This window comes from Antechinus flavipes, chromosome 4 (assembly GCF_016432865.1).
Source record: "Antechinus flavipes isolate AdamAnt ecotype Samford, QLD, Australia chromosome 4, AdamAnt_v2, whole genome shotgun sequence".
In the NCBI taxonomy this organism is placed as follows: domain Eukaryota; kingdom Metazoa; phylum Chordata; class Mammalia; order Dasyuromorphia; family Dasyuridae; genus Antechinus; species Antechinus flavipes.
In genome coordinates this window covers 108142067-108203014 of record NC_067401.1, presented here as the reverse complement: position 1 = coordinate 108203014, position 60948 = coordinate 108142067, and the positions used below count along the sequence as shown (strand labels likewise).

The window sequence follows — 60948 nt, the reverse complement described above, 5'->3', positions numbered from 1 at the left end:
TTGTAATCTATATCCTTGATAGGAATCCCTTTCTCAATCAAAGCAGAGAGATTTTGCAACACTGTACTTTTCAGGGAAACAATCCAAATAGAAAGATGAAAAGAAAGAAAGTCCAAGTAGCAAGTTGTTCTCTTTCATATTCTTTGTACTATTTCCCTTCCTCCTGAAATATGCTAAACTCAGCAAGCCTCAGCTCCATGCAGCTCCACCCACTGACCCCCAATCATCTGATATATTTTAGCTGAAGACTGGGTTACAGTACTTTATTTGCCCACTTTCAGCCAAAGCTAACCATCAGCCATTTGCCTCCAGACCTTCTGCCATTCTTCTGACCCTAGTCATTCTCATACTACCCAAAACATGGTTCTACTCTTCTTCTTGACACTTGGTAAGTGCTCTTAGCTTGTTCTTTCCTGCCTTAGATTTCTTTGTCCTCACAGCATATACCCTGATTCAGGGTTCAAGGGAATTCACTCTTGGCCACATTGTATATATGGGAGACTGCTGACATAGAAAGCTCCAAACTTCTCTCCTCTCCTGTCTTTTAAAAAAATTTTTAATCTTCTGGCCTATATTTATCTTGAATATAACTATGTAATATGACCACCAGATATTTTCCTATCTTGTTTAAGAATCTTGCCCAAGTTAGGTGTGTTACATTTTTTTTTTGTCCTAAAGGAATTTATCCATGACTATTTTCTGTTAATTGCACAAAGAGATTGAATGAAGCACTTAGCATAATGCCTGGTGCATAATAGACATGCAATAAATATATTGAATTATTGTCTGGGGCACAGGTGGAGAGAAAAACAGCAAAGAAATAAAAAATATACACCTTTTCTATCTTATCTAATTTCCTTTTTTTTTGTGGTTTTGTCCAGGCTGCTTTTTGGCTTCTGTAGTTCCCTTTCTCACTTCATTCCTTTTGGTATGTCAGAATCCTTCAAGATATAGAATAGATCTTCTTCTTCCATGACATTTTCCCAAAGTATTCCATGGTCTAGGGATCTTCCCCTCCTATGAGGAGTCATAGCATGGTTTGTCCAGTAACATTCATTTATATCAGACATTGGGTGTTTTCACATACACATCTTGTTTCCCTTAGAACTAGTCTTTAAGTACCTGGAAAATAGGGTTCATAAATGCTTCTTGATTAACTCATTTTCCTTCTCCTTTCCTTCCCCAGCCATAGACCTTGGACTTGGCTTCTCAGGTAAGAACTTTTATTTGTCCTTGGAACTTTTGAAACATCAATCCCCTAGCTAGAGGAGATGAAATTTTGTTTGAGCCGTGGAGAGATATCTAAGGTATCACAGCCCAAGGACAACCATCAGAGAGGAGAGTCTTTGCCCAATAACTTTCTATTTTCCCTACCAAGAATAGGGGAAGGAGAGAGTGATTTCTCTAAAACCTCTTCCACAAAACACTACTCTTCCCCTTTCAATTCTTCCCAGGATTCTTTCATCACAAAATGATGATTTGGCTGATTGAGTTCAGAATTTCTTGAGAGTTTGTAGATGCAGGTCAGGTTATGGATTCTGATTCTCTTATTACTTTTTATTGATAAATTTTGGCCCTAACATGAGAGTCTTCTACTATCTTACTGGCTAATATTTAGCCATTACTTCCTTCTCCTTTCTAGGACTCAGTTTTCATCTTAGTAAAATGAAAGAAACTAGATGATTTCTCAAGTCTGCTCCAGCCCTGAGACCTCTATGAAGATCTGATTCTTATCCCAGATCTCATTTTTTTTTTTTTTTTTTTTTGCCAGCCAGCACACTTAGGTATTCCTCTCCCCCCAGGTTACTCGGTTCCTCTTTTTATAATTCTAAATCTACACCAGACCACAACAAGTATTAATGTATGGGGCTTTAGGAGAGTAAAATAAAAGGCTGAATCAGCCCATGTGGGCAATATGATGGGTAACTTCCTAAAATTGAACAAAAAGGATTCCCAAGAAGCAGTAAGAGCCTGGCTGGGGAAGTGGAAAGGACATTAGGCTAGGAAGCAGGAATAATTAAAAGGTAATTAAAAGTCACTTCACTTTTTCTCCTTCTCAAAAGGAGAGTGGGAACAAGGGAATCTGAGGTGTTATCCAGATAATCTAGCCCAAGCTGGCTGCAGAGGCAGGAAAATACAGAAGGATGTTGATAGACTGGGAGAATAAGGAACATTGTGGAACTGAAAGGATAAAAGCAGATCAAAAAGGAAGAAGAGTGGGGAAATATAAAGATGTAGTCAGAAAACAGTTAAGGTCTTTTTTCTGTGATGTTCAGTTCCTGATTATGGTTGTGTTTCAGGTCTGCAGAAATAGATTGGAGATAAAGGTTAACAAAATCAAAGAACAGAATGGTCTTCTTCCTGGTCTTTGAAGAATTGTTGTGTGGAGGATGTAAAGAGTGAAATTTTCTTTTTAATCTGTAATATGTCATACATTTGTAGGCATTTTATTGTTATATAAATTACTAATATAATTATTATTATTGCCTCCTTTTTCAAGGGAAGCAATTTAATGATTGGCTTAATGTTAAGCTCATTCCTAATGCTCAATCTTTTTCTCAAGTTCTTCATAGCTCCTGAACATTTGTAATCTTAACCATAATGAATAACATTAGCTAAGTGGTATGATAATAAGAATAACTGTATCCATTTTGCTGATGAGAAAATTGAGTCATTTTACAAGACTTGCATAACATATGAAAACAAATAAATGATTTAAATCCAGTTATAATTTGAAAATAATTCTTCTGACTTCAGGTTCAAAACTCTTTCCACTAGCTCCTTGGGAACCTTATAACAATCCCAGCCTCAAAGCATCCACTCCAGCATTTTTTTTCTTTTTTTGTAGTAAGTTTATTTATTTTTAATACACGTTGCTTTATGAATCATGTTAGGAGAGAAAAATCTCATGGGAGAGATTAAAAAATAACAACAGCAGAAAAAAAGGTGTGTTGATTTACATTCAGTCTCCTTAGATATTTTTCTGGATACAGATGGCATTTTCTGTCCAGAGTCTACTGGGATTGCTTCAGATCATTCAAGAGATCACTCAAGAATGGTAGAATCAGTTCACAACTCCACCAACAATGCATTAGTGTCTCAGTTTTCCCACATCCCCTCCAACATTTATCATTATCTTTCTGTCATTTTAGTCAATGTGTTGTGAGGTGGTACCTCAGAATTGTTTTAATTTGCATTTCTTGAATCCATAGTGATTTAGAGTATTTTTCATATCACTATAAATGACTTGAATTTTATCATCTGAAAATTGTCTGTTCATATCCTTTGACCATTTATCATTTGTGAATGACTTGTATTCTTATAAATTTGACACAGTTCTTTATATATTTTAGAAATGAGGTCTTTATCAGAAATACTATCTGTAATGATTTTTCCCAACTTAGTACTACCCTTTTAATCTTGTTTCTATGGATTTGTTTTTACAAAACCTTTTTAAGGTTGTCCATTTTGCCTTTCATAATGTTCTCTAGTCCTTCTTTGGTCATAAATTTTTCCCTTTTCCAAAGATCCAATAGGTAAATTATCCCTTATTCTCCTAATTTTTTATGGCATCATCCTTTATGACATAAATATCCTTATCTTGGTATAGGGTATGAGATGTAAATCTATACCAAATTTCTGGCATATTATTTTCCAGTTTTCTCAGCAATTTTTGTCAAATAGTGAGTTCTTATTCCAGAAGCTAGAGTTTGGGGATTTATCAAATACTAGATTGCTATAGTCTTTGATTAATGTGATCGTGTGTATCTCATCTACCTACTGATCCACCACTCTTATTTCTTAGCTAGTACCAAATGTTTTTGATTACTGCTGCTTTATAATATAGTTTTAGGTTTGGTACTGTTAAGCCACTATCCTTTGTATTTTTTTTCATTAATTTCCTCAATATTCTTGACCTTTTGTTCTTACAGGTGATTTTTTTTTTTTTACCGTTTTTTCTAGTTCTATAAAATAGTGTTTTGACAATTTAATTGGTATGGCACTCAACAGATAGACCAATTTAGGCAGAATTGTCATTTTTATTATATTAGCTTAGCCTAGCCATGAGCAATTGATATTTTCCCAATTGTTTAAATCTGATTTTATTTGTGTTAGGAGTGTTTTGTAATTATTTTAGCAAGTAGACTCCCAAGTACTTAATTTTGTCAACAGTAATTTTGAATGGAATTTCTCTTTCTATCTCTTGCTGATGACCTTTGTCAGTAATATATAGAAATGCTGATGATTTATATGGCTTTATTTTGTATCCTGAAACTTTGTTAAAGCTATGAAACATTTTCAGTAAGTTTTGCATGATTTTCTAGAATTCTCTAAGTATATCATCATATCATCTTCAAAAAGTGATAGTTTTATTTCCTCATTGCCTATTCTAATTTCTTTTTTCTTTTCTTATTGCTAAAGCCAACATTTTGAGTACAATGTTGAATAATAATGGTGATAATAGGCATTCTTGTTTCATCACTAATCATACTGGGAATGATCTTCTTTCCATTACAAATAATGTTTGCTGTTGGTTTTAGATAGATAACTTATTATTTTAAGGAAAGCTCTCTTTATCCTATGCTCTCTAATGTTTTTAATAGAAATGGGTGCTGTCTTTTGTCAAAAGCTTTTTCTTCATCTATTGAGATTATTGCATGATTTCTGTTAGTTTTGTTATTGATATGATTAATTATGGTAATCATTTTCCTGATATTTAACCAGCCCTGTATTTCTGGTATAAATCCTACTTGATCATAGTATATTTTCCTGTTGATAAGTTCCTGTAATATCTTCGGCAATATTTTATTTAAAATTTTTGCATTAATATTCATTAGGGAGATTGGTCTGTGATTTTTTTTACTCTGTTTTGGCCCTTCCTGGTTTAGGAATGCCATATTTGTGTCATAGAAGGAATTTGGCAATATACCTTCTTTGTCTATTTTTTTCAAATAGTTTGAATAGTATTAAAATTAATTGCTCTTTAATATTTGGTAGAATTCACGTGAATCCTTCTGGTCCTGGAAATTTTTTTCTTAGGGTGTTCATTAATGAATTGCTCAATTCTTTTTCTAAAATGGGACTGTTTAAGTATTTTATTTCCTCTTCTTTTAACCTGGACAAGTCACTTTTTGGTAAATATTCATCCATTTTTATTAGATTGTCAGACTTGCTGCCATAGAGTTAGGCAAAATATCTCCAAATTATTGCTTTAATTTCTTTTTTCATTGGTGGTGAGTTTACCTCTTTCACTTTTGATGCTGGTGATTTGGTTTTTTCCTTTCCTTTTTCTAATCAAATTAACCAAAGGTTTATTTTGTTAGTTTTTTCATAAAACCAACTCTTAGTTTTATTTATTAGTTCAATAGCTTTCTTAGTTTCTATTTTATTAATCTCTCCTTTGAGTTTCAAAATTTCTAATTTGGTATTTAATTGGGACTTTTTAATTTGTTCCTTTTCTAGCTTTTTTTAGTTGCATGCCTAGTCATTGATCTATTCTTTCTCTATTTTACTCATGTAGCTATTTAGAGATATAAAATTTCCCCTAAGAACTGCTTTGGCTGCTTCCCATAGGTTTTGGTATGTTATCTCATTATTGTCATTTTCTTGGATGAAATTATGGATTTTTTTCTGTGATTTGTTATTTGACTAGCTCATTTGTTAGTATTAAATTATTTATTTTTCAGTTGGTTTTTAGTCTATTTTTCCTGGGTCTTTTATTGAACATAATTTTTATTGCATTGTGGTCTGAAAGAAAGCATTTACTATTTCTGCCTTTTTGCATTTGATTGTGAGGTTTTTATGACCTAGTACATGATCAATTTTTGGGTAGATGTCATATGCTGCTAAGAAAAGGGTGTATTCCTTTCTGTCTCTATTCATTTTTCTCCAGAGGTCTATCATAGCTAGGTTTTCTAGGATCCTATTAACCTTCCTAATTACTTTATTGGTTATTTTGTGGTTAGATTTGTCTGATTTTGAGAGGAGAAAGCTGAAGTCCCTCCATTAGAATAGTTTTGCTGTTTATTTCTTCCTGTAACTGGCTTAAAATCTTCTCTAGGAATTTGCTTGTTTTACCACTTGGTACATACACATTTAGTATTGTTACGACTTCATTATTTACTGTATCCTTTATACATCCTACTATTATCTGTTTTATAAGACCTATGGCCTCCATCTATCTTTGATGAATCTCCCAAAAGACTGGTATTCTGAGGCTTTGGCCATTCTGCCTCACAACTAAGAAGCCTGAAATCTCTGAGAACACTGAACTCTCTGAAAAATCAGAACCAAACCTGGCTTCTGTGTGAATCAAATATGAACCCCCCCCCTACCTCCCCACTCTCTGCCGCCCAAGTTGAAACCATAAGAGTTTTGGGATGAGGCATGGGGCAGTAAAGGATGTTGAACGAGTGAGGTAGGATTAGAAAAAAAGGATGTAGGGTTACAAAGAGTTCGACATGACTGAAACAACTAAACAACAAAAGCTGGTATTATGTGCTTAGTGTAATGCCAGATAAACTGAGGCAAGATAGAGATTAGAGAGTATTTAATAATTTATTTAAAAGGGAGAGATTTACTTGGATCTGTGATGACCATGCTAGCACCCAGGATACCTTAGAATCAGCCAGAGTCAGGGTAAGCAAAAGTCCTTAGTCTTTATTCTTGATCTTTAGGTGTAGAAGTAAAGGGGATGGAAGCAGAACCTCCTTCTTCCTCATCTACTGCCCAAGTGACTCTGGCTAGTCTTATCCCACCCCCACCCCCCCAGTCCCTCCTACAATCCTCTGTATACACCAATCATTGAGCCAGCACAATATAGTGGGAAGGGCCATTTTCCAAGCACGTGCCCATAGAGTATTGTCCAGTCATTAGTGAGCCTCAAGTGCTTGGTTGTCCTGACCTAATGCATCAACTCAAGAGTTTCAGCCCTCTACAGGGACCAAATGGATCCATGGTTTGGTCCCAGGGCTGAATGAGACTATTGTCTCCAAGAATCCAGCAAACAATGTGAATTCTCAATGACCTTTATACATATGGCTCAGACTCAGGGGGTAGACTGAGGCAGGGGCAGAGTTAGGGTGCTGAGAGCAGGAATGGGACTCTGACAGAAAGGGGCAAGCTTCTGGAGAGGGGGATGACATAATAGAGGGAGGTATCCCAGATATGGGGAGAGGCATCTTGATAAGATGGTATCTGATATTCTGATAGCTTGGGTTGGGGAGAAGCATTCTGATATTCTAAAACATAAGATCTTTTATCCTTATCAAATATTCTGATAAAGAGGGAGGGGAGGTCTAGCAGGAAATTATAAACTGAGACAGAACACTTAGAGAAACTGAGTCAGGACTGGGCTGGGATAATTAGGGAAACTAAGTCAGGACAATAAAAGAGAACTATGGTATAACATTAGGAGTGAGTCCCTGCTATTTCAATAATATAGGAAATAAATTTCCTAGTAAGAAACTTCTCTCTACCAGTATAGGACAGCACTTATTGGAAAACTTTTAGTCACTGAGAGTTACCATAAGTGACTTACTCAGGGTCACATAGTCAATATATATCTGAGATGAAACTATCAGATTCCTTCTAATTTTGCACAATTAAATAGCTTAGGACCACCTTCTCCCCTTCCTCTCTCCCCCCCCAGGGTGGGAAATCCTCTTCAAGAATGGAAAATTTGCCTTGGGACAGTCGGCACTTCTTTTAGTGCCCCAATAGACAATCGTGTAGTACAGAGAGATCTGAATATGGTACTGGGAGGATCAAGATCTGATCAAAAAATTAAGGCTGCCCCACTCTATAATGATGGGGGTAGCTATTTAGGTGCTGTCTTACAGCATAATGATGGAGTCAGAGTAGGAAACTTCCCTATCCCTTCTTATGATTGGGTGGAACAAGTGGAGAAAGAAAGGTGAAGGGAGACTATTTCAGCCCTGCTGGAAGATTATTCTTTCCTACTTTCTTGAGTTTATTAACTTCTCCTTTTTTCCAAATTTTTCTTTCCCATATTCTCAGACTTTTCTGCAGTAATTTAGCAGTTGAAAAATAAGTGGCTCTTCTTGTGGAATGAGGAGGCAGTTTAGGAGTGTGGGAGATAAGGGAAAAGGAAGATGTTTTTCCACGTTGAAGAGTTCTGGGCTGAGATACTCAGTGATGTAAAGACACATCACCAAGGACAAGGAAAAGGAGGCACCAGTCCTTCAACCTCTACTGGAGGGTTATGCCTTCCTGAGTATGCTTCTGCCTCCCCTCCTGGGAACCTCAAAACCAATGGGAGCTCTTTCCTGCTCAATTGCTTTTTCTGAGTCATGAATGCCTCTTCCTTGGAAGAACTAGCACCTCAGGGAATGGGAGTCAGAAAAGGGAAGGTTGAATTTCAATTAATAGCGATGGGGGGGGGGGGGAGAGGAGAGAGGTACCTGGCTTTAACACTAATTCCATTTCTCTGTTCCCTTCCCTCTACAATGAGAGTGTTGAACAAGTTGATCTCCAAAGTCCTCCTTGGCTTTGAAAAGCTTGTAAATCTCCCTCTTTGATGCTCCCCAGACTACATCTCAATTCAGCCTCAATCAGTAAAAGTTGGATTAGCCTTCTTCTATGACTTCTTGCTTTGAGGCTCTGTTAGCTCTGAAAGAATGATTCTAAGTGACCCTAAAATCCTTTTTATCATTAATGTGACAATTGTTGGGAGATAGGATAACGGATATATGCCTGTTTGCTATGAGGCTTAAAACTCGACCCCAGAAATAATCAGTTACTTCTGTTAAGTATAAAAGGACTTTTATACCTGTTGTGCCATTGTTTGTCAGCTTGACCCAAATTTCTAGGTTTGGTTCTGGCTGAGTACCTCCCTAATAAATCTTCTCTGTGGCTTAATTTTCAATCTTTCATTTCCTTCCAATGATCTGTTCATTTACAGACCTCCCTCATGGTGTGCGTCTAGTGGGAGGCCATAGCCGTTGTAATGGTCGTGTAGAGTTGCAGAAGAATGGACAATGGGGTACTGTATGTGATGATCATTGGACAAATGAAACAATAGCTATGGTGTGCCAGGAGCTGCAATGTGGACCAGCTGTGAAAGTGTGGGCTGGCAGACTCTTTCAACCAAAAGCCCCCAAAGACCAACCCATCTGGAACCTGAAATGTCGAGGGACAGAAGAGACATTGGCAGAATGTGAAGAAGATACTGTAGAGTGTGATGATCATTATGAAGATGCTGGGGCAATCTGTAAAGGTGAGTTATTAATGATCAACTAAAGGCTTAGGATGACCCTGTATTTAATAAAAACATACTAATAATAATTATTGTTATTATAATTTTAATGATAATTCTTATGGTGATTTTCTGTAGGGAATCCCTACAGAATCACCAGTGTCTAGGAACTAACAATCCTTGGTCTTATTTTTCCAATCTGCAAGTTGAGGATGTTATCTACTCTTATCTTATAGGATTGTTGGGAAAAGCCAGTGAAATAATAGATATAAAAATCTGTGAATAGTCAAAACAAATACACAAATTGTTGCTAAAAAGCAGATCCAAGATTACAAACCTAACATTTGGATAAATTTCTTATTTTTTAAGAACCTCTAAATATTGAAGAACTTCGACTAGTTGATGGCCCTAATCACTGTATTGGTCGAGTGGAGGTGAAATATGCTGAAAAGTGGGGTACTGTGTGCAAAGCAGATTGGACCCTCCAGCATGCCAAGATACTGTGTCAGGAACTGGGCTGTGGAAGAGCCATTCTGACCAAGAGTTGTTGTAACAAGGATCAACAGGGCACAGGGGACATCTGGCCAGGCCAAGTGAAATGCCAAGGGTCAGAAAAATCCCTGAGGGACTGTCCAGTTGTACCCATGGAGAAAAACAACTGTACCCATAAGGATGATACCTGGGTCTATTGTGAAGGTAATTCCTGGAATTCTAGCATATAACTTTGTTTAAATCTAATTCAATCAATTTATTATGTTTTGGGAACCTTAGGAGGATGAACACTTGATTCCCTTTTTTAAGGAATGGAACGCATTGCCTTTAGAAGAAAGGCAGGAAAGAGGATGTGAAGATCAATTAATGGTAGTTTCTGAATGGTGTTGAAGTCCAAACTTATTACATATTTACTCACAATAAACTCTGAATCATTCCTTTGAATCTTGTCTAATTTAAGTAATCTTGTAACAAAAATTCATAAGAGATCACTTTCTCTCAGTCTTCCAGAAATTTTCTTTGATTTTTTTAAAGAAGCATTTGCATGGAATTGGTGAGCCTTTTCTCCCAGTTCAGGGTTTTTTAATATGTGATCTCTGAATTTGTCTTATGTTTACTTGTTTAATGTTTTGATAATTGTGTTTCAAAATTTTTTTGTATTCCCATGTATTTTATTTTATGCATTTGAAAACATTATTCTGAGAAAGGGTTCCTAGATTTCACCAAAATACCAGAAAAGTCTACCACACAAAAAAAATGAAGAGCCTATCTTAGCTAAACCGTGAAGTCACTTGTCTATGAGATTTTCATTACATTCTTTTTAATGGTTGCCATGCTCCTAAAGCATGCTTTAAAGTGCTATAAAATGCTGGTTATTATGTTATTATTATTACTTCACAATGTTCTTATAAAGTCACAAAACTAAAATCATTATATAAATTCAAGATATTTATTATTTATTCTGGAATGTGACAATTTTTAAACCATAGAAATCCATGATAAAGCTTGTGTCAGGAAAGAATAAAAGTTCATCTCTAAGTGATGAACCATTTTTAATAACATTTTTAATAAAGCTTACTCTTTTAGAAGTGCTATTCTTGGCTATGGGGGAATCAGACATGAAATTTATGAGACCACAATCAGTGTCAAAAATATAATATATACACCAATAACTGAAATAAAAGAGGAAGGTAGAAAGTGCTATGCAAAGTCTGAGAGGGAAACATCATTCCTAGCTACAATCTGGCCCCAATTAGTAAAAATGATTAACTCTCTGAAGTAATTCCATTATATAAATATCTACTGCACATCTCAATTGTGATAGAATCAATCACCAATAATTTACGTAATTATATCTTTAACTACCATGATCCTAAATGTATATGACTACTTCAGGGGATTCATTATTTGCAATAATCAAGACCTGGCTATAGGCAAATTAGAAATGACTTTCCAGAGCATATAAATTTGAGAATAGCATTCCAGCAGAAGGTTGGCACGTGGTATAAATAAGGGACACAAACTAGGTCACAAAATCTCTGAAATCCATTGTGTTGGAGTCCAGTTCCTGTAGTAAATGAAGGGTATGACAGTCAGGAGACTAGGCAAGAGAATTCAGTTAGAACTCTTCAAATTTTATTGATCAGGACCACAAATATATATACCTTGAATGCTTATAGATTTGATACAAAGTACACTCTTTTGAAGTTCCTATAGCCAAACAAGATCTACTGAGATGTAAATGACTTAAGCCCTGGATCTTCTTTACTTAAAGATGTAAATAGTTGAGATACACACCAGAGTAAAGTTTATTATACCATTGTCTCAAGTATCTTTCTTCCAAATGCCTTTAGTCTCATTGTGGGCTGTTTTTCCTGTCCTAAATTAAAAGGCTTGCCTTTAATCCATTAAGTATTGTTTGCATTTTGCTTCCATTGCTAGATTATTAATTTATTATATTGATAAGTAGTCTGCTATTTCAAGAAGAAAAGGGAGTTTTAGTAAGTCAAGTTATTGTAAGATTCAAGACCTGGAATGGATTCTTACCTCTTGGCCCTCTACACTATTGTTTCAAGAGTTTTTAGTACCCATCTTGTTGACTCCAAACTTTAACAACATACAAGATGTTCACAAGCTAATAAACAATCATCCAATCTTGTTCTCAGGAGTGGGAATCTATTTCTTTTTCAGGCAGACCATTATGATTTGGAACAGCTCTAATTATTAGGAAATTTTCCCTTACATGATACCTAAAATTGCCTATTTCCAGCTTCTATCCATTGCGAGTATTTACCACAGGGACCAAACAAAATGACTTTGATATTTCTTTCACATGACAGCCTTTAAAATGTTCAGAGATTTCTATCCTTTCCTCATGGAGTCTTTTCTTCTAACTACACATAAATAGATCCAGGCTTCCAGGTGGTCCTAGATTATTAAGGATAATCCCCTTCCTTTTAGAGATTTTTTTTGGTAATATGGCTTATATTTTTTGATATTTATCACAATAGAAATTAAAATATCTTGGTATTATTATGCAAATAGTTCAAAAGGCAATACTCATACTAGAAATAAAACCACTTCAGTAATATAAGAATAGTTTGAACCTCTTGGACCCTCTGAAGGGGTTGTGGGGTCTCCAGTATGTATTGAGAAACTCTGACTAGTCAATTTTTTTCATTTTATTAATTAGAAGAGAATTAAAAGGGAAGGAAAAAATCATATTAAGCACCTACTTAGTGCTAATGTTTTACATCTGATCCTCTTAACAATCAACTAACTATGGTATAGTAGACTGAGCACAGCTTTAAACACTCCCTAGTTATGAAACACTGGGAGGGAAGGAAAAAAGAAATATTTACTAAGTGCCTGTTTTGTGCCAGGGTCTGTGCTAAGTGCTTTACAAATATCTCCCTTAATCCTTATCACAAATCTGGGAGATGGTCCCTATTATTAAAGCCACTTTATAGATGAAAAAAATAATATACACAAAGGTTTTTGGTTTGCATGCAGCTAATGGGTGTCTGAGGACTTATTTGAACTCAGATCATCATTCCAGATACAATGCTCTATCTACTATGTTACCTCACTTTCCTGAAAGTCTTGTTACTGCTCCTAGAGGTGTTCTTACTTGCCCAAGATCATACATGTTGAAAGATTCAATTATAGCCTATATTCAGCCTATAGTCAACTATAAAAAAAAAACCATTGTTTGTCACAACAGTATACTCTTATTTTTCTTTCTGAGTCTCTGTAAAATGATGATAAGAATACTTGACCTGCATATTACTTGAAAGACTGTGTGTCTTAAAGAAATAGGCTCTGTGATTGACAACAGAGGACAGATTTTGAATCTTGGTTGTTACTACCTAGGTTATTTGGGGTATGAACCTTAAACTTCCGGGGCCTGTTTCCTCACCCATAAAAGGTGGGGGTTAAAAATGAAATCATTTCTAATATTCCTTCCAAATATCAATCCCATCTCTGGTTTGTGGCCACTCCAAAGGACTGTGAGGATCAAATGAAGCAATGAATATGAATTTGTCTATAAATATCAGCTACTCTTATGGACTGGATGATCTCTGAGGTCTCTTTCAATTGTCAAGTTAGAATCACATTGTTATTGAAACCTAATATTATTAAGGAAAAAGAAGATGTGGTAGGGGAAAGAAAAATGGGCACAAATATGTCTCCAGGCTCTTAGGTTTACAGCATCTACTGCTTATTCATTTCTCTCTTTCCTTCCAGAAAAATTTGCCATGAGGCTGGTGGATGGAGAAAGCAAGTGTTCAGGTCGTTTGGAGGTGCTCCACAAAGGTTTTTGGGGCTCTGTTTGTAATGATGGCTGGGGGGAAAAGGAGGATCAGGTGGTTTGCCAGGAGTTGCACTGCGGCAAAGCCCTCTCCCAGAAGCCCCGAGCCAGGAAGAGTTTTGGCCCTGGGAAAGGCCGGATCTGGTTGGATGATGTCCGCTGCCAGGGTACAGAGACATCCTTAATACAATGTCAACATCGCTTCTGGGGCTACCATGACTGCACCCACCGAGAGGATATTTCTGTGTTATGTTCTGGTATGTCTGAGAAGCAAGGGAAGCCTAGGGTGGGGTAGAGGAGTGATTTCAACTAATAGAAGTAGAAAAAATTATCCTTTTAAGTTCAACTAGACCCACTGTCTCACTCCTAGAATGCTCAACTACATGAACACATCCATCATCTCTTTGATATACTAGTGGTTATTAAACTCTACTAATTGCTGGGGTTCAAGAAGGGGGAGAAAGGACAGTCAAAATCAGTAAAGGCTGTCTAGGTTACCCCTTTCTTTTTAAATAAAAAGATAAAGAAATTGAGTCACAGGGAGAAGAAATGATTAATCTGAAGTTACATAGTTACAGAGCTAAGTCACCTCTCTGAATATGTAGTACTCTGTTTCCATTGACCTTTGTTCTCTTTTCCAAATGAATCCCAAATAAGATGATAAAAAAGGACTACAACTCTACCCCTACTTCCTGGAGTTCCATGGACTATCTGTAAAAGGCCATATAGAAAGATCTAGTTCCTATTTGTGTAGAATGGAAATTCCCAGGACAATGAAGTGAGAATGCCCTAACCATAATCCTTCAAAGTCTCCAGTGGTTGAATGAGTTGAAGAAAGGCCCTATCTGAGGACATCCAATAGTCCCAATCTCCTGCCTCTCTGGAGGCTCTGCTCTCCAATAGGAATAAAATTGCAAGCATAAGGATTAGAAGTTATATGAGTGGGCAATAGACACTCAGAAATACTCTAAGCTTCATGATATCCCTTATTCTGAGAATAAGATCAGGGAATTGGCTGGTGTTCTGAACCTCTGTATCAGATACTCAATTCTAGGATCTAGATATGATAATGTTATCATATCAATAATAATCATTACTATATGTAAAGTCCATTAAAGCCCTCACAAAATCTTGTGAAGTGAGTACTGACAGTGTTACTATCTTCATATTACAATTGAGAAAATTGAGGCTCAGAAAGAATAAGTGAATTGTTCCAGTTGTACTTGTCATAAAAGTTAAGAGTTATAATTTATAATCATTTTAGGAGACAGGCAAGTGCATCCTGTCTGTTTTTGATATGGAATACATATAATGAGAGCAGTGAGCAGTGACTTTAGGGATGGCTCCCTCTTTCTTGTTCTATGACCTAGTCCTTTAGTCTATCAGAGAGCAATCCATAAGGACTATTGCATTTTGAACTAAAAGGGAACTTGGAATTCATCTATTCTCACTCTCCCCCCAAATATACCTCCCTCCATTTTCTAAATGAGAACAAATCCCAGAGAGATTGTTACCTGAGACTCAGATTTATGTCTTTTGCCTCTCAATATAGTACCCTTCACTCCATCAGATCAACGTTCCTCCCCACCCCGTCCTCACAGTATTGTCTTGTCTTCTTTACAGAAAAATAGCAGGATCCTTCTTTGGAGCCTAGAGCTGGGGCCAATCTCAGGAATGTCTTCTGCCAAGCTTATGGATTCCATCTCTCCTGTGGCTTCTGATGGATCAGAAGGCTTCATCTACTTTTCCCTCACTCCTATTAAGGAATCTTTCAACCTGGATCAGAGAATCTGCTAGTCTGAGATCAACTCTTTCATTTCTTCTTAAAATCATAATGTATGAGAACAGAGGAAGGATAAATATGCTAGGGAGTTAGTTGAGTTCCTGATATTTCTAGTATCTTCTTTTCACTGGAGGCCTCATATCACAGACTCTCTAACTTTCTTTCTCTCTTTTGATCCCATTTGGGATCCTCCAATTCCCACCTCATTGGTACTTTTCCTTGTTGAGTTGTCAAAACAAGACTTGTGCATGTGAAATAATAAAAGCATGAATGGAAACTGGATATTAGTCTCTTTTATCTAGACAACAAGGAAACATTGATAATATTTCCTTGGAAGCATTTTGAGACTCTTTGATTCTACTCAGAGCTTCAGATCTCATCATAGCAGGGGCTCTTGCCTCCCCTGAGGTCTTAAGATTTTAGATCCATACTTAGAGATAAAGCTCTGGTTTTGAGTGGAACATTTATTACAGTATAGTTCTCCTGAATGCCAGGACTGGATTTATTCTGAAAAACATTGATGTTGTAACTATAATGAATGATCCCCCCAATTTGTATGTATCTTTTGAATCACTTTTAATAATGAAGGGTTTCTTGACATAGCTTCTGCAAATGAAAAAAAAATAGTTTGACAACTGTATTGGTTTCCTCTGTAACCCTGTAGATTTTACTTTATGTATTTAAAGACATCCTGAAGAATCTGTAGATTTTACCAGATTGCTAAAGAAGTCCATGACACAAAAATATTAATAACACCTGACGTTGTCAAAATGAGATGGCCAATAGCTGTTCTGCAAGTATATATTTCACAATTTGACCTCCCTGGGATATGAATAAAATGAATAATCAGAGAAATTCAGAGGATGTGAGGTCTTGAGAGATGGACAATTCTCCTCTTTTAAAGAATAACTAGCATAGTTAGTATTTATTTAGCTCTTTAATTTAAAAAAAACATTTTATCAATATTATCTTATTTTATCCTTACAAAATCCTGGGAGGGAGATGCTATTGGTTAACAGCTTAAAACTTGTGTCCACCATGGATGAAATCTGTAGGGAAACATCTTTGGGAATATCTGAATTAGAGTAAAGTTAGACACAGTTGATCAAAGAGTTGGTGCCACAGGGTAATATGATGATAATAATTCTTGTTTCTGTAGTACTACACAAGTCCTCATAAACATCATTTCATTTCAATATTGAGACTGAGACTTTCAGAGAGGGATTTTAGAAGCTTTATTGTCCCACATGACAAGACTTTGTGACATGTGCAAGGAATACTATATTCCACAAACCTATTAAATTCCAGAGAACACCTTCTATGTTCTGATTATCACAGGCACTAGAATATGAATAAATGCTTAACAATTGGCTCTCTAGGGGAAAAAATCTGTATAGGTATATGCTTTTTTTTTTTTGCTGAGGCAATTGGGGTTAAGTAACTTGCCAAGGATCACACAGCTAGAAGTCTTAAGTGTCTGAGACCAAATTTGAACTCAGGTTCTCCTGACTTCGGGGATGGTGCTCTATCTGTTGCCCCTAGGTATATGCTTCTACATGTATGTATATAAACATATATGCATACTAATAAGTTAGTAAAGAAGTCATACCACTGACATCATTTATGTTAGGAAAATTTATAATATGTATAGCTATATATATTCTGTGATGAATGAAAATTTTAAGAAACAAGAGCGTCTGGATATTTAATAATCAACTTATTAATTATGGTTAGCAAATAATCAATAAATTGAGGTTAGTGACCTCTCAATGCAACAAAAGATGAATGATGGAGGTTGCTCTGATGGTAAAAATTACCTTTGGAAAAAGGATTGTCTGTGGCAAGTGGAAATCAATTCTGGTTAACAATGAGAGATGGATTGATTTTAATGAGGGTGTGAGGGATCTTTCTTTGATCATGCTATCTCTTGTGGACAAAGAGAATTATCTCCTCACTCAGATCATATGCTGCCAACAATCTGTAGGCTCTATCCTCCACTCAGTCCTATCTGAGTAGAACAGTGGGCTAGAATTCACCTAGATTGGATGCTCTTTACCCTTTAATAAGAACTAAACTCTATCAATAGGATGGGTTTTTGCCCAAGATGGAAGGAAATGATAATCCAAACTCATCAACAGCCCTGTCTTAGAGGCTGGCTTGCCCTAGTCTTTATATGAGGAAGTTAAAAAGCAAAAGAAAACACCCTACTAAAAAGTGAATCTATTAATAGTAGATTCAATAATCAAATACTACTAATAAAAAAAAGAACTCAAAAGTTACTGCAACATTTTAATAGAAGTAGAGCTTAAGGGAGTAAATATACTTTACCACCTCTGTGGTTGTTATTTGTGCTCAAAGAAGACCAAAATGACATCACTATGTCAGGATCAAGGTGCAATGTATTAAATTGTGACAAATCAGATCAATATGAACTTGAAAGTCTCTACCACAAGTTGGGGATAAATAATCCATATGAACATTAGATGCCTTGCATCTCACTTTTTTTTTTTTTTTTTTGATCTGCTGCAATTCTGCTTTGCTCATAAAATACCGAGGCTTCTTTGATGTGGATACATCATGCTGGATGATTCTGTGCCAGTATCTCCCATGTCTCCCAATCAGTTCCAAAGTTCAGAGACACTTTGAGATTATCCTTGTATTACTTCTTCTGACCTCGGCTTTGTGTGAGTTCTTTGTGAGTCTTTTAGTAAACATACTTTTGGCAATTGAATAACAAGCCCAGATTGTTGAAGTTGTGTTCCTTGAAGTAGAACCTGGCAATTCAATTTGAGAAAGAACTTCAGTGTCCAGAACCTTATTTTAACAGATGATCTCCAGAAGACAATTCAAATGGAAGGGATTCAGTTTCCTGACCTGGTACTAGCATATTGACCAGGTTTCAAAGAAACACAACAAAGAGGTCAACACATTTCTGTAGGTTTCAGTGTGCTTGGCAGTCTAATACCTCTTGTCTCCCATACTTTCCTTCAGAGACTCCAAAATATGGAGTTAACTCTGGTGATGTGTATATCAACCTCATTATTTAAATATTCATCCCTGGAAAATATATTGACAAGATAAATTAACTTATCCACAGTATTCAAAATTTCTCCATTTACTATAACAAATGGGTCCACATATGGATGGTGTGGTGCCAGCTGCTGGAGAATTTTTACTTTCTTAGTGTTAATTGTCAGGTCAAAATTAGTGCAGTTGGCAGAGAATCAATCCAAAATATATTGCATTTCAAGCTCAGAGCCTGCATTGAGTATACAATCATCTATGAACAAAATGTCATGTCCTAACTCTCCTTCCCCTTTAGTCTTGATAGCAAAATGGTTCAAATGATGATTTTTGACTTGGGGAAAAATTGGATTTAAGTGAGTCAGAACTGATCAGAGACATAGATAGGCCTCATTCTTTCTTCCAGTGTCATTGAAGGCCATTGAGTCCAGTGACAAGACAAAATTCAAGATGACTGGTCATAACTTTAGATGACTTTGGTATCTTAAATATCTCCCCAAGTTCTAAGCACTTTACTACATCTATGTTGCTGCCTTCATAGCCACTGGAATAATTTTTTATCATCCTTCCATATTATCATGGAAAATCTTTACATATTTGGGTTAGACATCCCCCTAACTCACTATTAGGTTTGAGATCCCTCATTTACCTTCAAAATCATTCAACCTGTCTGCTGAAACAGTTTTACTGGGGTGTGGCTACGCTAACCTCTCTGCCAAAATAGTTTACTAAGGTGTAAGTTTCTCAGAATCACAGATTAGAGTTGGATGAATTCATTGAAAGTTGAAAAGGGCTTGACAATCCACAGAACCTGAACCCCACATCCCATCTCTCTACACACACACACATACACACGCACACAAGTTTATATATGATTGAAAAGTTCTATTATCAGTATTTCTCAGTTTTCAATTTCAACGTACTCATAACAGTCATATATAAATTAGTTGCTGGAAAACAAGACACAAACTTTTTTTTGCTTTAGTAAGTACTTTTGCTTCTAGGGAATTTTTTTCTCTTGGGTCCTCTCAGTATTTTTACCTGAGAGAGTTTCTTTTCAAGTTCTCAGAGTTATCTATTTCTCCCCAAGTAGGGCTTTCCTCTCAAATCTTCTGTTTGTTCTCTTTTCCATAAATAACATTCTTTGAATCCTAAAGGGATTTATATAAAGCAAATTGTTTCTGTTTTTGGTTTCTCATTGAAATCCTGCCAAAAAAGGAAAACTTAGTTTAATCTTGCCTTTTGATAAGAAATATATGATAATAGAAGCAAGTGGTTACATGAAAGGTTGAATTAAGTGTTTCATTTGGACACGTGAATTTATATACAAGGTTTTATATAATCCAAACATATTCATTGAGTGAATATATATGTATGTGTGTATATGTATATTTGTGTTTATGTATGTATATAAAATTTGAAATAAAAGGCTACAATATTATCATTCTGGAAGAATGAAAGGTAAGGGAGTGGAGAGATAGGACATGAAGTAAAGGATTTTTTTTCAAAGTTGAGACAAAATTAGTTACTTTTTAATTTCAAAGTACCCCAAAGGAAGATTCTTTCCCTTTATTGTTTTTGTAATTTTTGTGTTGCACAATTCCCATGGTACTGGCATTATAAAGAAGAGTATCTATTGAATACAACCAATATGTTTTCATTGCCAAAATGTAGTCATTGAAATGAAATATGAAAGATTCAAGTGAGTTAAATATTATAGAATTATAATTCTCAGTAGATAACAATTTGTTATGATTAGTTTAATCAGTGGACAGTCATTTTTATCTGGTGATGTGATCTTTTTAGTTGATTATTGATAGTATTCCTTTTTTTTTGTGGGAGACACCCATTTGTGGGAAAAGTTCCAAATATCCTGATTTTTGTTTCAATATAGTATAAACTATGAAAGTTAAACTACTTTTATGAGGAAATAGAGTTACTTTTAAATAAAATATACCTTTATTGAAATGCTAAAAAAATAAGTATCTTGTATATTTTAAGGAGTCTGTAATTTGTAAAGATTACAAATAAATAACTAAAACATAAAAAAGAAATCTTTCTTACATAATGAGTGGTGGGGTGGGGGTAAGGCACATACTTCATTATCCTTCATAACCAAGAGAATTAAGAGAATTGTTTTTCCCAGTCCTCTTCTAAGAAAGATACCTGGATAGCTATTGTTGGATGTATCAGAATGGCAAATGTCACATATTCATTAAAGTTGCTGAAACATTTATTCTGTATTTTGTAATAATTGTATCTTTCTCCTTCCACTCAAATCCTTCTATTTTTACTTTCTCTCTTTGAATTTCTATCCAAGTCATTATTAACCCTTTTCAAAATCCCAAAGCCTTCATGATTCTAAATCACCTTCACAATTCCTTTTGTTTCTCTTCTAGAACTCATCTTTCTTTTCCTTCATTTATACAAGCTTCTCTTGTGGAAAACAGAAGTGAAGCATTTCACTTGGTTATGATATGCAAGTTCCACTAATTTTTGAAATAAATAAATGAATGTACTTGAATGGGCAAGTTATACACAGAGTTATAGATGGGTATATTGTACTGACACAACCAGACATGGGTTCTATGTTTTCTAATCTATGGAGTTGTACAGGAGATAAGCTTGATTAGTTCCACAGAGAATATCTCATGTTTTCTCAGTGTCTGCAGGTGAGGAGAGCTTTTCACAGCTAAAACAGAATTTTAGAATTTCCCCTTTTCTTATTCTAACAAAATTTTTAAAAATTATTTTTATTTATTTTGTTAAATATTTCCCAGTTGCATGTAAATTTTTAATAATAATTTTATAATTTCAAATTCCAAATTTCCTTCTTTTCTCCTGTGTCTTCCTCTTTTTGAGAAGACAAGCCATTTAATGTTATTTATACATATGAAGCCATGAAAAACATATTTCTTTATTAGCCATTTTGTAAAAGAAAACACACACACAGAGAAATAAAAACAACAAACAATGTAATTTAAAAAAAAAACTTTAGTCTTCATTCAGAATGCTAATTCTTTCTCTGGAGATGAATAGAATTTTTGAATTCATTGGAATTTTCTTGGATTATTATCTTGATCAGAGTAGCTAAATCTTTCATAATTGATCATCCTTATCATACTGATATTACTGTGTACAATGTTTTCTTGATTCTACACACTTTACTGGCATGAGTTCATATAAGTCTTCCCAGATTTTTCTGAAATTATCTTGCTTGTCATGTCTTATAGCATAATAATATTCCATCACAATCATATTATCATAGCTTATTCACCCATTCCCAGTTGATGAACACTTTCCTCATTTTTCAATTCTTTGACATCAAAAGACTTGCTATAAATATTTATGTACAAATAAGTTCTTTTCCCTTTCCTTTGATCTCTTTGAAATATAGATCTAGTATTGTTATTGCTAAGTCAAAGTGCAGTTTAATAGGACTTTGAATATAATTCCAATTTGTTCTTTAGAATGGTTGGACTAGTTCACAACTTCAACCATCAATAGTGCATCTGGTATCCCATTTTTCCCACATCTCCTCCAGCATTTGTTATTTTTTTCTATTCTGTTAGATAATCTGACATGTGTGAGGAGGTATCTCAGAGTTGCTTTAATGTGTATTTTTCTACAGTTTTATTTTGGACCATTTTTAATGTGACTATTATTAGTTTTGATTTCTTCTGAAAATTGTTCGTGTCCTTTGACCATTTCTTAACTGAGGAATTATTCTTATTTTTCATAAATTTGGGTTATTTCTTTGTACATTTAAAAAATGAGGCTTTTATGAGAGAAAAGTGTAAAAATCTTTCCTTCAGTTTCTTGTTTTCCTTTTAATTCTGATGGCTTGAGTTTTGCTTGTATAAAAGTTTTTTAATGTCATGGAATCAAAATTATCTATTTTACTTTCTGTAATTCTCTATGCTATTTAGTCATAAGCTCTTCTCTTATCCAAAAATATGACATGCATGTTTTTCCATGTTTCCCTACTTTACTTAAGATATACCCTCTATACATACATCATTTATCTATTTTGACCTTATCCTGCATTGTATGATGAGTTGTTGATCTATGCCTATTTCTGCCAGGTTGATTTCCAGTTTTCTCAGTAATTATTTGCAATGTTGAGTTTTAACCCCTAAAAGTTGAATCTTTTTGGAGCCACAAGGAAAAGTTGGGTAAAAGGAAATCAATGATGAATGAATAGCCTAGAAAATTTCTTGGCAAACTCTCATACCAAAAGTGCTAGAACTCCCTGAATACCCTGTATACTCTAAATACATTATTGTGTCTTGTGTACATATTCTATTCCCTGATTCACCACTCTGTTTCTTAGCCAGTATCAAATTGTTTCAAAGATTACTCTGCAATATAATTTGAAATCCGAAACTTCTAAGCTGCCCTTTTTAACAATATTTTTTCAATTTTTAACAATTTTTCATCTCAGGGAATCCAATGATTCCTGCAGGTTTTGAAGTTCTGTAACAGTCTCATTATTAGCCATGCTCTTTCAATGTCAGATGTTTCTTAGCTCTTCTCCTTTGTTTCGAGGTTTTTCTCTTTTTCTATCTCTCTTCGATGGACAAAGTGAATATGGCTCATTGGCATCCATTTGATTTCTTCTCTGTCTGTAGAGATACAAGCAAACCCTCTCCCCCAAGCAGTTAACCTATTTAGTTCCTTCTATTCACCACTTTCTAAATCTCTCCACATCATCTGGATATTATATTGGAGCTGCTCACACTGGACACTGTTCTTCTGTTGGGTTATAAAACCTGTATTCTCCTCAATTGTAATCCCTTTCTTCTACCTGATTGTCTCTCTACTGATTGATCATATCAGAGTATCGAACTTCTAGAGACTCTCTGGGTGTAATATGGGCTGCCACTATGCCCCACCTGTTTTTTGGCTGGGACCCTGGAGCTGGGCCCAGCCTCTGGTTTCCCTGAGTCAATCTACATTCTGAGGCCCAATGAAAGCCTTTATTGCATTTTGGACATAGGGTTTGGCTCTTGTTCTCCCACCCTTTCTTTTCTGCCACCATTGAGCTTTCAAGTACCCTACTTTACCACATTGAAAGCATTGTTGAGTCTCTCTAGAAGTCCCTTGCCAGGAGGGACCCTGTCTTTCCATGTTCTGCAACATAGCCTGGGTATAAAAGGCTTTTGTGCCCACTATAGCACAGCATTTTATGATATCCTCTAAAGGAGCATCCTTGTATATGTATAATTCTTCTACATAATTCTGTATATGTATAAGAGTATAATTCTTCTACAAATCTCATTAGCATTTTCTGTAGCAAGCTGTTATATCATTATTGCTGTTGCTGCATTTTCACCAATAGTTCATATGACAGCTGTCTGCAGACATCCCACAAAATCAGCAGTTCATTTGGACCTTGCTCTATTTTTGTGAAGGCTTTCCCTTCTATCTTGTTTTCCTGAGAGGGTGCCCCATACTTTTATAGCAGCCGCAGCAATTTGTTCATATGCTATCAAAGGGTAATTAATCTATGCTGAAGTGTCTACATACTGACCTTTAGCTGCTAGTTGCTCAAAGGTGACTGGTATTTTAACTCCAGTTTGTCTACTTGTATTCTACATAGTTCACTATAGTCCTAAAGCCACAACAAGTTTTGTCCAGGTTCTAAACATGTCCTTGCTATCAATTTCCAATCACTAGGAGTTAAAATTTCATAAGCCAAGTTGTCTAATACTATCTTAACACAAGATGATGTAGTCCCATAAAGAGTGCAACCCTTTTTCAGATCTTTGATAATTTCCAGATCAAAAGGAGTATATCTTCTCTTTTGTTGACTTTTGTTGAATCCCAAATAGCTTCTAGGCTATTCATTCATCATTGATGTCCTTTTACCCAACTTTTCCTTGTGGCTCCAAAAAGCCAAAGCACATATAGTGTCCACACTCCAGTAAAACTGTTTTGACAGACAGGCTAAACTGGTGTGAAGTAACTGATAGGTTTTAAAATAAAGGATGAACAACAACATGCAAATGATCATAATTATATAGTATTAGATAAACCCAAAGATTCAACTTTTGGGGGTTAAAACTCAACATTGCAAATAATTACTGAGAAAACTGGAATTTCTTGTTGAACAAGAGTCTAAGTCAAACTCTTGAATAACAGGATACACTTCTATTCTTAAATCAGATATATCCTATCCTTCATTTTTAGCTTTACCTAGTGCCTTTTGTAATCTTGTCACAGATGGTTGACAAAGCTCCTGCATGGATGCTCCTCCCCCTCCTCTTTCTCCCTCCACCCATGAATGGTTATTTGAGGAAAGTAGGTCAGGGGATGGGCAATGCCCTAATGGCTTCTGCTGCAAAGTACTACATTCCTAAATTTCATCAGCATAGTACTTAACTCCTTTTGTGTCTAATTCTTCATGCTTTTCAACTGTTTTATCAATACCCTCTTCATCCTGCACGTTCTTCTTTTTCCTTATTCTAAAACTTATGTAATTCCCTAAAGCCAATTGTATTAAGTTAGATGTATAGAATGTTTCTTTAGGAATTGAATCAGGACCATTATCATTGTAATATTCAATTAGTTTCTCTCCAAGTAATTTCCACTTGTCTGGCTCTAATTCTTCTTCCTTAGAGAACCAAAGAGATGTATATTTTAATGTTTCAAAGAGTTCAATGATCTGCTTCCAAGTTACAGTCAAACCTTGGTTTTTTATTAGTCTAATTATGCTTTCTACACACTTTCCTTATGATGGAGAAGGCTATTTTTTAAACATTTGTCCCATTTCAGCTGAAACCCTAGTTTAGCCCTTAACAAAGTTTCCATCTTGTTTATTTTTGAACTCATTCAAATTTCTGGGTCACAGAGATTTTTCCACTGAACTCAGGATCAGAGACTTTTCCACTGAATTCAGGACCGTGTTAGTCTGGGCTGTTCAGTGTAAATCCTTAGTTCCACATTGGGCACCAAAATGTAATATTCTGATTTAGTTTCTGGAGGTCTTTGGACCAGCCTTCATTTCAACTGAGTAATCACTACAAAAACAGCCAGGTGAGGAAGTCCAAAAGTCTTTATTGTCTCCTTCACAGTCTGTCTCCTTGTTTGGGGCTCAGTTAGCTTTCTAGAGGCCCTTCAGATGGGCGTTGGTTTCAGTGGGAAGCAGGACCACAAGGCCAGCCACCACAAGGCTGATGAAGATGGAATGTCTCTCTCATCCAGTCTTTGTTGACTCTTATATATTCTATTATAATTACATCTTCATAGGTGTCAGTCTTGTAGAATAGGTGTCAATCTTGTAGAACTATATTAAGTACTAACTAACTACATGTAGTGAACTAGAGAACTATTAATCACCATGCTAAACTAGATAACCATTGTATTATCAATTCCACTGAGTTGTTTGAAATATGCTTCTTCAGAGTTCTAACTCTCTACACACAGATAAGGAAATTGAAATACAGAGAGGTTAAGTGAGTAACTAAGGGTCACCCAGGTAATTAATGCTTATGTGATATCAAATTCCAACTGATCAAATCTGATTCCAATTTCAGTGCCCTTCTCATTATGCTCAGCTACCATTCTAGAAGGAAGCAGAGAAATGGAGATGAGGATTATTGAGCTTGACCTAAAATCTCATAATTTGAGAAAGTAGGAATCAGGAAACAGGAAAATCTCCTAGGGGAAATTGGCGCAGACTTGTTTTTTCTTCACACATAGAGTTCAGTAAGAGCCAGTTCCCTACTAAGAACCAAAGAAACCGATAAGAAGAAACTAAGAAATTCTCCATCTAAGAGTCTTTTTTTCCCAATTTGACCACAGAGCTTTAGTATTCATAGTTTCTCCATGTGTAATCCCTACTGAATTCTAGTTATTCCTCTATTTGAGGGAAGAAAGGACCTAGTTGATAATGGCTCCCTAGAGTTATGGGGACACAATTACTGCTCAAGTTGAAGGGATCACTATTGACCAAAAAAAAAAAAAAAAGAAAAAGAAGAAGACAACATTGAAGATACTCATTGGGACACTGCTTAAAAAAATGTCTTTGGAGAGGAGGCTAGTTGGGGGCTGTGGAAGGGACTGAGGTGAAGAGTAGAACAGAGGAATAGCAAAAAAAAGATAAGTCTTTCATTTGGCTATAGGATTTCTGAGTGTGACGGGGGAGACAGAAGAGCTAGAAAGTGGGGATAATTTGGAAAATCTCATTTGCGAGTAATCTGGAACAGAAAGAGAGACATACTCAAGATCAATTGTAACCAAGTACTCATATTTGTGGTCACCTATGACATATTTGCTTAGAAGTCTTAGACTTATTTCTCAGGAAATTAAGTTGGAAATGTAGGTTTCTTAAGGATTTTAGGGCCCTTAACATATTGGGATTTGCCAAACACTAATAAACAGAAAAATTAGATCCATGACTTAAAGTTGTTTTGTTCATTTCATTTCATGGCTCTTCCTTGAACAAATGCCTATTGAACTTCCTTGATTGGATTATGGGTGAGACATGGAAATAAGTTAAGCAGCTGAGGAAGGGGGGAATGAGTTGCTGAGACAGAAGCAAGCTGCTAATGGAAAGCAAGGGATGAAAGAAAAGGAAATAATGGGTACAAGGTTTAGTGAGAGAGAGAATAAGAAAATAGCTTGGAAGGAAGACAGAACTGACAGTGTTGGTCAGTGAGATCTTTCTGGCCAACACAAGTAGCTTATAACATCACTTTAATTTCTCTGTACTTTTTAAGTCCCTTGAAAGCTTTTCTATCGAAGAGAACTGTCTCTTTATTTACATGCCATATCTAGTTGTCATACAAAATGCTCCATTGCCCACTTTTATTACTCATTCTTTTCTCTGTAAAAAATTTCCTCCAATCCCTCTATATATTTGCCTTGCTCTTAAAACTTTTGTTCCTCACATCTTAAATGTATGTGAGTATGTATGTGTGTGTGTTGCTGACATAAATTTGGGAGAAAATCCCAGTATGGAAATTCTCTCCATAGAAGGAAATTGGCAACAAGTCTCTAAATTAAAGTCTTAGACCATTCAGTTGGCTCACTGAAAAGTTAGGCAACATTCCTTCACACAAAGCTAGTTGGCATTCATAGTTGCTAGGTGGTACTTGGCATTCAAATCTTCATGGCCAGACCTTTATCTTCTATGCCATACTTTCCCCCTAATCTTTTAAACATCTTTTCAAAACATGCCTCTTTTAGTAAAACTTCCTAAGTGTTGTGAGAAGCAATGTTTTATTCAAGCTTCTATGAAATGCATTTCCCCCAGTAATTCTCTACTCATTATGATTCTTTTAATGACAAAGGGAAGTGGCCTCAGAGCTCTATTGTGTAATTGAAAAAATATTCAAGAAAATAATGAAGTAAATTTGTAACATGAACGTTTTATTCTAGAAAACCATGTTGTTCTTGAATCTGACTTTCCCATATAAATCTGGGAATGAATTTACCACTGACTCAATGGCAGAGATGAAGAATCAGATCACTGATGAAGTAAAGGAGCCCAATGGGCTAAGGAAAAAATCATATTAGTACCTGATACATCAACCTGTTTCTCAGTTAGTGATTTCATCATTCATCCAGCAGCAGCATGGATTTTAACCTCTTTGGGCACAGAACACAGTGGGACTGTGCTGACTCAACAAATAGCTCTAGTTCCAATTTGGGATGGAAGTGGAAAAAGCATTGAATTAGGAATCAAGAAGCTGTTTTCACATATTCACAAACTTTGGCAAGTGACTTAGACAAGAATTTCCAAGGCCTCAATATCATTATCTATATATTGGGAGAAATAACACTTATGTTATAAAAAACAGTAGGATTGTTACAAGAATCCAGTTAGTTAATGGATTAAAAAGTGCTTTGAAAAATCTGTCAAGTACTATATCTGTGCAAGATATTCTAATTTTCCAATATTGAAGGTAATGATGGGAGAAACAAAAGGAATACAAAACCTTTCCCCTATTCCTGGAGAGTATATGATCTACTTTAAAAGATATATCTCTTATATATGGAACTAGTCATTGAAAGGACAAAGGAAGGAAGGATAGAAGGAAGAAAGGAAGGAAAGAAGGAAGGAAGAAAGGAAGGAAGAAAGGAAGGAAGAAAAGAAGGAAGGAAGGAAGGAAGGAAGGAAGACGAAAAGAAGCAATTATTAAATACCTACGATATGTCATGTAGTATGTAAAGTGTTTTATATCTATTATATCAGGAAGATAAGGAGAGAGGGCCTTTGGTTCTTTCAACCTAGATTGATATCATCACCCTGCATACCAAACAAGGTAAGGAATGAATAAATTGGAGAAATGGAAGCTATTATAGAGATTATCTAGGGCAATCCCTTTTTTTGTAAAGAGAGAAACCAAGGTAGGGAGTTATTGAGAGATTTGTTCAAGGTCACACAGCTAATAAGAAGCAGACCTAGATTCAAACTCATCTGCTTGCTCCAGATTCAGCATTCTTTCCACTACACCTTCCTGTTTTTTAATGTCTTCATATGATACCTGACTGCTACTTAGAATAATCAATTCTGGATCCCATGAGGAAAAGATTTATGCTAGTCTTAGTCCTGATCAAGAATAAATCTGGTAAATTTTCCCTCATCTGCGCATCTTTCTTGTGGAAAACAGAAGTGAAGCATTTCACTTGGTTATGATGTGCAAGTTCCACTGGTCTTTGAAATAAATAAATGAATATACTTGAATGGGCAAGTTATACACAGAGTTATAGATGGGCATAGAGCATGGACCAACTGTACTGGGTACACCTAGACATGTGCTCCATGCTTTCTAATATATGGAGTTGTATAAGAGATAAGCTTGATCAGTTCCACAAAGAATCATTCATGTTTTCTCAGTGTTTACAAGGGAGGAGGGCTTTTCACAGCTAAAACAGAATTTTGAAGCTTTCCCTTTTCTTATTCTAACAAAATTTTAAAGAATTATTTTTATTTTATTAAACATTTCCCAATTGTATTTAAATTAAAAAAAAATAATTTCATAATTTAAGTTCTAAATTTTCTCCCTTTCTCTTGTGCCTTCCACTCTTTGAGAAGTTGAATGATTTTATGTTAGTTGTACATATGAATCTATGCAAAACATGTCATTATTAGCCATGTGGTAAAAGAAAATACAAACAAAATAAAGCCAAAACAATAAAAGTATTAAAAAGTTTCAATATTCATTCAGAATTCCAATTCTTTTTCTGGAGATGGATGGAATTTTTTTTCATGAATTCATTGGAATTTACTTGGATTGTTATCTTGATCAGTATTGCTAAATCTTATATAATTGATCATCCTTACTATACTGATGTTACTGTGTAAAATGCTCTCTTGATTTTACACACTTAATTGGTATGAGTTCATATAAATCTTCCCAGATTTTTCTGAAATCATCTTGCATGTCATGTCTTCTAGCATAGTAGTATTTTGTCACAATCATATATCACAGCTTGTTCGGCCATTTTCCAATTGATGAACAATTTCCTCATTTTCCAGTTCTTTGACATCATGAAAAGACTTGTTATATTTATGTACAAATAAATTCTTTTCCCTTTTCTTAGATCTCTTTGAAATACATATCTAGCACTGATATTTCTGGGTCAAAGTGTAGTTTAATAGCTCTTTAAATATAATTCCAACTTGTTCTTCATAATGGTTGGACTAGTTCACAATTTCAACCATCAATAGTACATTTAGTATCCCATTTTTTCCCATATCTTCTCCAGCATTTGTTTTTTTTTTTTTAAATTCTGTTAGATAATCTGACATATGTGAGGGGGTATCTCAGAATTGCTTTAATGTGCATTTCTCTACAGTTTTATTTTAGACCATTTTTTAATGTGACTCTTATTAGTTTTGATTTCTTCTGAAAATTGTTTGTATCCTTTGACCATTTATAAGCTGGGCAATGATTTTATTTCTTATAAATTTAGCTTATTTGTTTATACATTTGAAAAATGAGACTTTTGTGAGACAAAATTGTAAAAAAAAATTTCCTTTAGTTTCTTGTTTTCCTTTTAATTTTGATGGCATGAGTTTTGCTTGTAAAAAGCTTTTTATTGTCATGGAATCAAAATTATCTATTTTAGTTTCTGTAATTCTCTATCATATTTATTCATAAGCTCTTCTCTTATCCATAGATCTGGCATGCATGTTTTTTCCATGTGCCCCTAATTTACTTAAGCTATACCCTCTATACACAGGTTATTTATCTATTTTGACCTTATCCTGGTATATGCCTATTTCTGCCAAGTTACTTTCCAATTTTCCTGGTAATTATTTCCAATGTTGTGTTTTTACCCCCAAAAGTTGAATATTTGGGTTTATCAAATACTAGATAAGTATGATCATTTGCATGTTGTTGTTCACCCTTTATTTTAAAACTTGTCAGTTACTTCACACCAGTGTAGCCTGTCTGTCAAAACAGTTTTACTGGAGTGTGGTTTGGCTTGTTGGAGCCACAAGGAAAAGTTGGGTAAAAGGACACCAAAGATGAATGAATAGACTAAAAAAAGGATTGGCAAACTCTCATATCAAAAATGCTATATCTCCCTGAATATCCTGTACAATCCAAATACATTACTGTGAATTGTATACATACTCTATTCCACTAATTCATCACTCTGTTTCTTAGACAGTATCAAATTGTTTCGATGATTACCACTTGGAATATAATTTGAAGTCTGAACTGCCTTTCTTAACAATATTTTTTTTCTAGATGTCCTTGATATTCTTGACCTTTTATTTTTCTAGATGAATTTTGTTACTATTTTTTCTAGCTATATAAAATAATTCTTTGGTGATCTGATTGATATGACTTTGAATAAGTAATTAATATAGGTAGAATTGTTATTTTCATAATATTGGCTCTGCCTAACCTTGAACAATCAATATTTCTCCATTTGTTTAGATCTGTCTTTATTTATATGAAAAGTATTTTGTAATTATGCTCATAAAATTCCTGGGTTTGCCTTGGCAAATAGATTTTGCAATGTTTGATATTACTTGCAATTGTTTTAAATAGAAGTAGCCTTTCTATCTCTTTCAAATGTGTTTTGTTAGTAGTTTACAAAAATGCTAATGCTTTATGTGGGTTTATTTTATATTTTGCAATTTTACTAAAGTTGTTCATTGTTTAGTTGATTTCCAGAGTTCTTTAAATATACATTCATATATGCAAAGAGTGGTAGTTTTGTTTCCTCATTGACTATTTTTATTCCTTTAATTTCTTTCTTTTTTTTTTTTTTTTGTCTTACTGCTATAGCTTGCATTTCTAGTACAATACTGAAGAATAATGGTGTTAATGGATATCTTTACTTCACTTTTGATTTTATTGAAAGACTTCAAATTTCTAACTGTTATATATAATGCTGGCTCTTTGTCTTTGAGAGATACTATTTGTCATTTTTTAAAAAGCTCCGTTGATTCCAATGGTTTCTAGTGTTTTTTTTTTTTTTTTTAACAAGGGTAGATATTATATTTTATCAAAAGATTTTCTGCATCTGTTGATAGAGTTGCCATATGATTTTTTGTTGTTTTTGTTATTGTTGTGACCAGTTGTATAGATAGTTGTTTTTATTTTTTAATGTTGAACTGGTCCTACATTCCTGATATGAATCCTGGCTCATCATAATATATGATTTTGTGACATGTTGCTATAAGTTACTTCCTACTATCCTGTTTAAATTTTTGTATTGATATTCATTAAGAAAATTGGTCTAAGTTTTCTTTCTCTGTTTTTGCTCTCCTGGTGTAGGCGTCAAAACTTATTTGTAGCATAAAAATTTAATAGAATTCCTTTACCTATTTTTTCCCTGAATAGTTTATGTAATATTGAGGTTAAGTGTTTCTTTCATGTTTGGTAGAATGCACTTTTAAATACATTTTGTCCTGGGAATTTTTTCTTAGAAAACTCAATGATGCCCTGTTCAATATCTTTTTCTAAGATAGGATTATTTAAACATTCTCTTTTTTCTTCTATTAATTTGGGAAGTTTATAGTTTTGTGAATATTCATCCATTTCTCTAAGATTGTCAATTTTATTGGTACATAATTGCATAAAATAATTTCTAAAACTGTTTTAATTTCATTTTCATTGGAGCATTCCCTTTTTATTTTTGACATTAGTAATTTGGTTTTCATCTTTCTTTCTTTCTTTCTTTCTTTCTTTCTTGCTGAAGCAATTGGAGTTAAGTCACTTGCCCTGGGTCACAGAGCTAGAAAGTGTTAAGTGTCTGTGACTGGATTTGAATTCCGGTCCTCTTGACTGCAGAGCTGGTTCTCTATCCACTGCGCCATCTAGCTGCCCTTCACAAGAAGAGCAAATGAAAAAATGATTTATTGTCCCCCATAAAATCTACTACTGGTTTTATTTATTTGTTCAATAATTTTACATTCAATGTTATTAATTTCTTCTTTTATTTTCAGAATATGCATTTTGTTATTTAATTGGGGATTTTAAATGTTTTTTCCTAGCTTTTTTAGTTGCATACGCAATTCATTGATCTATTCTTTCTCTTTTATTGATATATGTGTTTTTATTAATATATATGCTTTATTTGCATCCCATAAATTTTGAAATGTTTTCTTACAATTGTCATTCTCTTGAGTGAAATTATTGGCTCCATTTATTCTTTGATGCACTCATTCTTCAGGATTGCATTATTTTGTTTCCAATTAACTTGCAATTTTTATTGCATTATAATTTGAAAAAGTTCATTGAACATCTCTCCCTTTTGCATTTGATTGTGAAGTTTTTAATGTTCTAATATATGGCCAATTCTTGTAAAGGTGTAATAAATTGATGAGAAAAAGTCCTAATACTTTTTCCCCTTTACTTTTCTCCAAGTGTCCATCATATCTAAATTTTTTGATATTCTATTGATCTTCTTGATTTACTTCTTTTATTTTAATAGATGGATTTATTTAGGTCTTAGAGAAGAAAGTTGAGGTTCCTCATTAGCATAGTTTTATTGTTTATTTTCTCCTGTAATTCAGTAAACTTTTATCATTAAAAATTTGGACTTTATATCATTTTTGCATAAATATACACATGAATATATATGCTATATATACATATGTATATATATGTAACTTCATTGCCTACAGTTTATTTTTTATTTTTGCTTTACCTGAAAGTATAAATGTTACCCCTACCTTTGTTGCTTCAGCTATAGCATAACAAATTCTGCTCCAGCCACTTATTTTAACTTTATATGTCTTTCCCTTTTACAAGTTTGTCTCTTATAAAGAACATATTGTTGGATCTAGCTTCCGATATGTTCTTTTAAACACTTCCATTTTGTGGATCAATTAATCCCATTGACATTCTCAATTATGATTGTTGGCTATGTACTTCATTTCAACCTATTTTCTTCTGTTTGTTTTCTCTTTTTTTTTTCTTGTCTCCTCCTTCACTAAGTCAATTTTTCTTTTGTCCACTGTCTTGTTTTATTTGCCTTCCCTTTTATAACTTCCCCTTTTTTGTTTGCTTCCCCTCATAGTTATCAGTTTGAGAAATTAGGGGTCAGTTGAGTATGTGTATGTATGTATGTATGTATTACACATATATATGCATATGTGTTCAAGTATTGTCCACACCATTACCATTTTCCTTTTCATTATAAAAGCTCTTCTTTAAATGCCTCTTTTATGTAATATAATTTTTCCCCTTCTCCTCTCTCCTGCCTTCTCCCAGAACATTCCTCTTTTTTATTTGTTTTTTTACTTCCTAATACAAATAACTCCTACACTGTTTTTTATATAGATTCTTTCTAAATACCTTCTAAATAATAAAATTTTTGAAGATGTATATATCATCTTCCCATATAGTAAGGTAAACAGTTCAACCTTATTGAGATCTTTTTGATTTATTTTTCACTTTACCTTTTTATCCTTCTCTTGAGTCTTGTCATCAAAATGTTTTATTTAGTCTTTTCAACAGGAATGTTCTAAAGTTCTCTATTTCATTAAATATCCATTTTCCCCACTGAAGTATTATATTCATTTTTGCTGGGTACTTATTCTTGATTGTAATCTCAACTCTATTGCCTTCCAGCATATCATATACCAATTCTAGTCCTTCAATGTAGCTTAACTGCTAACTCTTGTGTGATACTGAATGTGGCTTCATGTTATATAAATGATTTCTTTATGATTGCTGGAAGCATTTTGTCTCTGACATAGAAGCTGTGATATTTGACTATAATATTTTGGGAGTTTTCATTTTGGGATTTTTTCAGATTGTGATTGATGAATTCTTTCAATTTCCTTTTGCCCTCTGGTTCTAAAATATCATGTTAGTTTTCCTTGATAATTCTTGAAATATGATGTCTAAACTCTTTCTTCATGACTTTCAGGTCATTTTTTAATTTTTATATTATCTTTCCTTGATGTTTATTCTGATTCCCATGTATTTTTCATATTTTCTTTTTTTCCTCATTCTTTAATTATTGTTTCTTGATATTTCATAGAGTCAATAACTTCCACTTCATTAATTATTTATTGACAATTTGTACAACTTTCCCATTTGGCCATTTCTATTTTTTAATATGTTATTTTCTTCAGCATTTTTTGTGCTTCTTTTAGAAGGTTGTTAATCATCTTCTTATGATTTTTTTCTTGTAGAAGGTTGTACCTCAGAGTTGTTTTAATTTGTGTTTCTCTAATCAATACTGATTTAGAGAATTTTTTCATATGACTATTCATAACTTTAATTTCGTCATTTGGAAATTGTCTATTCATATTCTTTGACTATCAGTTGGGGAATGACTTGTATTCTTATAAAACTAAGACAATTCTTTATATATTTTAGAAATGAAACATTTATTAGAAACTTAGGCTGTAAATTTTTTTTCCAGCTTTGTATGTCTCTTTTAATCTTATTTCTGTTGGTTTTGTTTGTGCAAAACCTTTTTAATTTAATGTAATCAAAATTGTGCATCTTGCCTTTCATAATGTTCTGTAGTTGTTCTTTGCTCATAAATTCCTCCCTTCTCCAAAGAGCTGATAAGTACTATTCTTTGCTCTCCTAATTAGTTTATGATATCATTCTTTATCCCCAAATTATGTACCAATTTTTATCTTTTTTTGGTATGAGGTATGTCTATGTCAAGTTTTTGACATATTATTTTCCAGTTTTCCTAGCAATTTTTGGCAAAAGAACTAGAAGTTTTAAGTCATTTGACTATCACTAGATAACAGCAGTCACATTGTGTTTTTATACATCCCATATTGTTCTCTTCTTGGATTTCTAAAGAAAGATTGACCAATTTTAGAATTAACAAATAAAAAGAAATAAGAAAATCATGGATTTGGATCAAAATAACAGAAAGAGGTAAATATATGTGAGGGTTAATACAATGTTGCATTTATAAAGTTATAATATATAACCCCACTCTATCTATAATGGTTTTTTCCTCAAGTACAATATTGAATTATGGAATTCCCCCATTTTTGACCTTTAGGTATAACTGGATAGAGTAACTATGAACTAAATAATAAGGAAATACCACAATGGAGTTGTTATTGGATAAATTAATAGGCAAATCTTTCATTGTTATTACAACTTGTATGTGAGATTTCACAACTATACAGGACCAAACTCCAATTGAATTACTCCTGCAGCTAGCTTCTTTTAATTGGATTCCAATAGATCATATGTATGACTAGTAGCTTTGGTAGACCTGACCCTCTTAGAATTCATGTGCTCTTCTTCATATTGAAATATATAGCTTCCCAGTAACTGATCTTCAGCTTTTGAATACTTAGCCTTTTCTGAGATTTCCTATTATCTCAAATGTAACACAATAATTTTACTTTTATTGCTTCTTTTTTATTCCTTAGCATTAAAAGCCCTGTTATGTTACACAGAAAGACATCTTTTCTTTCTAGAATATAAGCTTCTTGAAGACATATTTATTTTGTTTTGTTTTTCTATTCTCCTTGTTTTCAAGGATAAAAGCACTTATTTTAAGGGAGCATGAGAGGAGGAGAGAAGTCTTCCTCAAAGAACTGCCAAGAAGAAAAATGGTTGCTTCTGGGAGTTAATGGTTTTATTCTCTTAACTTCTCCATCCTCATATGTCTTTGTAAGTACATGTTACATGACTACACTTTAGGGGAATTGTAGTGAGGATTCTTTTAAAGATATGGGTTGGATTATCTGACTTCTAAAGTACATTCAGACTCTGAGATTCTAGGTACAGAAAGTGAGTTAATGGTTCCTTGAGGAGGAGGTCCTGACTTTGAAATCTGAGTGGTCACAAGGTAAATAGGTACTGTCCTGGGATCTGACAAAAAAAAAAAAAAAGAAACCCATGAACAAATAATACTAGAGGGCATGCAGGGGATTTTGATAGCTTGATCTTCTGTCTGTGATATAGGAAGTAAAAACCCAGGACACCAACACAAACAAAAAATATCCTTGATGATCAGAATAATGTTCATGAAAAATCATATTTATATAATGATAAAACCAAATATACCCACATAACTTTCATCACAATCTTCTCAATAGGTGATTTATTATCCTCATTTTGCAGATGAGAAATCTGAAGCTAAGAGAAGTGGCTAGTCAAGCAAGCTAGTTAATGTCAAAGTTTAGACTCTAATTGAAAATTTCTGACTTCACAGATAATACTGTTTCCCCACATTGTGATGCCCTAATCAATTGCAAAGGATATCTAGTTCTAGTGGTTCAGAATTGCACCTTTCTGTCTGAAATTATTAAAGCCCATAATAGTTAACCTTTTATTTCCTAAAGACAGCCTTCCCTTGAACAATCATTAAAGTTTTCTTTCATGAGTGGGCCTGTGAGCCCTGATTAGTATTCGTAGATGCAGTACTACTCCTTTTCCTTCAGATGAAGCTGAAGCTGTAAAAAATAGTTACCTCTAAAGGATGTCTGAGCCCACTTTGGAAATCTGCCTGCTGCTACCTATCTAGATAATTTTTTGAGGTTTTTCCCTCCTCTCCCTGCCCTCAACATAGAGATATATTAGCTCCCTGGAGTTGGAAATAAAACTGAACCAAAATTTTGGTAACATTCTTCAAAGTGATCTTAGACAAACTTCACTTCTCTCTTTTTCCAACTTGCTCATTTTTACTACCTCTTCAGGCTCTAATTCTGTCAGTTCTAGCACAAAGGGTTCATATATTTGAAGAGTGGAGTGACCATGCCATGGAATCCAAAATTCTAATTTCACAGTTAAGGAAATTGAAACATAGAGGGGTTAAATGGCTAACTAAGGCTCACCTAGATAATTAGTGCTTATACTGAGATCAGATTCCAACTGATCAAATCTGATTCCAACTTCAGTGCCCTACTCATTATGCTCAACTACCATTCTAGGACAAAGCAGAGAAATGGAGATATGGCTTACTGAGCTTGACCCAGGATCTCATAATTTGAGAAAGTAGGAATCAGGAAACAGGAAAATCTCCTAGGGGAAATTGGCATAAACTTGTTATTGTCTTCACTCATAGTATTCAATAAGAGCCAGGTCCCTACTGAGAACCAAAGAAGCCAAGAAATTCTCCATCTAAGTGTTTTGTTCCCCCAATTTGACCACATATCTTTGGTATTCATAGTTTCATTTGTAATCCCCACTGAATTCCAGTCACTCATTAAGAAAAAAAAGGACCTGGTTAATAATGGCTCCCTAGAGTTATGGTGACACAATTACTACTCAGAATGAAGGGATCACTGTTGACCAAAAAAAAAAAAAAAAAAAAAGACAACATTGAAGATACTCATTGGAACACAGCTCAGAGGAATGTCTTTGGAGAGGAAGCTAGTTGGGGGCTGTGCACAAGAGTGAGGTGAGAAGAGTAGAACAGGGAACAGCAGAAAAAGCTAAGTTTCTTGCACACAGCTACAGGATTTCTGAGTATGACAGGGAGATCCAGAAGAACCAGAAAGTGGGAATAGTTTGGGAAATCTCATTTGGGAGTGAACTGGATCAGAAAGGGAGACATACTCATGAAAAATCATATTTATGTAATGATAAAAGCAAAGATACCCACATAACTTTCATCACAATCTTCTCAATAGGTGATTTATTATTCTCATTTTGCGGATGAGAAATCTGAAGCTAAGAGATATCTAAGTGGCTAACTTGTATTGTAACCAAGTACCCATATTTGTGGGGACCTAAGACATATTTACCCTAGAAATGTGGAGATTATTTCTCTGGGAATAAAGTTAAAGATGTAGCTTTCTTAAGGATTTTAGGGTCCTTAAAACATTGGGACTTGCTAATCACTAATAAACAGAAAAATTATTTTCATGACTTAAAGTTGTTTTATTCATTTCATTTCATGGCTTTTCCCTAAACTATTGTCTATTGAACTTCCTTGATTGGATTATGGATGAGACATTGCAATAAATTAAGCAGTTGAGGAAGGGGGGAGTGAGATACTGAGACAGAAGCAAGCTGCTAATGGAAAGCAAGGGATGAAGGAAAAGGAGATAATGAGTGCAAGGCTTAGTGAGAGGGACCTTTAGGAAGCAGCTTGGAAAAAGAACAAAACTAACTATGTTGAACTGGTCAGTGAAGTCTTTATGATCAATAGAAATAGCTTACTACTTCATTTTAATTTCTCTTAGCTGTTTAAGTCCCTTGAAAATTTTTCTACTGAAGAGAACTGAGTCTCTTTATTTTACTTGCCTCATCTATTTCTCATTCAAAATGTTTCATTGCTTTCTTTTATTACTCAATCTCTCCAAAAATTTCCCCAACCCCTCTGTATACTTGCATTTCTCTTCTAAGTCAAAGATTATAACTTTTTTCCTCACATCTTAAATGTGTGTGTGTGTGTGTGTGTGTGCACATGTGTGTGTTGCTGATATAAACTTAAGGGAAGTCCCAGTGTGGAAATTCTCTCCATAGAAGGAAATAATGAACAGCTCTCTAAAGTCTTAGACCATTCAATTTTGTCACTGAGAAGTTAAGCAATTTGTCCTTCACATAAGGAGAATTGGAATTCATAGTTGCTAGGTGGTACTTGGCATTCTTAACTTTATGGCCAGACCTTTATCTCCTATGCCATATTTTCTCCGTAATCTTTTAAACATCTTTTCAAAACATGTCTCTTTTAGTAAGACTTCCTAAGTTCTTGTGAGAAGCAATGTTTTATTCAAGCTTCTTTGAAATTCATTTCCCCTAGTAATTCTTCCCTCATTATGATTCTGTTAATGACAAAGGGAAGTGGCCTCAGAGCTCTACTGTGTAATTGAAAAAAAATTGTCCAAGAAAATAATAATGAAGTAAATTTGTAACATGACTGTTTTATTCCAGAAAACCTTGTTGTCTTTGGATCTGACTTTCCTGTATAAATCTAAGAATTAATTCACCACACACTCAATATCTGAGATGAAGAATCAGATCACTGATGAGGTAAGGGAGCCCAGTGGGCTGAGGAAAATCATGATAGTACCAGATACATCAACCTGTTTCTCAGTCAGTGATTTCATCATTCATCCAGTAGCAGTATGGATTTTAACCTCTTTGGGCACAGAACACAGTGGGACCATGCTGACTCAACAAATAGCTCTGGTCCAGTTTGGGATGGAAGTGGAAAAAGCATTGAACTGGGAATCGAGAAGCTGATTCTAATTATTAGCATTTGTCTAAACTTTGGCAAGTGACTTAGATAAGATCCTCTAAAGCTTCAACATTATTATCTATATATTGGGAGAAATAACACTTGTGTTGTAAAAACTTGTACAATTGTTACAAGAATCCAATTAGTTAATGGATTAAAAAGTGTTTTAAAAAATCTGTCAAGTACTATATCTGTTCAAGACGTTCTTATTATCCAGTATTGATGGTAATTATGGGAGAAACAAAAATAATATAAAATTTATTCCCTATTCCTAGAGAGTATATGATCTACTTTAATAGATATATCTCTTATACATGTAACTGGTCATTGAAAGAAAGAAGGAAGACAGGAAGGAACGAAAAGGGAAAAGATGAAAGAAGAAAAGAAGCAATTATGAAATACCTACTATGTGTCATGCAGTATGTAAAGGGTTTTATATCTATTATATCAGAAAAACTAAGAGAGAGGGCTTTTGGTTCTTCAACTTAGATTGACTTCATTACCACATACCAAACAAGGTAAGGAATGAATAAATTGGAAAAATGGAAGCTACTATAGAAATTATCTAGTGCAATCCTTATTTTGTAAAGGGAGAAACTAAGGTAGGGTGTTAGAGATTTGTTCAAGGTCACACAGCTAGTAAGAAGCAGACCTAGATTCAAATTCATCTGCTTGCTCCAGATTCAGCATTCTTTCCATTATATCTTCTTTCTTTTAGTAAGTCTTAATACAATAGCTGACTGATACTTGGAATAATCAATTCTGGGTCTCACTAGGAAAAGATATATGCTTTTCAATTCTGATTAATGAATAAATCTGATAAAGAAATTTATTCTTGTGAGCCTCCTTATAAAAACCATCCTAATGTGAATAAGTTTCTCATATTGGTGAGAAAAGGAAAACCTAGAAAAATAATAATAGAATCAATTTATTTACAGTCATTTCTTTTACTTATTGTCCTCTATAGCATAGTAGATGTAGAGTTGAGCTCTGATTCTGGAAGACTGGAGATGAAATCCCTCTTCTCATGCTAACTGATTGGGCACCCTTGGACAACTCAATCTCTCACTGCTAGGTGACTATCCAAAAATATACACCGGGACAGAATGTTATAGAGAGGGAGATTTATCTATATTGGTAGAGATAATAACTTCTTTATCTAGGGCATGTGTATTTAAATGAAATCACAGCTATAGCTATGGAAAGATGGAACTAAAGAATAGATTATAAAAGGGTAAGGACATCAAACATGAGGTAGCTCAAAATTTTGCTAAACATTGACCCAAAACTGCAAGAGAATCTCAGCAAAAAGAAAGAATTTTTATTTTTAAAACATCTTTTAAGTGAATTCAAAACCAACTATATGAAGCCCTTTAAATAAACTAATAGAGTATCAATTGCTCAGTATACATTTATAATATGACAAATGTGTGGATACAAAAAGAGGCAAAAGATAGTCCTTGCCTTTGAAAAGCTTAAAAAGGGGGGAGACAACATGCAAAATATATATATATATATATAAGGTATACATAGGATAAATAGAAAGCAATTAATTGAAGGAAAGCACTAGAATTAAAAGGATTTGAAAATATTTACTGTAAAAGATGAGATTTTAATTGAAACTTAAAAGAAGGCAGGGAACTTGCTAGTAGAAGTTGAGGAAGGAGAGCATTCAAAGCATGGAAGACAGATCAAAAAGATATAGTGTCTTATTTGTGAAGTTGAAATAGGAGGCTAGAGTCACTGGATCAAAGAGTTGGTTTTTATTTCTTTGTGTGTTTGTTTGTTTTTTGTGGGAGTGGGGAAGAAAGAAAGAGAGAATAAAAGTGGAGGGTGTAGTATAAGTAGACTGGAAATGTAGGAGGGGCCACTATAGTAAGAAGTTTGAATGCCAGACATTTTATATTCATTCCTGGAAGCAATAGGAAATCACTGTAATTTATAGAATAGGGGAGTGAGATGGTTGGATTTGTGCTTTAGGAAAATTTTTTTCTTTCTTTCTTTTTTCTTTCTTTTTTTTTTTTTTTTAGCTATTTCAAAGATGGATTGGAGCATGGGGGAGGGAAAGACTTAAGCAAGCAGACCAACTAGCAGGCTATTGCAATAATTCAGGTGCATAAATATTATTGTATTTACCTATATTCTATTTGTCATTTTAATGGTACAATAACAGTTAATTATCTTAAAACATGACTTTTTCAACTATTGTCCAGACATTTTGCCATACTAATAGTTTATAATTTTTTATTTTTAAAAATAGAATATTTAGGGACACATAAGAGTTTTTTGCCCTTTTTAATAATTTCCTTTTCTAACTTCACCTCAAATAAAATACTTCATTGTATCCTGGAGGTGACCCTGTGTTCTTGTTTGACAATCTTTGATAAAGTCTATGAAGTTAGAGCTGCTTCAAGTAAAAGTTAAGTAATGGACTGTACGTTTATTATTTGAGGACAGATCTTTCTAATGAAAAGGCTGCATATAGGATGAAGAAATATTGACTATAGCAACTTTTGAAATTTTCTTTTAGCGAGGAATTTTGAGCAGAAATAGAAAAGGGATTGCTCATATCACCACCGTTAACACCAGCAGTAGTACTACCACAACCAGCAGCATCACCAAAATCAACAGTAGCAAACCCAGATCCTATACGGGAGATTACTAACTTCTTTAAGATATAGTCCTAGTAATAAAATCACTGGATGTAGGGGTATATGATCAACTTATAATTCTGTGTATAGTTGTATTGCCCTCCAAAAAGATGGCCCTTTTGTAATCCTACTATACTATGTACATTGTATTGCCTTGAAGTCTCAAAAACTTGGGTTCAATTCTTTCTTTGACACATAAATATTTGTGTCCTAGACAAATAACTTAATCTCTCAGTAGCTCTGAAATTATGAAATTACAGAGAACACACTAACCTGAATTGTAAGATGTAGGTTTCTTTATTGAGCTTTTCCCTATGCTAAGGGAATAATAGATTCCATAAATGGAATTTATACTCCTCTTTCTTGCTATATGTGATATCATGGAATGCCTGTTTCCTCATAATCCTACCAACTTTCATTACTGCCATTTTAAAATTTTGTCTGGCCAGTTAATGGATTTAAGATAACGTTTCAAAGTTCTTTTTATTCACATTTATGATTTTAAGACAATTTGAGCAATTTAAAATGACTGAAATTTATATTTCCACATTTTAAAATTACATGTTCATATCTTGTGTCCATTAATCCATTTTTTATCATCTCTATTGAATGAAGCTATTAGATTTTTATCAGATAACTTTATTATAATAATTTTTTTCAATGTTTCTTTTTGAAATTTTCATTTATTTATTTTGCTATTGACGTCTTTTTTTCTTACAAATATTAAGTCCATTTATTTTGCCATCAATTCTTTATACATGTGACAGATAAAATATTTTCTAATTTTCCATGACTGAGATAAAGCTATTTTTTTTACATTTTAATATTTTGATATATATAAGCTATATGGATATCTTATACATAATACATATCTATGCGTATATATATATGTAGCATGTATTAAAATCTATGTGATATAGATTCAACTATCTTTATGGATAGATATTATGACATGCAGGTTACATATGCAGATTCCATCTATATGTATTATGTGTATGTATATTTACACCTAAACATACATATACATATATATTATATATCTTACTTCTGGCTAATGAGCTTTTTCTTTCTCATTGTAGTTTGCTGTTGTTCTGAAGTTTGATGATGTAATTCTGTGAATGGAATTTTAGGTTTTGTGAAGTTCAATGGTTGAGTTTTCTGACTGGAATTTCTTTTTCAGTCAACAGTATTTATTAAGTGTTTATTATGTGTCAGGTACTGTGCTAAGTCCTAGAGATACAAAGTGAGAAAAAGAAAAACAAAACAAAATAGTTCTTGTTTTTAAAGAGTTCACATTTTAATGGAGAAAGCAGCATGTAATTGGGTAGATATTGTGTGTGTGTGTGTGTGTGTGTGTGTGTGTGTGTGTGGTTGCTGAAAAGGTTTTTCAAAGGGAAAGACACTAACTAGCAAGGAGGAGGATTAAAAAGGCTTCTGGCAGAAAATAGGATTTGAGTTGACTCTTAAGGACTGTCAAAACAAGTGAAGTGGATATGAGGAAGAAGTATATCCTAGCCATGAGGAAAAAGCAGTGCTAAGGCAATATTTTGTTTGAAGAACAACAAAGAAGCAAGTATAGGTCATAAATACATGAAAGAGAGTAATGGATAAGGAGACTGGAAAGGTAGGAAGGTGCTAGGTTATGAAGGACTTTAAATGTCAGATAGAGGACACTGAATTTACTTTGAGTTACTTGGAAGTAATAGAGAATCATAGATTTTATTCTAAGTAAATGGTTATGGACATACTTATAGTTTAATAAAAATATTTTGGGAAGTTAAGTGAAAGATGTATATTTGTTGTCTCATTTTTATAACATTTTGGAAATTTTTCTTGAATAATTAAAATATAATAATTCAATTCTTATCTATCTTACATTTTTCTGAATCTCAAAAATTTGGTGCTGGCACAGTAGAAAGAAAAGATGGCTAGATTTGGAGTGACTGGCCTTAGGTTTCAGTTTTAGCTCTACCACTTACTACCTATGTGATGTTAGGTACAATTTTCTTTGTTTTTGTAATTGTTCTTGTGTGTTTTTTTTTTTTGTTGTTGTTGTTGTTGTTAGTGGTGGCTTTTTGTTTGTTTTTATTTTTACTTCTGGTTATATGAAGCTTAATTCCTTTTACTTCTTTAATTTTGTTTTCATCTTAGAAGTCCTAAATTGTTTTGAAATCTGAACAATTAAGAGAATATCTCAGACCTGAACTGTAGAGCAGATGTGGAGTAATATTTGCATAAAATGATATCAGTATGAAGTGAGAGTAAAAGTATAAAACCATTGGCTAAAATAAGTAAACTGCTTTTATCAATATACATTGCAGGCCTACCAGATAATCTCTAGGATTTCTTGTGGTCATCCAATAAATAGATTCAGTGTAGACATTGGGAATTGTAGACTGTGATAAACTATATATAACAAAGAGTTTCCAAACATATATGATCCTTATTCATTAAAGCATAAAAGACTGTGTAAAGTCAACATGATTGCTACATGGGGAAGAAAAGGAATAAGCATTTATTAAGCATCTACTATTTGCCAGACACTGTGCTAAATGTTTTTTTAAGATATCTTACTAGTTCTTCATCACAACCTAGTGATGTAAATACTGTTATGACTCCATTGTATTTTTTTAATGTCAATAGTATTTTATTTTTCAAATTACTTATAAAAAGTTTTCAACATTAATTTCTTTTTTTTAACAGCTTTTTATTTACAAGATATATGCATGGGTAATTTTTCAGCATTGACAATTGTAAAACCTTTTGTTCCAATTTTTCCCCTCCTTCCCTCCGACCTATCCTCCAGATGGCAGATTGACCAATACATGTTAAATATGTTAAAGTATATGTTAAATATAATATATGTATACATCTCCATACAGTTATTTTGTCGCAAAAGAAGAACCGGACTTTGAAATAATGTACAATTAACGCATGAAGGAAATCAAAAATGCAAGTGAACAAAAACAGAGGGATTGGAAGTACTAGGTAGTGGTTCACATTCATTTCCCAGAGTTCTTTTGCTGGTTGTAGCTGGTCCTATTCATTATTGAACAAATGGAACTGATTTGGTTCATCTCATTGTTGAAGAGAGTCCCCTCCATTGGAATTGATCATCATATGGTATTTCAACATTCATTTCTTTAAGATTTTGAGTTCCAGATTTATCCCCCCTCTGCCTTACTCCTCACCCTTCCCAAGACAGCAATCTGATATTCCATTTTATTGCTGAGAAAACTGAAGCAAGCAATTTAAGTGACACAGCAAACAGAATTTAAGGGCCATACAGCTATTAAGAGTCTGAGTCTGGATTTGAACTCAGGTCTTCTTGACTCCAGGTCCAGTACTCTAATTCATTCCACTACCTAGATGAAGAAAATCTATTATTGTTTTTAGAAAGATTTGCAAGTCTATTTCTAGGAAGAGCTCATTTATATTATTTATTTAAACTTTTGAAAATTATTTGACGCAATTCTATGTCAAAGTTAGCAAAGAGAAACTCCAAAGGAAATGAGGGATTGCTGTTTGGTTTAGGACAGGGAGATATCTTAACTGAAAATAGGAAACAGTAGTTAAAATTTAAAGTTATTGATCTAGAATATGTAAGAAAAGTGAAGCTTCCCAGGGATCCACATTAGGATGATTGCAAATTAATATTTTTCTCAGTGATTGGAGGAAGGATAATATAATGAATCTTTACTATGCAATTGGCTTTGTTTTCCCTGGCTGAAGAATACTAATGTGTGGGCAATAGATGAAAATAATTTCACAAAACTTTGGCATGCTGAAGAAACGGTAGATGTGTTTGATAATGAAGCAAGCAGTAGATTCAAGGACTTGATTTAGAAATCAGATGCCAAAGCATTTGACAAAGATAGGAAAGATATTGAAAAACACAACACAGAGTAAACAGATAGGACTATTACTAATAATTTGAAGTTATGGGAAGATATTTTAGAATATTTAAGAATGAACTTCCTAAAACTTAGAGCTATTCAAAAATGAAATGGTCTACATTGTGAGTTGAAGCAGATGTTGAAATGCTGATCCCTGGAAATGTTAAAAAAAATTGATGGTTACCTCTTAGAAATATTAGAAAAAGTATTCCTGTGGGTCCATCCTAAGAGCATAGACTAACTAGATGCTCTCTAAGCTTTCAAAGTTATACTAATCCCTCAGATGCCAAGTAATAAACAAGCTTCCTTCTCTTTTCAAGATTAAAACATTCTTGTTTGTTTCAATTGATGTTCTGATGGCATAATTTAGGCTTTCTGAATGTTGGCCAATATCTTGTGAATATGCCCCACAAAGTGACGAGAATTTTTCTGACTAAACTGAAATAATTTCTGTCATAATACTGTCTTGGTTACCCTCAAATCTGAACTACTCTTCTTTAACCACTCTTCCTTTTTTACCTTCTAAAAAATATTTATTGAAGAAATCCAGAATCAAAACATTTACCAAAGCTATTCAGAATGAACAAATGAACCCCAGATTCCTCAGTGCAGAGAACTGAGACTTTTTTCCCCCCTTCCTCATTCTAGGTCATTCCCCGGAAGCAGCTTCCTATAGAGAACCTCACCATGGTCACCGAATTCCTATTGCTAGGATTTTCTGACCTTCAGGAAATGCAGTTTGTTCTCTTTGCTGTCATTCTCTGTCTCTATCTGCTCATCCTGAGTGGAAACATCACCATTATCACCACAGTCCGCCTAGAGCACAGCCTCCATACTCCAATGTACTTCTTCCTGGCTGTCCTTTCTTTTTCTGAGACCTGTTATACCTTTACCATCCTACCCAAGATGCTCCTCAACCTCCTATCTGTGCTCAGGACAATATCGTTCATCAGTTGTGCTACCCAAATGTTCTTCTTTCTTGGCTTTGCAATCAACAACTCCCTCTTGTTGGGTTTGATGGGTTATGATCGCTTTGCTGCCATCTGTTATCCTCTGCGCTACCCAGTTCTCATGAGCTGGGGGATATGCAAGTTGATGGCAGCTACTTGTGGTGTGACAGGTTTTGTGATTTCATTGGTAGGTATATTTTTGGTCTTCAGCCTACCATTCTGTAATTCCAACAGGATCAATCACTACTTCTGTGATGTGGCACCTGTCATTCATCTCGCTTGTGGGGACTTCTCTATCAATGAGGTGATCATATTCATTTTTGGCGTTGTGGTACTCATGGCCCCCTTGACTTTAATCTGTATCTCTTATGGTTTCATTGTCAGAACTATCTTAAGGATCCCATCAACTGAAGGGAAAAAGAAAGCTTTTTCTACTTGTGCCTCTCACCTCACAGTGGTTGTGGTCCACTATGGCTGTGCATCTTTTGTCTACTTGAGACCTTCATCCAAGTACACATTTAGTAAGGATCGCCTGGTGACAGTGACTTACACTGTCATCACTCCCTTACTGAATCCCTTAGTTTATAGCCTCAGGAACAAGGATGTTCAGATAGCTATTCGGAAGGTGATAAATTGGAGAGGACTTTCTCCTAAAAACATATAATTTAGATATTTCAGAACTGTATGGAAATATATAAATGCTAATGGTATAGACCTAGCTAGTGTTCATGTGCTATTATCTGGTCTTGATGCTTCTTAAACCTGTGTAGGTTTTCTGACCACCTACTACAGGGAGGATCAAATAATAGGGAAAAGATCACCATATGTTGTTAGAGCTAATATAGGAAGAAATATGTTCAACCATTGAATCCTTCCACAAAGCTCAAAAAAGTCTTAGCATAATCTTTTAAGAACGGATTGTTAAATTTTAGCTTTCTTATTTTAAGAAAGGGAAAGGGACCTGTATGTGCAAGAATGTTTGTGGCAGGTCTCTTTGTAGTGGCCAGAAACTGGAAACTGAGTGGATATCCATCAATTGGAGAATGGCTGAATAAATTGTGTATATGAATATTATGGAATATTATTGTTCTGTAAGAATGACCAGCAGGAGGATTTCAGAAAGACCTGGAGAGACTTATATGAATTGATGCTGAGTGAAATGAGCATAACCAGAAGATCATTATTTACTTCAACAACAATACTAATGATGATCAATTCTGAAGGACATGGCCCTCTTCAGCAATGAGATGAACCAAATCAGTTCCAATAGAGCAGTAATGAACTGAACCAGCTACATCCAGGGAAACAACTCTGGGAGATGACTAAGAACCACTACATAGAATTCCCAATCCCTCTATTTTTGTCCACCTGCATTTTTTGATTTCCTTCACAGGCTAATTGTGCACTATTTCAAAGTCTGACTCTTTTTATACAGCAAAATAACTGTTTGGACATATATACATATATCGTATTTAACTTATACTTTAACATATTTAACATGTATTGGTCAACCTGCCATCTGGGGGAAGGGGTGGGGGGAAGGATGGAAAAAGTTGGAACAAAGGGATTTGCAACTGTCAATGCTGAAAAATTACCTATGCATATATTTGTAAATAAAAAGCTATAATAAAAAAAATTAGCTCTCTTGTGAAACATGTCCTTATGTCAAGGGATTGCAGGCTCTGGGCAAATATTATTTCTCAAATATAAGTGGAGTTATCTTTGAAAGGCATTCTCCTCATAGGTTTAACTGTTATTGGAAAACTCATCTTAGATATGTAGGAATTGTATCATTGACATAATAAGACACCAGACATCTTGGGACTGGATATTCATAAACACACACTCACACACACACAAACTCTCTCTTCTCTCTCTCTCTCTCTCTCTCTCTCTCTCTCTCTCTCTCTCTCTCTTTCTTTCTCTCTCTCTCTCTCTCTCTCTCTCTCTCTATCTCTATCTCTATCTCTATCTCTTTGTCTCCCCCCACCTTTCACTTGCCACTCAATCTAATTAAATCCAAATAATCACATTTAGTGTGAGTAAAACATTATACTAAGATCTAGAGATTCAAAGACAAAACAAACCAATCAACCAAGAAGGAAAAAATATGGATCCTATCTAGGTGGAGCTTACATTCTTTTGGACCATACATGTAAACAGACACATGCATACAATATATTTGAAGGGTAAGAGGATTAACAACTAGAGTACTAAGCAACAAGATTAGAAAAGAAATTAAAATCATGAATATAAGATGAAAAGCAGTAATCCTTATTTATTGAAGACAGATGATTTACTAAGAAAACCTCAATTAATCATCAAAGAAATTCAGTAAAATAGCAAGACTCAAAAAGATAAAAATGAAAAGTATCTCTGTATATCCAGCAGGAAAGAATAGGAAAGGAAATTTATTATAAAATAACTTTAAAAATGAATAAAATATCTGAGAATCAATCACAATAGTATACTCAAGACGTGTAGAGACACAAGTATAAAATACTCTTCAATGAAATAAAAGATGATTCAAGTAAGTTGTTAAGGGGGGAGGGGATTTTCAGTTGCCATAGTTTGTATATGAAAACAAAATAAAAATGATGATCCTAGCTAAATTAATGTAAAAGTTTAGTATTTTGCCAACCAAACTAAGGAGGGAATATTTAGTAGAAATAGAAAATTATAAAAACATTCATTTAGAGAAAATAAAGATCTAAATTTGCAAGTGAATAGGGGAAATGTAGAAATGAGGAAGAAATAATACTTCCAGACCTCAAATAATACTATAATTGAGTAATCTTCAAAATTATTTGATCCATATTAAAAAATTGAAAAGCAAAAAAGACTAGATGAGGAATTGGCAAAAGAAATTAATCTCAATGATAATGTTCAGTGAATTACTTTGGTAAGAAGAGGCAATTTTCTAACAACTGTTGAGAAAACTGGAAAAGATTTTGATTTAAATTTTCAATTTTTTTGCCACATGTCAGAACATATTAAAAATTGTCATACAGCCTGAATATTAAAGGTCACATCAATTAAAACAAGGATTTTGAGGAGAACCAGATCTGGAACCTCTCGTATCAAAAAGAAAATTCTTTGTTTCATGTGGGATAGAAATAATCATAGCAGTTAAAAAAAGATAATCTTGATTAGCCAAAATTTATTGTTATTGAAGAAACCAAATCCAAATGATTGATTGAGGAAAAATCTTTATATTACATATTGCTAATGAAGGTTTGGTATTAAATATGTATTGAAAACTAATTCAAACATAAAAGAACTAGCTAATCTCTGGAAGAGTCAAATAATATGTGCAATTTCTAAAAGAATTATAAACTTTTAATAATCATGTTAAAGAATATCACTAAGAATAAAAGAAATGAAGATCAAAATAATTTTGAAGTTTGATTTCATGCCCAGTAAATTGGCAAAGATAACCACAAGATGCAAATTGTCAGAACTGGAAGAGCTGTGGAAGAGTAGGCACTAGTAAAGTTTTGTTGTTAAAGTTAAGAATTGATCCAACCAATTTCGAATTATAATTTTTAAAAGTTCCCAGATAGTCACATATTTTAACCCAGAGATCCCACTATTAGGCAGAGAAGCCATGGTTAAAAACTGGTGAGTAAATATATAGAGAACTGACTCAAATTTATAAGAAATCAAGCCATTCTCCAATTGATAAATGGTCAAAGGATATGAACAGACAATTTTCAGAGGATGAAATTGAAACTATTATCACTCATATGAAAGAGTGTTCCAAATCATTATTGATCAGAGAAATGCAAATTAAGACAACTCTGAGATACCACTACACACCTGTCAGATTGGCTAAGATGACAGGAAAAAATAATGATGAATGTTGGAAGGGATGCAGGAAAACTGGGACACTAATGCATTGTTGGTGGAGTTGTGAACGAATCCAACCATTCTGGAGAGCAATCTGGAATTATGCCCAAAAAATTATCAAATTGTGCATACCCTTTGATCCAGCAGTGTTTCTATTGGGCTTATATCCCAAAGAAATACTAAAGAAGGGAAAGGGACCTGTATGTGCCAAAATGTTTGTAGCAGCCCTGTTTGTAGTGGCTAGAAACTGGAAAATGAATGGATGCCCATCAATTGGAGAATGGCTGGGTAAATTGTGGTATATGAATGTTATGGAATATTATTGTTCTGTAAGAAATGACCAGCAGGATGAATACAGAGAGGACTGGCGAGACTTACATGAACTGATGCTAAGTGAAATGAGCAGAACCAGGAGATCATTATACACTTCGACAACGATATTGTATGAGGACATATTTTGATGGAAGTGGATTTCTTTGACAAAGAGACCTGACTTTCAATTGATAAATGACGGACAAAAGCAGCTACACCCAAAGAAAGAACACTGGGAAACAGAACTATCTGCATTTTTGTTTTTCTTCCCGGGTTATTTATACCTTCTGAAGCCAATTCCCCCTATGCAACAAGAGAACTGTTCAGTTCTGCAAACATATATTGTATCTAGGATATACTGCAACATATCCAACATATAAAGGACTGCTTGCCATCTAGGGGAGGGGGCGGAGGGAGGGAGGGAGAGAAAAAAAATCGGAACAGAAACGAGTGTCAATATAAAGTAATTATTAAATAAAAATTAAATTAAAAAAATAAAATAAAAACTGGTGAGTCTGATATCTACCTTTATATAATAGCAAATATAATAACAAAGAACTGAAAATAAAAACATTATTTCTTTTTTTTTAATTTAAATTTTATTTTATTTAATAATAACTTTGTATTGACAGAATCCATGCCAGGGTAATTTTTTACAACATTATCCCTTGCACTTGCTTATGTTTCCCTTTTTCCCCTCCCTCCCTCCACCCCCCCCCCAAGATGGCAAGCAGTCCTATATGTGTTACGTATGTTGCAGTAAATCCTAGATATAATACATATTTGCAGAACCGAACAGTTCTCCTGTTGCACAGGGAGAATTGGATTCAGAAGGTAAAAATAACTCGGGAAGAAAATCAAAAATGCAAATAGTTCACATTTGTTTCCCAGTGTTCCTTCTCTGGGTGTAGCTGTCTCTGTCCATCATTTATCCATTGAAACTCAGTTAGGTCTCTTTGTCATAGAAATCCACCTCCATCAGAATACATCCTCATACAATATCATTGTTGAAATGTATAATGATCTCCTGGTTCTGCTCATCTCACTTAGCATCAGTCCATGTAGGTCTCTCCAAGCCTCTCTGTATTCATCCTGCTGGTCATTCCTTACAGAGCAATAATATTCCATAACATTCATATACCACAATTTACCCAGCCATTCTCCAATTGATGGGCATCCATTCATTTTCCAGTTTCTAGCCACTACAAACAGGGCTGCTACAAACATTTTGGCACATACAGGTCCCTTTCCCTTCTTTAGTATTTCTTTGGGATATAAGCCCAATAGAAACACTGCTGGATTAAAGGGTATGCACAGTTTGATAACTTTTTGGGCATAATTCCAGATTGCTCTCCAGAATGGTTGGATTCGTTCACAACTCCACCAACAATGCATCAGTGTCCCCATTTTCCCGCATCCCCTCCAACATTCATCATTATTTTTTCCTGTCATCTTAGCCAATCTGACAGGTGTGTAGTGGTATCTCAGAGTTGTCTTAATTTGCATTTCTCTGATCAATAGTGATTTGGAACACTCGTTCATGTGAGTGGTAACAGTTTCAATTTCATCATCTGAAAATTGTCTGTTCATATCCTTTGACCATTTATCAATTGGAGAATGGCTTGATTTTTTTATAAATTTGAGTCAGTTCTCTATATATTTTGGAAATGAGGCCTTTATCAGAACCTTTAATTGTAAAGATGTTTTCCCAGTTTGTTGCTTCCCTACTAATCTTATTTGCATTCGTTCTGTTTGTACAAAGGCTTTTTAATTTGATATAATCAAATTTTCAATTTTGTGATCAGTAATGGTCTCTAGTTCATCTTTGGTTACAAATTTCTTTCTCCTCCACAAGTCTGAGAAATAAACTATCCTATGTTCCTCTAATTTATTTATAATCTCGTTCTTTATGCCTAGGTCATGGACCCATTTTGATCTTATCTTGGTATATGGTGTTAAGTGTGGGTCCTTGCCTAATCTCTGCCATACTAATTTCCAGTTATCCCAGCAGTTTTTATCAAATAATAAAATCTTATCCCAAAAGTTAGAATCTTTGGGTTTATCAAACACTAGATTGCTATAGTTGACTATTCTGTCTTGTGAACCTAACCTTTTCCACTGATCAACTAATCTATTTCTTAGCCAATACCAAATGGTTTTGGTGACTGCTGCTTTATAATATAATTTTAGATCAGGTACAGCTAGACCACCTTCATTTGATTTTTTTTTCATTAATTCCCTTGAAATTCTCGACTTTTTATTGTTCCATATGAATTTTTTTGTTATTTTTTCTAAATCATTAAAATATTTTCTTGGAAGTCTGATTGGTATAGCACTAAATAAATAGATTAGTTTAGGGAGTATTGTCATCTTTATTATATTCGCTTGGCCTATCCAAGAGCACTTAATATTTTTCCAATTATTTAAGTCTGACTTTATTTGTGTGGAAACTTTTTTGTAATTTTGCTCAAATAATTCCTGACTTTCCTTTGGTAGGTAGATTCCCAAATATTTTATGCTATCAACAGTTATTTTGAATGGAATTTCTCTTTGTATCTCTTGCTCTTGGATTTTGTTGGTAGTGTATAAAAATGCTGAGGATTTATGGGGATTTATTTTGTATCCTGCTACTTTGCTAAAATTATGAATTATTTCTAATAGCTTTTTAGTAGAATCTCTGGGGTTCTCTAGATATACCATCATATCATCTGCAAAGAGTGATAGTTTGGTTTCCTCATTGTCTACTCTAATTCCTTTAATCTCTTTCTCGACTCTTATTGCAGAGGCTAGTGTTTCTAATACAATATTGAATAATAATGGTGATAGTGGGCAACCTTGCTTCACTCCAGATCTTACTGGGAAAGGTTCCAGTTTTTCCCCATTGCATATGATGCTTACTGAAGGTTTAAAATATATGCTCCTAACTATTTTAAGGAAAAGTCCTTTTATTCCTATGCTCTCAAGTGTTTTTATTAGGAATGGCTGTTGGATTTTATCAAATGCTTTTTCTGCATCTATTGAGATGATCATATGGTTTTTGTTTGGTTGGTTATTGATATAGTCAATTATGTTAATAGTTTTCCTAATATTGAACCAGCCCTGCATTCCTGGTATAAATCCTATTTGGTCATAGTGTATTATCCTGGGGATGATTTTCTGTAGTCTTTTTGCTAATATTTTATTTAAGATTTTAGCATCAATATTCATTAGGGAGATTGGTCTATAATTTTCTTTCTCTGTTTTCAGCCTACCTGGTTTAGGTATCAGTACCATGTCTGTGTCATAAAAGGAGTTTGGTAGGACTCCTTCAATCCCTACTTCTTCAAATAGTTTATTTAGCATTGGAGTTAATTGATCTTTAATTGTTTGATAGAATTCATATGTAAATCCATCTGGTCCTGGGGATTTTTTCTTAGGGAGTTGATTGATAGTTTGTTCTATCTCTTTTTCTGAGATGGGAGCGTTTAGGATATTTACTTCCTCCTCTGTTAGTTTAGGCAAGCTATATTTTTGGAGGTATTCTTCTATTTCATTTAAGTTGTCGAATTTATTGGCATAAAGTTGGGCAAAGTAGTTCCTAATTATTGCTCTAATTTCCTCTTTGTTAGTGGTGAGTTCTCCCTTTTCATTTTTAAGACTAACAATTTGATTTTCCTCTTTCCTTTTTTAATCAGATTTACTAAGGGTTTGTCTATTTTGTTGGTTTTTTCATAGAACCAACTCTTAGTTTTATTAATTAATTCAATAGTTTTTTTTATTTTCAATTTTATTGATCTCTCCTTTTATTTTTAAAATTTCAAGTTTAGTGTTTGACTGGGGATTTTTAATTTGTTCCTTTTCTAGCATTTTTAGTTGCAAGCCCAATTCATTGACCTTCTCTTTCTCTATTTTATACAAATAGGCCTCTAGAGATATGAGATTTCCCCTTATTACCACTTTGGCTGCATCCCATACATTTTGGTATGATGTCTCATTATTATCGTTTTCTTGGATGAAGTTATTAATTATGTCTATAATTTGCTCTTTCACCCAATCATTCTTTAGTATGAGATTATTTAGTTTCCAATTATTTTTTGGTCTACTTTCCCCTGGCTTTTTATTGAATGTAATTTTCAATGCATCGTGGTCTGAAAAGGATGCATTGTGGTCTGAAAAGGATGCATTCACTATTTCTGCCTTACTGCATTTGAGTTTGAGGTTAAAAACATTATTTCTTCAGTGGAATTGTGAAAGAAAAATGGGCTAGTACTTTTAATCATACAGGAGAAGCAAGGATTCAAATCTCAGCATCATACTAAGGCCAAGCCAACTGTTTTTGTAACTCTAGTTTAAGAGTGGGTTCTTAAGTTCTCAGATGTAGTTTGCAGGCTCAGACCAGAATTGAAGTCATTTCTAATTTATAGAATCTTCTAGCTAGTTTACAAGAACCAAGATTAACACCTGTCTGCTTTATCTTCATTCAGAGGAAAACTGTTAAGTTGTTTCACCTAGTGACAAGGGCTGCAACAAACATTTTTTGCACATGTTGGTCTCTTTCTCTCCTTTAAGATGTCTTTGGGATATAAGGCCAGTAGAAACACTGCTGGATCAAAAGGTATGTACAGTTTGATAACCTTTTGAGCATAATTCCAAATTGTTCTCCAGAATGGCTGGATTTATTCACAGTTCCATCAACAAGGTACTATTTTTTCATTTTTTGGTTCTGTTTTACTGATTCTTGAAGTCTCATTGAGTTAGTCACTTACATTTGTTCAATTCTAATTTTTAATATATTATTTTCTTCAGTTACCTTTTTAGATCCTTTTGCATTTAGCCAATTAAATTATTTTGTTCATTCCATTTCACAAATTTTTTGTATCTATTTTGTAAGGAGCTTTTGCCATTTTATCAAATCTATTTTAGGGAGGTATGTGCTTTTCCCATTTCATCAATTCTTTTTTAAAAATATTTTTCTTCAGATAATTTCTATTTTTCTTTTTCCATACCCCCTTGCAAAAATTTCATTTCTTGTCCCCATTTTTGTTCTAACTCTCTTTTTGAAATCTTCCAAGAAAGCCTTGTGAAATGGGGATAGCTCATATCTCCCTTTGGGGCTTCATCTGGAGTTGATTTGCCTTTAGAAACCTCAGGATTTGAGGTCTGATTTTCTCTCTCTCCATAAAAGCTGTCCATGGTGAGAATTCTTTTTGGTTTTTTTGCTCATATATTTAAGGGTTCAGGTTTGCTCTTAATGCAAAGGAGCAACAACTGCTTCAGTTTGCCATAGGGCAGTTCTGCTGATAGACTTCCAGTGCTGAGTAATTGTGGCCAGACGCATGTTCTTCCAGGGCTCAGCAGTTTACAATTTGTCTGTTATAGCAAATCTGCTAGATTACCCACTTGCAACTAGGACAGATTAACCTAAGAAGCTCACAAAAGATTCCCATGTGTGTGGAAGCTACAACACTTTGACTCCCCACCCCAGCTTCTTGCCCGTCTCCTTGTGCTGTGGTCTGGGGTTGGCAAACTACCTCCCCTGCCCGTTGAAACAGCTCTGAAGTTCTTAAGTTCTTCCAAAGTACCTTTTTTTTGGAAATGTGTTGTACTCCAAATATTTGTGGGTTCTGTCACTCCAAAAGCAATTTAGTGGCTTGATCTACTGTTGGTTTGAGAAAAAATTAGAGGAGGTCAGGGAAAGTCATGTCTGTTCTCTATTATGTTGCCTCAGCCCCCTGGACATCCATACCACATTTTGTTTAACCATTTCCTATTAGGAAGATACCCCCTTACTTTCCAGCTTTTAGTGACTTAGAAAAAAGCTTATTTAAATATTTTTTGTACATATACATCTTTTCCCTTTTCCTTTGATTTCTTATATGCATATGCCATTAGTGGAAATCTGGGTCACAGTTAAGTAACTTTTGAATGATTGTTCCAAATTGCTTTTGAGAATGGCTGGAACAATTCACAACTCCACCATCAATATACGTGTTTTCCACTGTTCCTCTGATATTTGCCATTATTTTCTCTTATCATATTTGCCTATCTGATAATGTTCATGTTTCATATTTCTCTAATAATAAGTAATTTGGAGCATTTTTTCATACCATTGCTAATAACTTGGCTTTCTTCCTTGAAAACTGTCTGGTCATATCCTTTGACATTTTTTCTATTGGAGAATGGCTCATGTTACAAATTTGAATTCATTCCTTATATATCTGAGAATACTATTAGAGAAACTTGCCGCAAAAATTTCCCCCAGTTACCTGTTTTCCTTTTAATTTTAATTGCATTCAATTTTTCCAACAATGATCCTTGCAAAACCTTTTGTTCCAAATTTTACCCACCTTCCTCTCCCCCCTCCCCTAAGCTGGCAGATAATTCAATACATGTTACATATATTGAAATACATGTTAAATCCTATATATTTACATATTTATACAGTTATCTTGCTGCACAAGAAAAATCCGATCAAGAATGAAGAAAAAGAAAAACTAAGAAAACAAAATGCAAGATTAATTTTAAAAATTAAATATTCCAAAATGTCCATTTTAATTTTTCTAATCTTTTCTAAAGCCAGTTTGGTCTTGAATATTTCCTCTGTTTACAGATTCGAAGGGAAATTTTTTTCTTGCTTCTCTAATTTCTTTATAATGTAACTTTTTATATATAGGTCATGTATCAAAATTTTATGTATTGCATATGATGTAACATGTTAGTCTAAACATTGTTTATGTCAGACTTCTGTTAGATTTTCCAAGAAGGTTTTGTTAAATAGTGAGTCTTTACTCAAATAATTGTGGTCTTTGAATTTGTTGGATACTATGTTTGTTGCTTTTATACATCAAGTATATATTCTATTCTACTAATTTATCTTTTCTTTATCAACCAAATAACTTCATGATTACTGCTTTGTAGCATAGTTTGAAATCTAATACCTTTCTTTTCTGTCTTTTATTATTGACTTTTGACCTTTTATTCCTCCAGGTGAATTTCTTCATTGGAGGAATTTCTTCAATTGGAGGACAGAGTGGCCTTGACAGCCCCTGAGGTGCAGCCTGCAAAGAGGGAGGTGTCTGATGTAAAATATTGAATTGCTGCCCTCATCACTCCTAGGCTACCTGTCAAAACTTGGGAGAAACCCAGGAAGAAATCAAACCTCCAGATACTTCCATTCCAATCCTCCAAAACAGCCTGGGGGATGAAAATCCAGAAGACTCCAGAGTTATCAAAGTAATATCTAGGCCAAAGGTCCAGAAGAGAATAATCAACAATTCTCTTAAACTTCAAAACAGAGATGATGGCCTTTTCTTTTTCTTTTAATTAATTAATTTATTTATTTGCAAAACACATGCATGGGTAATTTTTCCAACATTGACCCTTGCAAAACCTTTTGTTCCAAATTTTACCCACCTTCCTCTCCCCCCTCCCCTAAGCTGGCAGATAATTCAATACATGTTACATATATTGAAATACATGTTAAATCCAATACATATGTTTACATATTTATACAATTATCTTGCTGCACAAGAAAAATCCAATCAAGAATGAAAAAAAAGAAAAACTAAGAAAACAAAATGCAAGATCACAACAACAAAGAAAAGAGTGAGAATATTATGTTGTGGTCCACACTCACTTGCCACAGTCTTCTCTCTGGGTGTAGATGGCTCTCTTCATCATTGAACAACTGGAACTGGTTTGAATCATCTCATTGTTGAAGAGAGCGACAGCCATCAGAATTAACTGTCCTATAGTATTGTTGTTTCATTGTATACTGATCTCCTGGTTCTGCTTATTTCACTTAGCATCAGTTCATGTGGGCCTCGCCAAGTGTTGGAATCTTTACAAACTGCTAACTAATTAGAGTTGATCTAATCTTACAAGAAGATGCTTTGGGCCAGAACCTGAAACAAGGTACTAAGTAGAACTAATTAATACAAGGCTTGTGTTCACACCTTTACTCATTGGAGTTCACAAGTATGGGAGTTTCACAAAGTAAACTTTGTAACTTTGTGAGTTCACACCTCCCTTGAAGCTCTTTGGGCCAGAGAGTACTATGGGAGAAAACCCACAATCCCTCTCTTGAAGGAGCATAAATAGAGCTTCAACGGGCCAGTCAAAGAAGTTTTTCAGAGTGAAGAAGCTACAAGTCGAGATTTCAGCGGAATTACATGAAGAGTGGAGCTGGCTGGAGGCTGAAGAAAGCAGAGGCAGAGGCTGAAGATCAAAACCTTTGGATTTGGCGACATTTGGAGGGAGCTCTTGGAACCAAGCAGAGAGATAGACCTCTAAGATAACCGGGCTATATTAGAGATAATAAAAGATCTGAACTTTTATCACCTGGCTGCATTTGGGAAGAAGATCACCACATTTTGGCGCCCGAACAGGGACTGATTCAGATTCATCTGAACTAGATCACAACATTTTGGCGCCCAAACAGGGACCGACAAAATCCTGATTCCAGGGAAGGCACCCAGAGAGAACTTTTATAATATTTTAAAGAAGAACAAGAACCCAACATTTGAACTCACCACAGCCAAGCCTTTCTGAAATCATCCTGCTGATCATTTCTTACAATACAGTAGTATTCCATAGTATTCATATACCAATCACTCAGTTTCCAGTTTCTTGCCACTACAAAGAGGAATGCCATAAACATTTTGCACATGTGGGTCCCTTTCCATCCTTTAAGATCTCTTTGGGATATAATCCCAATAGAAACATTGCTAGTTCAAAAGGTATGCACATTTGATAACTTTTTGAGCATAGTTCCAGATTGCTCTCCAGAAAGGTTGGATCCATTCATAGTTCCACCAACAATGTAGATGATGGCCTTTTCAACCAAAAATTACCTTAACAAGGATCCATGACTCAAAAGAAATCCCAATGGGAAAAACAGAAAGGTGGATCACATCTTTGAGAAACCTGTGATGACCCATCAGCCTTAAAACAAATCTTTACCATAGAAATCAGATAAAGAATAACTAATGCTTTCTCTAGTATCAATACGTTGTACAATGCTAAATAGAATATAATACATTAGGTGGCTGTGTCATTTTTATGCTTTGTCTTGGTCTAGCCATGAGCAGATAATTATTCTACAATTATTTGTCTGTCTTTATTTCTATAAAATATTTAATATTTAGATTCATTCATTTCCATAGATACTCTCCCCAAATACTTAATAACGCCTGTAGTTCATTTAAATGGAATTTCAAAATGAGCTTTATACTTCTTTCATATGACAGACTTTAAAATGTTCAAAGATTGTAATCCTGTCTTCATGGAGTCTTCTCTTCTTCAAGCTAAACATCCCTAGATCAAGGCTTCCAGATGGTCCTAAATAATTAAGAATAGTCCCTTTCCTTAAGAACATTTTTTAAAATA

General features: G+C 34.2%; 2 protein-coding genes across 2 annotated transcripts; both read left to right on the top strand.

Annotated features, from left to right (window-relative positions):
- The first annotated feature begins 255 nt into the window (after positions 1–255).
- CD5L (CD5 molecule like) lies at positions 256–15580 on the top strand. Its single transcript, XM_051993746.1, has 6 exons — positions 256–388; positions 1187–1213; positions 8924–9238; positions 9587–9913; positions 13457–13777; positions 15144–15580. The coding sequence occupies exons 1-6, from the start codon at positions 361–363 to the stop codon at positions 15149–15151; spliced, it is 1026 nt and encodes a 341-aa protein (XP_051849706.1). The 5' UTR covers positions 256–360; the 3' UTR covers positions 15152–15580.
- Positions 15581–39692: 24112 nt separating this feature from the next.
- Positions 39693–48085, top strand: LOC127561321 (olfactory receptor 10R2-like). The gene is made up of 2 exons (XM_051996603.1): positions 39693–39716; positions 47120–48085. Exons 1-2 carry the CDS (start codon positions 39693–39695, stop codon positions 48083–48085), a joined length of 990 nt encoding a protein of 329 aa, XP_051852563.1.
- Positions 48086–60948: the final 12863 nt, after the last annotated feature.

What these genes read in the sequence shown, in the direction of transcription:
- CD5L (XM_051993746.1), top strand. Translation starts at nt 361, where the DNA reads ATGGTTCTACTCTTCTTCTTGACACTTG. An exon ending in ACTCTTCTTCTTGACACTTG is followed by an intron (nt 389 to 1,186) that starts GTAAGTGCTCTT and finishes TTCCTTCCCCAG; the next exon opens with CCATAGACCTTGGACTTGGC. An exon ending in CCTTGGACTTGGCTTCTCAG is followed by an intron (nt 1,214 to 8,923) that starts GTAAGAACTTTT and finishes GTTCATTTACAG; the next exon opens with ACCTCCCTCATGGTGTGCGT.
- LOC127561321 (XM_051996603.1), top strand. Translation starts at nt 39,693, where the DNA reads ATGAAGAATCAGATCACTGATGAG. An exon ending in AGAATCAGATCACTGATGAG is followed by an intron (nt 39,717 to 47,119) that starts GTAAGGGAGCCC and finishes TCCTCATTCTAG; the next exon opens with GTCATTCCCCGGAAGCAGCT.